A 72,089-nucleotide genomic window follows, 5' to 3' on the forward strand; every position below is an offset into this window, starting at 1 on the left:
TCGTCTCGTGCCCTTACGCCGCCAGGATGGCGCCTTTTCACTCCGGGGGTATTGTAAGAAAGAGAGTGGGGATTTGCTGCCTCAGCGGCTAGCGCTGCCGAATGAGAGGAAGAAGACAGAAGACGAAGCTGACGAAGCTCGGGTGCGCGCTTGCGAACGCCGGCCTGCTGAGCAGCACTGCTGGGACAAGGACTGTGGCCGTCCACACTAACTGTGCGAGTTTCCACATTACATTACCAATTTTTAAGATCGTAAAAAGTGCGCGCGATCAAAACATCAAAGGCTAAAACCAAAAGGACGCACAGAATCAGATCGAGGCTTAAAGGAATGAACCCTCTTTCTCTAACGGAGCAATTGATGTGCTAACGCACTCATCGTTTAGCTTGTTACCAGTTACGGCTTCTGTGATTTCTCGAGTCAGTTGATTTTTGCTCTTTGCCAGAATATCTGATTACTTAAAGTTCAGGGAGGGCGACGGCAAGGACTGCAGTCTCGGCAGTGCATGGCCAAATTACAGGACTTTTCGTCGTCAGTTTCAGCTTTTTGCTCTAGTAACCTTTTGTTGATGCGTCGGCCTGCTTGGCCGATGCACTATCGGCGTCAAATGAAACGCGAACAGCGGAACGCATGGCGATAGGCACAGTTGAGGCCGCCTGCCTATTCGTCATCAGAAAGTGTCACGGGTTCGGTGATTACGCGACGTTATCACCGAGTCCTGACAATGAGGGGGTGGCCGTTTGATGCCCGGCGTAGCCGGTAAACAAACGTAGTGAATGAGACAGGCGCGTTAAAAGGTAACAACAACAAAACAACGTTTATAGTTTCGATTGAAGAAGGCGGCAGCTGTTACAGACACGTAATGTACGTTATACAAAACAAGCACGGAAATCACATAGCAGTAAATACACTGAATTAAGTTATACGTTGAATATATCTATACAGGTGAGAACGCAAGTGAGAGGCCAGTTAGATACAGTCGATAAAAAGTCAGACGGGGAACGAACATACAGTCAACCGGGAAGCGCGGCTGCAGCTCATCCACAAACACGCAGTCAGTGCGGCCCCCGAAGGCGACGTCCGTCCAGAGCAGCTAGCGGTTTCGAGGATGCGGTGCGCGCCTCGAAGACCCGTGAGTTCGCGGCGGCAGCGTCTCCACCGACGAGCGGACTGAAGTTCGTTTCCATACGGCCCCCTTTTATAGTCCTCGGGCGCTAGCAAGCGAGGCACTCGCGACGCCACAGAGTCGCCGTCGAAAAAGGCAAACACCAAAAAGCGCAACTAGAGCACGTAGGCACCAACAATTTGACACTGTATGGCCGCCATCTTGGAGGAGAAAAAAATTAACGCACAGCTAAAAGAAAGCCCTAGGCTTCCACTCTGGACTCGGTGACCTTGGAACCGCGAAAAAGTAAAACACGACCAAAAAGGCAGTCACTTACGCTGCAACATATTTCCAGCTAATGGTCAGCTCAAGACTTCGGCAGTATCGGGGCCGACCTTGAGCCGCCTCCACTTTCGAAATGGGAGGGGGTTGTCTAAATAACTGAAAAAGCGTGCATGTATTCTTGCTCTTCCCGAGACACATACAAAGAAACGTGGACGCATCAGTTTTATACAAACAAAAGTAATTTACAGGCGGCCGCCACTTCTGTGGCGGCAGCCTGTAAAGCTAACAAGTGCTCGCCAAGCAAGGAGAGGCATTATCTCAAATCAGTGGAAAAAATGGAGCTTTGACTGACCCTATTATGACACTAGTGCTGCCCCTTCTAGCGGTATGAGATGCCTCTGCAATTTCTTTTGGTATTCGTCCTTTGTACCAAACGAGATGTCTGCATTGGCAGGTAAAGGTTCACCACAGGCCTGACTATGTGTAGTCTATATGACAAAGGAGGTGCTTTTAGCAATAAAGCATGTTCGCAACAACCATTCAGAAGAGCTTGAAGCATGCCTGGTCTGCACTGAAAAACCTGATGGTATGCTTGCTCCCACTGCCAAAGCCATCTCTTCTTTACCTTGTTATATACCAACTATGGCTCGCACCTCTCTTAGTTCCAACCGTGCAGGCAAAACTAAATTTTTCTTATATTCAACATGAAGTTTTTTAACTTCGTGCACAATGAATATTACGATTATCTGACACTTTTTTATTCACTCATTATATAGCTACTTGGCCCTCCTGTATATATCTTTCTCTCCACAATCACCTCGAAGGTGGTAATAAGTAGTGAGCCAGAGAAGCATTGCTTGTCTGCGCTTGGTCCTCATGTCTTGGTGTGCACATATGTTTGACTTGCAAGGAACCTGTTAACAAAAACGTGCTGCCAAGGACCTAGAATGAGTCACGAAAAAAAGTGTTAGTTAACCTCTAAGTCCACGGCGCACCCAGTAGTTAAAAAAAAAATAGATACTAAATACAGAAAATTTGTTCGCCATGGAATGAACTAAGTATAGCTGTGCACCACGGATGAGACAAGTAAAGCAAAGAAGAGGTTGCTTTGGTCGTGAGGTTCAGTACACTTTAAAATTTTTCAGTGCAGACCAGGCGTGCGTCAGGCTCTGTCTGAATTTGCACATGATTCAACAGGTCGATGTGAGCATGCCCCATCGCTAAAGAAACCTCTTGTCTACCTATTGTTAGGCCTGTCCATGTGAACATCTATTTGCCAACGCGGACATCATCTTGCTTTGACACGATTCAAGGTTAAAAAATATTGCAGAGGCATCACATGTCATTACAGGGCGCATCATTAGTGTCATGCTAGTGTCAGTAAATCCGCAGTTCTCCATCGCTTTGATATAATCCACTTACTTGGTTGTGGGCGCTTTTAACTCCAAGGTTTGCTTGGCTTTTAGTTGTATTTATTTATTTATTTATTTTGATTTGCATGTGGTGTATAAATCTTATGCTGCTGCGGCGATTTTATCTCCAAGGTTTGCTTGGCTCTTTAGTTGTATTGATGTATTTTTTATTTGTGTGTGGTATTTTTTATGAGAGTGTGCAGTCGCAGATAGGTTTAGAATTGGTTAGGTGGATTATTTTCAATGACTTTGTCACATATTTGTCATTGGCGTTGGATAGCAGTTTCTTCTAGTTAGTACTGCCAATTTTGCATTCTTTTTGTTGTGTCCCCTTATTGCTTTTGTGTGTGTGCGCCCCCGCGTCCTCCTCCTAACGACCACTCGCATCCTCCTCCTAACGACCACCCGCATCCTCCGCCTAACGACCACTCGCCCCTCGTCGCACGCTGTCGCCGGATGCCCCCCCACGGTGCGCCCCCGCACCCTCCTCCTGTTCTGGGAAGCCACTCCCTCCCGTGGACGCTTCTCCACTCCCTCCTTTCTTCGGGCGGCCAGTTCGGCTCCTGCCTCGGTCGACGCTGGTCGCACCCTCATCGGCTTTAAATAAACGAAGTCTTAAAGTACCGTGTGCGTCTTTCGCTGCATTCAACACAGCGACCGGACACGACAGTGGCGACGAGAAAGTGGATTCGACCCGCGCTACGCAACGCTATTGACAAGCCATGGCTACGCGAGGGTTTCCCAATCAGATACCAGAGTTCAACGGCTCATCGTGGTCATCGTGGGTTGGACGCCTTCAGTTCTACTTTGAAGCTAACAACATCACAGACCCAGCCTTGAAGAGGGCCAACCTGCTGACGCTGTGCGGGGAGCAGACCTACGATACTGTCTGCGCCCTTATTCAGCCAAGCACACCAGCGGCAGTGTCTTACGACGACATCGTAAAAGCGCTGCAAAAGCACTACGACCCAAGGCCATCCGAGGTCTACAGCCGGGCTCGCTTCCAACGACGAGATCAACTGGGAGGAGAAACTGTGAGCGCCTACGTAGCCGCGCTCAAGAAGCTCGCTGCCGACTGCAATTTTGGAACGCTGTCGACAACAGCTACCGGGCAGGAGGGAGACGCAGCTTCTTCTGCTAACACCACCATGCTTCCCTTGGACGTGATGTTACGCGACAGATTTGTGTGCGGACTGAGTGACGAGTCACTGCAGCAGCGCCTGTTCGCTGAGAAGGACCTCACATTCAGCAAAGCTTACGGCATCGCTGTTCGAGCGGAGAGCGCCGGTCACCAGCAGAGAGGGATTCGCCGGAACACCGAGCCGGTACACCAGACAAGCAACCAGGTGCGCAAGCCTTCTGTTGTTGTAAAATCGGTCAAAAAGGCACAACGCGGCTGGCGGTGTGACGACCAACACAACCCCCAGGGATGTCGATTCCAGTCAGCCACGTGTAATTTTTGCCACAAGCGAGGGCATATCGAAAGAGCATGCATTACGAAACGGAGACTTGCCAAGATAAAGTCACCTTCCCAGCCTAATCACAGCGTCAACGCCTCAGAGAATACGCCGCTATCTGATCTCCATGGAACAACATCAGCAACACCATCTGTGTTGTACGACCTGAACACCATGAATCTCGGCACGCGACCGAAGATTTTTACAGAAGTAAGCGTACATCACCAGCTGATTAAGTTCGAGGTGGACTCCGGCGCAGCCTGTACTCTGATCAGTGAGGACACGTTCCGAACTTCATGGCCATCTGACGCACCCGCCCTGCAACAAGACGACACGCACCTGCGAACGTGGTCAGGACAGAATCTGCCACTATTGGGCTCTGCCAACGTGCAGGTTAACTACAACGGCCAGACCCATACGCTACCTCTGCTTGTTGTGAAGGGCACAGGATCAAGCCTTCTAGGGAGAAACTGGTTTTCTCCACTAGGCGTGATGATATGCGGTAAACATCAAAACGCCGATGCGCTAAGCCGTCTGCCACTAGACGCAACTGTTGACGAACCATTTCCACCAGGAGACGTTCTGATGTTCGAAGCACTGCCAGAACCTCCGCTTACAGCAGGCACAGTTGCAGCATCTACGCAGAAGTGCGCAGCTCTCCGGCTAGTTTACACAGCTGTTCAACAAGGCAAAGTGCATAAACTCAAAGGGGACAACTTCGACGCTTACCGCAGGCGAGCTACAGAGTTGAGCACCCATCGCGGCTGCATCATATTTGGGTCCCGAGTTGTGATGCCGAGAGAACTACGCGCACAAGCTATGTCTCTCATCCACGCCGGACATCGGGGCATCGTTGCAATGAAAAAGTGTGCCAGAAGCTACATGTGGTGGCCTGGCATTGACAACGACATCGAAACAGTGGTGCGAGAATGCAAGCCTTGCCAGAGCAGCCGGAGCTCCCCGCCGAAAGCTCCTGTCCCAGAATGGGAAAAGCCAGACACACCATGGCACACACTGCACATTGATTTTGCAGGACCAATTGAGGGCTGCACTTTCCTTGTGGTCGTAGATGCCTACACAAAGTGGCTTGAGATAAGGCAAATGGGACAGACGACTTCGGCAGCAGTCATTGACAACCTCCGATCACTATTTGCAACGTTCGGCCTGCCGCGCAAGGTAGTGTCGGACAACGGAACACCGTTTGTGTCTGCGGAGATCCTCAAGTTTTATCGCGACAACGGGATCTCATCAGTTACATCGGCCCCCTACCACCCAGAGACAAACGGACAAGCCGAGCGCTACGTAGCCGAGCTAAAACGCGCCCTTGAAAGAGATCAGACAGGCTCGCTGCAGCGCCGCCTTGCGCGCTTTCTCTTCAAGCAGCACACGACGGTTCAGAGCACAACAGGCGAGACCCCCTCGAAAATGATGTTCGAGCGTGAAATGCGAACCCAGCTCACAGCCATCCTCCCCGAGCCAAAGGCAGAGACGTTCCGGGAAGAAAAAGCAATTCCGCGCTGCGGCACGCTTAATGAGGGGCAGCGCGTCCTCGCCCGACAGTTTCTGAAAAAGCCACGCTGGGAGGAAGCTACAATTGTCAGACGCATAGGCCTGCGCTCTTGGCTCGTCAACATACATGGCACAGTAGCACGCCGACATCTCAACCAGCTGCGTAGATTTACGACGCCGTCTGAGAGCTGTCCGCCAGCGGAGAGAACACGTGCACCATTTTCCCACATAGCCTGGCACCTCTTCCCGGAAGAAGAGACTTCGCCCAGGACAGACCCAGGAGACACAGCGAACAACAGCCAGCCTACAAGTGTTTCTCCCCCGAGCGCACAAAGCCAGCGCGCCTCCACGCGTGAGCGCCGACCCCCTGCACGATACCAGGCAACCTTCTAAGGGGGAAGGAAGTGTTGTGTCCCCTTATTGCTTTTGTGTGTGTGCGCCCCCGCGTCCTCCTCCTAACGACCACTCGCATCCTCCTCCTAACGACCACCCGCATCCTCCGCCTAACGACCACTCGCCCCTCGTCGCACGCTGTCGCCGGATGCCCCCCCACGGTGCGCCCCCGCACCCTCCTCCTGTTCTGGGAAGCCACTCCCTCCCGTGGACGCTTCTCCACTCCCTCCTTTCTTCGGGCGGCCAGTTCGGCTCCTGCCTCGGTCGACGCTGGTCGCACCCTCATCGGCTTTAAATAAACGAAGTCTTAAAGTACCGTGTGCGTCTTTCGCTGCATTCAACACAGCGACCGGACACGACACTTTTGCTGCGTGATGAACATATTTTTTTAGACAGGTTTTGCTGATTTTGTTATTTCTGTCCATTGCTTTTGCCTTTGACAAAAAGCACCAAGCCGAGATGTTTTCACAGCTGCAATAACAAACTCCAGCGTAGAGTCGCAATTGAAGAAGTGCAGAAATGCAGCTGTACTTGAATTCAGTGGACATTATACTGGAGCTACGAAGACGATGTCATCAGTTCAGAAAACGAAGGAAGTGTTATTCTTCGTGTCCTGCAATATAAAGAATTCCAATGTTAAACTGAGACTCTGAGCATGAAGTGGGCAGGAAGCTCAATGCAGATGCAGCATCCACTGGTGACATGTTGCAACGTCTTAGTTCTCTGTTATTGGACACCTTGTTACAAAAATATTCGAGCAATCACAGCCTGCAGTCATGGCTGGCTGTGTGACCTCGGCAGTCCTGTCATTCGCAGCGCATAATGGAAACGTTAGCAGCACTTCTATTCGCTCTGAAGGAAATGGTTTCATGCTTGGTCCTCACTATTTTGAAGTGTCCTTTTCCACTTATCTCTTTTCTGGAATTTAAAATTGCATGTTGTGGTTTTCGCAACAAGGTAATACCTGCTGAAAGTACTGTCCTCTACCCAGAGATCTTACTCATGCCTCTGTGGGCGTGCCTCATGAGCCCACGTTGTTGGTGCTGTCACGCATTGCTTTGGAACTCACAGTGCGCCAGTCAACCACAAGTAGTCAGTGAAGTTACACACTGAGGTGATTTTTTCCATTTTACTAAGGAACAGTTACAGCAATTCCTGCACGTCCATCACAAGCGCTGGAAATAGTCGTTCCATTTTTTCTAATATACAATTAGATAAGGTTTTTTTGGGGGAAAACGAAAGTCGTGGAGTTATTTTGGTAGAAATATGTTGAAATGCTTGGTATATTATATGAACACATTGCGCTTATGTACATCCTTTACTGGTATTTTTCTTTCTATCTTTCATTCTCAAATAGTAATACTATCTTATGCATCCTAGAAAAAATTGCTGGCTTTGCTTACTTCATTTTAAGGGAGTATAGACACCAGTTCTTTGGTTGCATGCTTTATTCTGTGTAATTCTGCACGCGTAAGGTATCAGTACATGGACAACTGTGTGGCAACAACCTACGCCCAATAATAATTAATATTTGAATTTATTCTTTCACCTTTTTCGGTTTCAACAGCCGAGCGATGGCTACAATGTCAAAGGTCAGTATGCCACTTCGGGTAGGAAAAAATCTGCGACATAATCACTGCTTTGTTGTTTTAATTAAGTGGACCCCTAAAGCAAGCCTCCCTGAAGAGCCGCAATCACGAGAAAAAAAGCAGCTATTTGCCGTTTTTTTCATGCCTCAGATGACACCTTTGCTGACCTTTGATGCCATAGCCATCACTCGACTGGTGGAACCGAAACAGGTGACAGAATAAATTTAAATCTAAATTATTTATTGGTCGTAGGTGAATATCATCTGTTGATCTATCCATAGTAATGTCTAAGGCATCACTGTAAGTAAAAACATGCCACTGAAATTTGGTTCCAGTATTCCTTTAAGAGCAAAAAGGCTTATGCTCTTTGGCATCTATAGCCTTGTGAGAACAATATGGCTTATGCTATTTGCTGCAAATGCTATACATGTGGCATCCTATGTGTGTGAAAGTTGTGTGCTCCAATTGTCTTCTCCTTTTTGCTTAGGTACATCTAAGGGCCGCCTGCTAAACTGCAGAGGAGAGGTGGCAGTGGGCCCTTTCTTCAAAAATTGACACTCTGTATACGTGCCAAATCATGAGGTGCTCAAGTTCACACGCAGTTCATGCGCCAAATCTCAGCAGTGAAGCCTGCTGCTTTAAAAAATAGAAGCGCCCCAAGAAACACATAACTTCGTCAAAACGTCTTCAAAGAACCACAAATATCTAGCAATGTCTAACTCTAGAGTGAAACGTTCAGAAAACATCTCAGCAATGTATGTTTATCCACAAACATTAGAAATATACTAACAAAAGAGTTTTATTCGCAAACGTTTTGAAAACTCACAGAGAAGAGAGGTTTATTAACAAACATTTTCATCATCATCATCAGCCTTACCACTCCCACTGCTGGGCAAAGGCCTCTCTCATGCCTCTCCAATTAACCCTGTCCTTTGCTAGCTGCGGCCACCGTATCCCCGCAAACATATTGATCTCATCCGCCCACCTAACCTTCTGCCGCCCCCTGCTACGCTTGCCTTCTCTTCGAATCCACTCCGTTACCCTTAAGGGACCATTGCATGCCCTGCCCAAGCCCGTTTCTTCTCTTGATTTCGACTAGGGTGTCATTAACACGCGTTTGTTCCCTGACCCACTGCGCCCGCTTCCGATCTCTTAACGTTACACCTATCTTTTTCCTTTCCATAGCTCGCCGCGTTGTCCTTAACTTAAACTGCACGCAGTTCGTTAGCCTCCTCGTTTCTGCCCTGTAGGTGAGTACCGGTAAGATACAGCTGCTGTATACTCTCTCTTCAGGAATATTGGTAAACTGCCATTCATGACCTGAGACAATCTGCCATATGCGCTCCACCCCATTCTTATTCTTCTAGTATTTACCCCTCATGATCCGGATCAGCTGTCACTACCTGCCCGAAATAGACATATTCTCTTACTACTTGCAGCACCTCGCCACCAAGTGCGAACTGCTGCTTCAAAACATTAACACTTTTGAGCTTTTAAACTTTTTAACGTTTTAAAAACGTCTCTAAATATACGTATTCCGCGCAACGTTTTAAAATTTTCTCTGCCGAGAAGTTTACTGTTGAATATTTTGCAGTTTTTTAACAGCAATTTGTTCGCAACGTATCTTTGCATACATTTCCAAGTACTTAACACAAGAAGTCGGTAGATGTGAACTGACGCCGCAGTGAACCTAAGTCCAGTCATATGCATTTTTATGCATCTTTTAATTCTGTGATTAGCGACGACTGACCTAGCCATGTACATGACTCAGTGCCAATTAATATACGATAATAGCGCATGGCCCTTTGGGCAGCAGGAATATCCACGAAATGAACGTTGCAAGTAGCATCCTTCGATGTCAATATACAATGAGTAATACGAGCAATATAAAGTGCGCGTCGGACGTACTGTACGGAATAGAGAACGATGCAGTTCCTACGGCCCCTGTTGAGCAGAACATGCTGCTACTTCCAGTTTATTTTATTTTATGAATACTTTCAACCCTCATTTGAGGGTCATTACAGGGAGGGAAAGTGAAGAGAGAAAAAAAATGCATATATAACCATGAATGAACAAGCTTCTTTGAGCATACAATACAAGAGAGCATTGAAACGCAACACAGTTCACACCACTGTAGAACCACCTGCTATACAAAAAGCAATATTGGACAATCAGTTACGCACCCATCTACAAGAATCCCATGCCTAGACGGAATCCCCAAGTGCATTCAAGAATGCCGCTACACCTGTAGACTCAGCAACGTGAGCGGGCAGTTTATTCCAGTGCTCAGTAGCATCCGGAAAGAATGAGTAGCGAAAGACGTTAGTTCGTGTCAAGTATGGCCGAATCGCTTTGTGGTGGTTAAGGCGGGAGCTCAGTCTACCTGGAGGCTGCAGATATTTTTCTTTATTGATGTTAATTTCTCCGTGAATTATTTGGTAAAGTATTTTTAATCTCTGCTTTTTACGTCTTTTTTCTAATGTTTCTAGACTACATGAGTTTAACATCTCCGTTACCGAATCTGTTTTCCTGTATTTTGAACAAATAAATCTCGCTGCACGTCTTTGAATCTTTTCTATTTCCGTTGAAAGAATCTTCTGCCGAGGAGACCATACTACAGATGCATATTCTAGCGAAGGCCGTATGAAAGATTTGTATGCTAAAAGTTTGACATCTTTGGTTGCTCTTCCAAACTTTCCTCTTAGAAAACACAGTTTTCTATGTGCCACCGCACAAACATTTTCGACATGATTGTGCCAACTTAGGTTGTGAGAAATTGACACCCCCAGATACTTGAATGTACTAACATTAACAAAATCGTGACCCCCAATACTGTACTGAAAAGAAATTATATTTCATTTGTTAGTTATATGGGTAAATGTGGTGTTATTGAAGTTGATTTTCATTTCCCATTTCTCACACCAAAGTGCAAAAGCCTGCAGGTTTTGGTTAATGTTAATCTGATCTCCTTCACATGTGACAGGTGCATGCCAAGCTATTTACTTTTTCTTGTTGGACACTCGTATAATAAACTATGGCAGAGACATATGAAGCGAGTTTTTTTTGCCTGATTTGCATGTGTAATTATGCTGCAAAGGGTAGCTGCCTGCCCTTTGCCGTTAGAGCTATAATGCACATATCTGAGCAAACAAAATCTGCAGCTCTGAAAAAGCATTAGCACTAAACCTAATGAAATCCCGCAGGTTATTTTTAGTGTTCTAATTATATAGCATACTGATCTTGAGTATATAGGCTTCATATAAGCAGCCATTTCCAAAAAATTAAAATGTCCAAATATGTTCTTCACGAGTTCTTACGATCAAGTCTCCTAGATCTTTTTTGGCGGAGCGTTTGCAGGTATATAACACCTCTTTTTGCTTTATTGTCTACAGAACATCTGAACATAGATTTCTTCTGGACATTTCCATATAATTTTGTAGACGTTTGTTACACGTTGCGTGCCCATCTTGTGTTTCGTGAAGTTACAGGCAGAGCTTACCAAACCAAGCTTCAGGAAAACGCCCTTCCCAAGCCAGCACTGACATCAGCCAAATGGAGTACACTGCAGAATAGATAAAAAAAATGATTATGCTCTATCTTCATGAATTTTCTTGTGGCAGATTAGTTAACATCCCTTGTGTAGGGTTCTCTCAGGCTGAGAGCTGTACTGATAATAATGTTTGTTACACTACTGGCTGCAGATATGCCTCTTGGTTTCCTGATTGCCACTGTTATGCTTCCCGCACGAGTTTTTTTTTTAATGAGCCAAATCCAACCAATAGGAACTAAGAAAAATGAGAAGCTTCTGATCCCCAAAAAGCATATTAGGGTAACGCCATTGTATACCGAAATGTTTGGAAATAACTTCGTCGCTATCTGTATGTAAACTTTAGAGTTGGCTTTTTTTATGTGAAACTTCAACTTCATATCAGCTTTATTTGGAGAACTTTATTTCTAAGGTGGAAAGTGAAAGTGTGTTTATAAGAATTATAATAAAAATTATTATGCTGTGAATTTTCCGAAAAAAGTTGAACGTTAACGCGTACATTCGGGCTCTGTTGTGCATCAGCAACAGAAGAAAGGCAGTGTCAATAGCATGTGTAAAAGTGCTGACATGACAGCCTTCGTGGATTCCTACTTTTTCAGTGGAAATGTCAACTCTATCTCTCTCTCTCTCTCTCTCTCTCTCTCTATATATATATATATATATATATATATATATATATATATATATATACATACACAGTCTAGCCCGTTTATAACGAAGCCACTTATAGCGAAATAGCGGTTATAACGAAGGGATTTCAATTTCCCATTCCCATTTTTCATTTTCAATACATTTTGGGTCCGGTTTTAACGAAGTAAATAAGAGCGCGTCAGCGGAAATAACGAAGAGATTTAATACCAACCGAAAAATAATCTGCCAATCAACACATTTTTGCGTCCTTGAGGCGATTTTTTCCGCGAAAATAAGAGCAAAATTCGGCTGACGGCGTCCTTTCGTGGCGTCGTCTGCTCTCCTGCGGAGCGAAGGGTTGCTTCACTGCATCGCATGGCACGCCGGTCTCGTGTTGCGCCGTCCTTGAACGGCGTCACGGCGTAGAGCGGTAGAGCACGCCGCGCAGGGGAAAAATGTAAAAAAGAACAGAGACGATTTTTTTTTTTCGATACCGCGATTGACGTCGCTGCAACCGCTGATGCTGCCGCCGCGACAGCCTGCTTGGAGAAGCTTTGGGATTCCGCTAGCGACTTGAACCTTGTGCCTGCGGGTCTAAGCCACATGGACTTCGTTTTCGCCGACGAAGACCTTGTTGCCACCGAGGACTTGACGACTGAAGAAGTTGCCGGGAGTGTCATGGAAGAGACTTTGGCGGAGAGCGCCTCCGACAGCGAATGCGACGATGCTAGTTGTGCCCCTAAGCCGGTCACCTCCGCAGCGGCCATCGCAGCTGTTGACACGCTACGGATGTACCTCGGGAGTCCGGAGTTCGACCAGATCTTTGGTTCGCAGTTGGATGGTATGGAAGCCGCAGTCGTGAAGACCGCACTCGCGACACGTGTTCAGGGGACGCTGGACGACTTCTTTCAGCGGCAATAAATCGGTATGCCGATGTTAGCATTTTTTTTCCTAGTCCGCATATTACGAAATAGCGGATATAGCGAAGTGATTTCCGATTCCCGTCGACGTCGTTATAACCGGGCTAGACTGTATATATATATCGGTCTTCCGATCGAAACGTCGAGTCCAATAAATATGTTTCCTTTAACGAAGCGTATACTTTGCTATATACTCTTGTAAGCAGTCAAGTACTTCATGCTTTCGCAACACACATATATATATATTGTCACGTAGTGGTGACTGCAGTACGGCGAACAGGAAAACAGCGATAACGTCCTCGAAACGAAACTCCTTATTTGAGCTGATTTGCGCCCGCAAAGAACTGAATCACTCGGCGGCGGCGTAGCAACAAGCCTGCTCGGCGGTCATCGAACAGAATCCCCGCCGCAGTCGGCCGTGCTCTCTTTAAAGCTGATAGCGAAGATTTGAGATAAAGCTTAGAAAATTCTGGCGCAAAGTAGAATCGGCTCCGCCTGGGTGCGATCAATCCAGATAAATCTAGGCGCGTCTTGCGTCACAAACGAACCGATAAAGGGGCGTGTCGGCAGCCTTGAAGCATGAACAAACAAACACTACAAAAGATTACAAAGATTCGCGGCATTACTCTCCTCTCAAAGAAGCATCGACTCGATGCTTTAGAACATAATTCGGCTATAAACAACGAAAAACGCATTGTGCAAAAATAAACACCAAATGTGGAAACACGGCGTCCTTTAGCGTGCATGATAGGGCTTGAGGCACACGACATGCACTACTTCTGGTCGTACGCGGCGTGGCTGGGATGCAGTCATTTGGTCAGGGACGACTTCATAGTCCAATTCACCTAGCCGACGAAGAACCTTGTAAGGGCCGAAATAGCGGCGCAAAAGCTTTTCACTCAATCCTCGGCGGCGAATGGGCGTCCAAATCCAGACTCGGTCTCCTGGCTTATATTCCGCGTTGCGTCTTCGCAGCCTGTAGAGTCTGGCGTCGGTGCGCTGCTGGTCCTTGATCCTTAATCGGGCAAGTCTTCGGGCTTCTTCTGCGCGTTGAAGGTAGGCGGCCAATGTGGGGGAGGAGACGTCCTTCTTTGTGATGTTGTTCAAGCGGCAGTAGTCAACGCAGAATCGAAGTGCACCGTCTTTCTTTCTCACTAGAACAACTGGTGCCGCCCAGGGGCTCTATGAAGGTTGAATAACGTCGTCGCGCAGGATTTCTTCAACTTGGTCCCGGATGGCTGGTCGTTCTCACGGAGACACTCGGTGGGGGTTTGACGCAGAGGTCGGGCATGCTGCTCGGTTATAATGCGATGTTTGGCAATTGGCGTTTGTCGGACTTTCGGCGACGACGAGAAGCACTCGCTGTAGCTTCGAACGACATTGCGGATCTGGTCTTGTCTGGTCCGGGGCAGGTCTGGGTTTATGTCGAAAGTGGGCGAGATCTCTTGGTCAGGCGAATCTTCTACAGATGGATCGGAGAGGGCGAATGAGTCTCGTACGTCGGATATTTCGTCGAGGAAAGCAATCATCGTTCCTCTGTTAACGTGCCGGTATTCTTCGCTCAAGTTAGTCAGGAGTACTTCGGCTTGTCGTTTCCAGAAATTTGCGATGCCTCTGGCGATGCCGATTCCTCGGTCGAGGAGCAACTGCATGTTCCCCTCGATAATGGCCTCTGTGCTATTCGCTTCCGTGGCGCCTACGTCAAAGATGACGCTTGAGCGGGGTGGGACACTCACTTGTTCCTCCAGGACACTAAGTGCAACATGATGTTCCGGAGTTCTCATCGACGGAATGGCCTCGTCCGTGGAAAGTGTGATCAGCTTGGATCGCAGGTTGATGATCGCCTGGTGCTCATTGAGGAAATCTATGCCCAAGATCACTTCGTGGGAACATTGGCGTAGCACTACGAAGGTCACGGGATAGGTATGTCCCTTGAGAGTCACTCGCGCTGTGCATCGTGCTGATGTCGTAATGAGGTGGCCCCCTGCGTTGCCAATTTGTGGGCCGTCCCAAGCAGTTGTTACTTTCCTCAGCTGCGCAGCGAATGGTCCGCTCATCACCGAATAATCGGCTCCTGTGTCGACTAGAGCGGTGACTTTCCGGCCGTCGATAACCACTTCTAAGTCGGATGTCCTGGCTCTGGAGTTACACGTCGTCCTCGGTGTTGGGTTACGGCTTCGTCGGGTATGTAAATCGTGGGTGAGGCGTGTGGTCGGAGCTTTTCTTGTTGGCGGCGTAGTTTTGAAGGCGGTTTGCGTCGTGGTCGAGGTTGTTGTATGCGTCGTCGGCGTAGTAGGTGCAGCGCGTTCATACGGCGTGGTCGTTGGAGGATCTTCGTCAATCCTCGACAAGCAACCTGACTTCCCCAGGTTGCTTTGTTTAGTTTCCCTACGGGGGCTAGGGGACCTTCCTCGGACAGCCGCGGCGTAGCTGCGGCTTGGTGATGCAAATCGTGCGGTGGACGGCGACGGGGTGCGGGAGAGACGGCTTGAAGATACGTACTCCCCTCTGCGAAGGTAGTCGTCGATTTCACATGGTCGCTGGCCGGGGAGCGGTCGAGGGGCGTCGATGGCGTAACCTCGCAGGCCGATGCGTCTGTACGGGCAGTAGCGAAGTATGTGCCTGGCGTGGCCACAATGGAAACATAGTAGGCGGTTGTCGGGAGTCCTCCACTGGTCGCATTTCCTGGTTGCGTTGCTTCGCTCATAAGGTGGGCTGGTGGGAGCTAGTGGACGTCGTTCTTGCAGAGCTGGTGCCCGTCGAAGAGGGCTTTTGGGTTCTCGTCGAGGCGGAGGACTGCGTAGTGCTGCGGCGTAGATCGTAGCTGTAGCTTCCGTTGGTGTCGTTGGTGACGGGGAGCCAAGTGCATGATGCAGTTCATCACGGATAACGTCCGTGAGCGACGCCGCCTGAGCCTCCTGTGTCGGCTGTGTTAGGGATGGCAGCAGTCGGCGAAGTTCTTCGCGAACAATTTCGCGTATTAGATCTCGATGGTTGTACTCTCGTGCTGGGGTATCTTGTGGGGGGCTTGTCGGCAGGACTTGAAGTGGTCGATTGTAGTGCCCGGTCCGGGCGTCCAGGGTCTTTTCGATGGTTGAAGCTTCAGCTTCAAACTCGGCGACGGTTTGTGGAGCATCCCGGATCAGGCCGGCGAAAAGTTCCTCCTTCACGCCACGCACCAGGAAGGACAGCTTCTTTTCCTCAGTCATGTCGGGGTTGGCGTGCCTAAAGACGTTTCATGTCTTCCACATACGTGGTCACGGTCTTATTTGGGAGTTGAATTCTTTTCCGCAGCAGGACCTCCGCTCTTTTCTTACGTACGACGCTGGTAAACGTACTCACTAGCTGCTTCTTGAAGGTAGCCCCGGTCGTGAGGGAAGATTCGTGGTTTTCAATCCACGTTCTCGCAGTGCCATCCAATGCAAAATAAACATTTCGAAGCTTAGCGCTGTCGTCCCAGGTGTTCAGCTCTGCCACACGGTTGTACAAGTCCAGGCAGTCTTCTACATCCTCGTGTGGTTCTCCCTGGAAAGATAGAGGCTCACGGGGCTGGCGAAGCACGACGGGCGTTGGTTGTGCACCAGGTTCCATCGTGAGGGGCATAGCTGGATATCAGGTCAGCACCTCCACCAGATGTCACGTAGTGGTGACTGCAGTACGGCGAACAGGAAAACAGCGAGAACGCCTTCGAAACGAAACTCATTATTTGGGCTGACTTGCTCCCGCAAAGAACTGAATCACTCGGCGGCGGCGTAGCAACAAGCGTGCTCGGCGGTCGTCTAACAGAATCCCCGCCGCTGTCGGCCGTGCTCTTTTTAAAGCTGATAGCGAACATTCGAGATAAAGCTTAGAAAATTACTAGAACATTCTGGCGCAAAGTAGAATCGGCTCCGCCTGGATGCGATCTATCTAGATGAATCTAGGCGCGTCTTGCGTCACAAACGAAGCGATAAAGCGGCGTGTCGGCAGCCTTGAAGCATGAACAAAGACTACAAAACATTACAAAGATTCACGGCTATATATATATATATATATATCTATATATATATATATATATATATATATATATATATATATATATAAACTGCCTATATTTTATTGCACTGCAGCATTCTACATTCGTGATAAGGAGTAAAATGATAAACAGAGACAGGAGACGGTGACCGGATAACTACTCTTACAGTCCTTACCTGTCTGCGTTTACCATTTCACTACCAACTGTAAACTTGGGAAGCCAATGCCAACTATCCCAACTGAACGCTTAAGAGGTCAGAGTAGGACAAGTGGATCCTTGCTTCTTTGGTTACGAGGCAAATGGTTACGTGATTATTGTCGTTTTTTCGGCTGACATATTTCGCAGACCACTTCATAGCCTATGAGGTCGACCATATAATGTTGTAGAAGGAATAAATTAAACCACACTCGAAACAGTCCAAGCTATGAAGCTTGAGCAGACAGAGCTCTCAAGCGTGGATTTGGGTCACTTCTATCATTACATCATTAGGACCTTCCTCATTTTTTATTTGAAATAGAATTTTCGTGCAGGTTTTCTAGTCGCATTGCGGGTCAACTTTCGTTATCATGGGTTTTCTGAGGAAAATATCTATGGATTAGCTTGGCATTACAGCATAATTTGATTTAGCTTCGGGTTCTGCTTTTAGCTTGCTTCGAAAAGATTTTCATATTATATAAGGCGTTGTAAGGCACATGGAATGTCTGTTACACTAGCGAAAGGCAACATTTACTTCTGTTTACTCGCAGGCAGCTAATTGTCTGCTGGAATATTGCAGATTAGCGGGTAATTTGAAATATGATGCATGAATATGCTTCACTAAGCTGCTGTAATGTTTATGTTGTAAAAATGGTTGGCGAGGACCAATCAATGAATTTATTATGAAGGTCATGCATTGTGGTCTTGTATGAAAGTTCTAAAAAACACATTTTAAAGAAGTTCTTTTTCAGCTTTGAATTTTTTTTCCCGGTGCATACAGTGAATACGGACGGTAGCACCCAAGCCCTAGCCAGCGAGACATGGTGCGGGTGAACCGCCGCGTGGCGTGAATGCTTCGGGAAATGGCTCAAAAAATTGAGTGCAGGTGACCACATCTATGCTTTGTTAGAAGCATGCTCATTATAATTTTGGAAACTTACTGCAGAAAATAAACTTTATGCAAAGCCTGCTGTCTTACAACAGACACGTGCATTCCAAAAATGAAACGAGGTATGAACACGGAGAAAAACTGTACTACTTAACCAGCCCTACTGATAACGCGGATAATAAAAGTGTTCAAGTAGATAGGCTGACAGACATGCCACGTGCATCCTTGTTGTTTGTATTTATGCAGATAAACTGTTAAGCTGCGATGCTAGTTTTGTTTGTGGTCTGTTTTGCTTTTGGAGCATCTGTACATGTCGAATGAGGCAACCGCGATGCATTTGAAGGATTGCTCAATACCTTAAAAAAGGATATAAATATAATACGCAACACAAACGTGAGCAGTGATGGAGCTTGCTGCCGTGTAAGGTGTTTCGTCTCGTTCGCTGGAAGACACGCTCCGTTCACGCAATGTGCAATTCACGCTCAGTCCTCGCACTTTGCGTGGCAATAAACAGGCATGGATTCTCACGCAGAAACTCACACCGTATTTTCAGTAGGGTGGTGAGGCAAAAGATGATGAATATACGGAGCGCGCAGCGCGCCATAATCCAAAACTAGAGACCTTTGCAGTTCGGTTTGCCGCTTACCAGACTTCTGGATGTCACGGAATGTGCTAAGCGTGTTCTGGGCTAGCTGCTGTTCAATTATGGCATAAACAGCGCTTGCAGGTGAGGGCCGTGAAGGAGAAACGATGCACAACTGCACTGAACTAATGACTTCATTTCTTAAGAAGTCGATCCGCACCTATTGTCCCTCAGTTAGACAGAAATGCGCGACGCATCAACTGCCAGAGCTATCAGCAGGCGGCCTAATAAACAAAAACGAGCGCATTGCAAAATGTTAGCCTAAAACTTTCTCTTTGAATACAACAAGTAAAAAACGGGACAATAAAATCACGAGAAAGCGTGGGGAAGTCCAAATCAATAGAAGCCAACACCTAGCATGGCTATGACAAAAAAGGGCTATAAGCAGGTGAAAAGCGATTAATTAATAATCTGTATGTGGAAACAAGATAAATGGAAAAAGACTGCGGCAAACAAGACGATAAAAAACATGGCCAAAGGCGGGTCAACAAGTGCCTACAACAGACAGGGTATGATTTTAACAAAGTTAAAAGCATATTTCATGACATACTAAAGCGGCTAAAAACTATTAAAACGACATATGTGAGTCAACAACTATCAATACCAAAAAGATAGAAAGTTGATTTAGACTATTTAAAGAGAATGTAGAGGAACCCATGTGAAGGCCACGGGAAAAAATTATACTGACCCAGAAAGATATAAAATTTCGTTCTCCAAAAGGGCTATTGATAAAGTGCTCACGCAGCCGTCTCTTCTGTTGTCATTAATGGGTGCCTCTAATATTATAGGACTTAGGTTTTTCTGGCCTCTTGCCACTATTCTTGTGCGCCTCAAGTTCGGAGGCCGTCATGTTCAGGTAGTGTGGTCAAGGCAGTGGACAGCTGAGTGACTAGATTGTTGGATATGCTCCTACCGTCGTTTTTTGATGCATCGTCCTTTGTCCAGACGTATTCCTTCCCGCAAGATAGTATGAGGCAACATAAGACTCCAATGGCGCATGAAACAAAGGGATCTTTAAGCCTAATGGTGCAATCTTGAATTCGTTCACCTGGATTGTTAACCCATTTTAAAGCCAGGAAAGGCGGTGAAAGGGGAGAAAAATTTGACGTCAACTTCTGCTTTTTATCCTATACGCACGAAGCAATGAAACATAAAAGGGACGGATCTACATGCTCAGATATTGGGTTGTTCGTTCCGCACAACTGCGAGTTTCTTCCTTCTATTTATGTTTGCAGGTGCTACCTGTGCCCTGATGTTATTGTTGTTGATCTGTGTTATTCTCGTTGATCTCCATTTGCCTCCAGCTGCTGCCCTTAGAGCATGTCGTTATGCATCTGTTGGTTCGAGATGCGCTCCCCACGATGGGGCAGATAAAAAAGGCTAGTACTAAGAGGAGTAAACTGGAAGCAGGTGTTAACGTTGCTCTAGGCTTCTGCACTAACTGTTCTTTTCTCATTTTTGTAAAATTTGCTTATGCTCTAAAATTGGGAGGTGTGTTAAAATAAGGTAAGAAAGGTAACGACCAAAATTTTATTATATGGCACTATATGAAGCTCACGGACATGCTATAGGCTTTTTTCGCCCGTTTATTTTTCCCGCTTTCAAGCGTCAAATACCATGTGTCTCTGCCTTAGAGTACCCGGTCTGTAATCTTCAGAAACAGTTGCGAGATTGTAGGCTTGCATAAGCGGAGCAGATCCGCAGTCGTGTATGCGAGCACACCACTCATGAAGCTTGTCCTCGAGAGGAGGGAGAGGCCGTCTTGTCATTCGCCTGGCTTTCAGCGGTATTTCCAAAGCAGCTTCGGCAGCAGGAAAATGACAATGTTGATAAGAACCGCAGATATAGCGGCTCATGCACTAAGGATGCAAAGTCGCACTCCACACGTGCCGAGGCGTTGTACTTTATTCCTACTTTTTGCGATGTTTTCGTCTCTCTTATCCTGGCAGACGCCTATGCCCTTGACATGTAGGCGTCTCAAGAGCCTTGCCTTCCATTAGCGCCTCTCTCGCCAGTGCTAAGCAGACAAGTGATTGTGCTGTAGGTTCGCTGCTGAGGTAATCAGTAACACAGGCTGGCCGTATAAGAACTGACCGCATCTTTAAAGGTGTCGTGGCTGTTGTTACCGAGTTTCTTTGAATGGAACGATGCAAGCAAGATTCCCCTTCTACCAGATCATCGACGGTGTCCGCCGCTCTGCCATCGTTCAGCCTGATATATTTCGGAAAGCGCTGAAGTTCGTACCGAAAGCAGGCGACATTTTGCAAATGTCCTATCCTAAATGCGGGACGCACTGGATGCAGTACCTTACGCTTCTTGTGTTGAAAGAAGGGCGGCCCATCGAAAGCTATCAAGAATTCGCGACCTGGAGCCGCTCTCTCGAATACACCGGAGTCAAGGACCTCGACCCAGATAGTTCGAAACAGGATCCATCGCACAGAGCGCTGATGACGCACCTGGATCCGCCGCCCAAAGAGCTCCTCAACGAGAATGTCAAGTATGTTTACGTGGCGCGAAATCCTTGGGACTGTTGCGTGTCCTTCTACCACCATGTTTCCAACCTGAGCCCGTTCCAGTTCCAGGATGGTACTTTCGACGAGTTTGTTGATGCGTTCCTAAGCGGCGATTTCGGTTACGGTGACTACTTCGACCACCTCTTGGCCGGGTACGCCTTGAAGGATGAGCCTAATGTGTTCTTCATCACTTACGAGCAGATGAAGCGGGACACTCGTGGCACTTTGCTGCGACTAGCCCACTTTCTTGATGAGAAATACGGGAGAAGCCTTGAAGAGGACGAAGCGTCGCTTCGGAAATTACTCGAATGGTCGAAGCCGGAGCACATGAGGAAGGTGCTCGTTTTAGACTTCGCGGGAAGTGACAATCCTGCAATGCAAGGACTCCTCGACAGCCGAACTATTTATGCCAAAGATGGATATCAAGGTAATCCAAGCAAATATTCCTTCGTGAGGAAGGGTGAGATAGGTGGCTGGAAGAATCATTTTTCGCGAAGCCAATTACTCAAGATGGACGCAAAGATCACTGAAAAAATGAACGGCTGTGGCGTCATGGCTTTGTGGAAGGATATCATTGAAGAAACTAGCGCAGCCATTCGAGGTGATATAGAAGAAAAATATTGGAGGTAGTGTGGCGCAGTACCGTCGAAATTAGGGTACATGTTGTCTACAGATGTGCACAGAGAGTAACATGAGACGTGGGCGGGAGTGCACAGAGGTTCTATACAGATTTTATGTGGAAGACATAAGTCACACACATTATGAAATATTTAACGATGAATGTTAAACTGCGCGATGAAAATATGTCTAAGGACGTGCATAAGATATGGACAATAGCGCACGGTTATAAGTTCGGTGTTTCCATGGAATCAAATTAGTTTTTTATGCGCTTTCCTGCAGTTTTTATAGCGAAATTTTTTCTTGAGCAATATTTAATCGACTGTGGCACCAGACTGCCCTACTTCAGTAATTATTAATCTGTGGACGAGTGGCCGTCGCATTTTTGCATGTTATAACATAGGGCACTTCAGCAACGTTAATTCAAATTTCTGTGACAGAGGGAAACAGAAGCAGTTTTCAAGTCTTTTTTTGTACCTTTAGGGGAGAAAATCTGCTGATCATCACAATGTCCTTTTTGTGTTTGCTAAATTAGCGCTGTTATGCAGCCATGGCGGTTATCTTGCCTTCGCTTTACAAAGTTTTTCCAAGCCCATTTCTTCCTCTTGGTTTCGAATCGGATGTCAAACCTGTGTTTGATCCCTAGCCCACTGTGCCTTCAGTGCCTCAGCGCCCTCAATATAGTTCAAATCAAAGCCGCTTGCATGGCTGTATGACGCTTTCCAGCTTCAAAACTGTAGTAGGTACTAGGAACTCTGCAGTTATAATTTTGCAGGCGTTTGCAAGCTTTTATCCGTGGCTGTTTGCGATCGTGTACATTGTGCTTCCCACTGAACACAAGAGCACAGTTTTCACATCTCAACTATGCATTCGGAAGATAAGCTACCCATCTAGGTAATCACATATTGCCCTCAAAATATGTTTTCGCAAACATCAAAACGGAAATCGAAGGAACACCTCGTATTCCTCTAGCAAAGGTGTCTCACAACATCTTGCAGTTAGCCTGTAGCACCGCTAACTTCCTGTAAATTTTGGGATCTAAGACGTTAATTAAACCTTAGAGAAGTCTTTATAACGTGTACTTTTTTCCCACTAACTAGAGATAAGTTTGATGTTGCAGGGTTGTCTGAATTCAGAAAGATATGCCATCAATTGATTGGTCATTCCTTGCACTCCTCTTGCACGTCCAGTATGAAGATCACATTTCTGTATGGTTTCGGTATAAAATATTGCCCGTATATCCGCATGCAAGAACTTCATAAAACGCACTACTGTCTGACTCTGAGCGAAGGAAGGGGAGTGTCATAGGTTATAACCACCCTTTCCACGTCTCGATCACAAAAATGAACAAGGGAGGGGAAAACCTCAGGTTGCTTGAGCCAATGTTTCCACAAGGGGACTTTATATCTCCAATTTCACAAGAAAAAGCGTGATTCTAGAAAACTTCAATTCAGCGTCAAAAAACAGCGTATTTGGGCAACCATTACTACAATTTGACTGCACAACAGTTTAAAATGGGTCGCCGCCTCTAATAAAACAATGATCTCATCTCTGTAAAGACCTCAAACAATGCTAACGCTACTGAAGACTGAACTCCTCGACTATTTCTGCAGAAATTGCTCTTGTATGTGTATTCATTACCGAAATTTTATTTTACTGGTGTTATATTAAATCACAGTGTAGTAAGAGTATGTGGTGTTTCAAGCATGCATATCTTTTGTTTATGTTTATAGCTTGAGTTTGTGACACGTGCTGGCGTTTCTTTTATACTATTTAAGTCATTCGTGAATTTTTGTTCTGCGATGCGCCTCCAAGGAGCATTTTTATCACTTGGACCTCAGCTACCCTGCGGTTATTGGTCCAAAATGTGTTTGTATGTTTTATAACGAAATCAATAAAAGTCAATCAAAACAGTTGCTTGTACGACTGCATTTACATGAGATGAAACAAGTAATACGCAATACGCTAGGGTAGTCGGCTCTATGGAAAATAACAACACGTATTTCCTGCAAGAACAGCCACTGTACTGCAAGTGGGTATGCTCATTTATAGTCGCACGGGGGTTAGTTACGCCTCGCCTATCATTATGGTTATAGGAACAACTCTGCAGGCATGATTCCGGTGTGGTCTTCGCTTTAGGCGGTGACTACCTCTTTAGTGGCGGAAACTACGGAAGTTCCCTTTCTTTGTTCTTTTTCACATTTAGGGTCGTCTCAAAATGTACGTCTCGAACAAGTCCTCTGCAAATATCCTCGAGTAGGCAAAGAAATCAAAATACAACGTTGAGTGTTTTGTAAAGAGGTGTAGTGTACGATGACAACAGTGAATTCGCAAAATTGCAATGAGAAGGTTGTTCGTGTTCACATGGAAAGACAACGTTCTTTCATAGTCAATGTGAAAGGGAGGGGAAATCCGACTGTGCGGCCTACTCGTGACCACCCGCCACCGGATACGGGCCGGTGTAGTTTCGGCTACTGGCTTTGTTCCGGTGCTACCGCAGCGGTGGGGATGGGTTTGGCGGGGCCTATACTGTGAGGATGCAATCCCCATGGGAGAGGCAGCGACTCCCAGGCGACTATGAGGGCCAGTCGCGCTCCTGAAGTACGATGCCTGAGCGGAGGCAGGCCTGGATTTATACTCAGCTTGGACCCACGAGATGCGGCAGGGAAGGCATGTCCAAAACGAAAAGGTCTTCAAATACATGCTACTTCTCTCCGCACGCGGGGCGCGCAAGTCTGGCTACCGACGTGCCGGCTCCTGGTTCCGGAGAAACCAGGTCCGCGCGGGGGTTCACAGTGGCCAGGCTCTAAAACGACACCTCGGGGAAGAGCCCTCTTGGTCGGACGCAGGGCTGTAATGGCCATTGCGGGATGCTGAGGTGGAGGAGCGGGGGGGGGGGGGGGGGGGGGGCGGACTACGTCCTTGAAGCGTCCAGTGAAAACAGCCGATGTTGAGGAGTACCGGCGGAGAAGGCCCGGGTCATCTCACTCTAAGCCACGTTCTTGGTTTGTGGCGTGCTCAGCCCAGTTTTGAACACTCCCTCCTCAGTAGGAGAGGAGCAAGCTAGGGGAGAATAATAAGTGCATGGTTGGCTGGTTGGAAGCACAGGTGGGTCCCGCCGAGGTGTTAGGTCACGGCGCCGAGGGCCGGTGGGCCGATAGGCTGACGACCTAAGCCTCTATTGGCCGGATCACATCATACATATTTCCGGTGCCCGAAAAACCGCGAAAAGCACTCGATGGCTATTAGCGGACAGGTAGGAAACAAACTTGTCGTGGAGGGGCCCCAGGTAGCTGACCCCGAGTTAAGTTCTCCTGTCTTCGGGGGTCAGAACCCGTTGTGTTTGGTTGGTGGTCGGGTATCCCGTGAGCGAGGCTGCACCATTCGGCAATCTCGATGCTCTCCCTCCCCTGCCAGGCAGGCCAGAAATAAAGCCGAGGTAAATGAAAGTTCAGATCAAACAACTCGCTGTCCCCATTCACGCCCTAAATCACGAAACCGATTTCCAGATAACTATTTACCCCATCCATTTTGCCCATCCTTTTCGCCACCCGCCGCGGTGGCTCAGTGGTTACGGCGGTGGGCTGCTGGCCCGAAAGCCATTAAAGGGGTGGTGTTACGTTTCTGGCGATACGACAAACGACAAGCAAGCCGCGACACCGAAGGTTGTCTGGAATGCCTTTATTCCATCTCGGCAGACGGGCAGGAAAGAGCGGCGCAGCGCTCTGCCGTGGCGTTTATATAACATTCCCAGAACGCCCGCACGCGTCCCACTCGGCTTGCCCAGAACGCCGGCACGCGTCCCACTCGGCTGGTCCAGAACGCCGGCACGCGTCCCACTCGGCTCGCCCAGAACGTAACAACTCCTCCCCCTTTTAGGAGCGCACCACATAAACTGAACAAGTTCTTCGCTGTTGTGCCAACAGCTGTGAAGAGCTCCCCCACAGTCGCAATAACGAAGGTCGTGAGTGCAACACGCACCGCTGCTCCATATAAGTCATGACGACCAGTTTGGCGCTGTTGCAATCCTGCTTCCGAGATCTGGTGCGGCGGAGTCCACAGACGAAAGCACCAGCACAGCACAGCAGCACACCGTTCCGAGGTCTGGCTGGAGGAGGGGGTTGTAGCGGGAGGTTGAAATCACCCACACATCATTGTGACCGCCTCCGTGCCGTTGAAGAGATGTGGACTGCACTGGCCAGGCATCAAGGGTTGCCCCGACGGTGTCTTTTCGAACCTCTGGCCGAAGCCACCGGTGTCCCATTCTTGAAAGAGGCTGATGGCTGGGCAGACGGGGAAACAAACAACAACCAAGCCCCACAGAAGCCACCGAGGTGCCCAAGATGTCAGTTCTGTTCACCGAAAATGCCTTTGTTTGCCTCATTATACTGCCCAAAAGTCTTCCTAAATGCAACCAGATTTTTGCCCTAAAAGAAAAATATTAGTAGCGAACATTTGAAAAGAGGAATAAGCATGAATGATTGCCTGATGAGACTATGCACAGTGATGTAGATGAGCCAAAAGAAACAAGAACTCCAGATGGCGTACTTATTCGTGCGCCCGACTTAAGAAGTCTGCGTTCGCATGAAGTTTACCTCTCTTATGCTTTACGACAAAAGCATATTCCTGGAGATTCAAACTCCACCGGAGCAATCTGCCGTTCTTTTGAGATAGTTGCTGAAGCCATGTCAACGGTCGATGATCTGTAATTAGAATAAATTCAGAGCCCAAAAGGTAACAGCGAAGTTTCTCGACAGCACACACCAGGCAAGCGCATTCTTTTTCAATTGTGCTGTAAGCTTGTTCCCTCGAAGTAAGCTTCCTGCTGACAAACAAAATCGGGTGTTCTTCCCCTTCGTCGTTTTTTTGGCTTAGTACCACGCCCATACCTCTATCGCTAGCGTCACACTGCACCAGGAAAGGCCTCGCGTAGTCTGGGGGGGCCAGCACAGGCTGAGTTGTCAATGCCAGCTTCGGGGACTCAAACGCTTGACACTTAGGATCGTCCCATACAATGTTATTGGGCTCCTTTTTCTTGAGGGCATCCGTAAGTGGCCAAAAATAAAAATAAAATAATAAAATAATACTGACAAAAAATAAAATAAAATAATACCGTTCTTCACATCAAACGAGATATTCGGTGTTACATTTTTTCCCAGGCTATCTCGACATTTTTCTAGCGTTGGTTCCGTGGCCTGTTGGTTCCGTGGCCTGTTCTCTGGTAAGTGTGGCCTTATCAACATTTATCAGAGCACGGAAGTTCGCGCTTTCCGGCGAAACAAGCGTGGTTACGTCTACTTCTTGGAGCATATCCTCCGGCATCCCTTCTGCCGTTTCGTTATCTGACTTATCAGCTCCTGCCCTCGTCGCGAGCGTTTTCGGCTCAGAGCCGTTCGCTGACGTCATGGAGCGAGTGACTACTATAACGGGATTCATGTCAAGCGAGACGCCCGAGTCATCGAGCTGCCTTGCCATTCTGTTCGAAAGAATGTACGGGCAGTTTGGCAATACCCCGTCGGACACTGCTGCCTCCGTGTCTACTACATCGAAAGGCCCGTCTAGTTTTACTCTGGCTACTGGCAAGCTGATCTTCCAGGGCCTGTCGAACCCACACGCAGTCGCCTGTGAAATCGTCTTGCTTCACTAGCGAGGAATGAGTCAGGTCGTGTGTGGCTCCTGTGTCTCTTAAAGCCTTGCAAGACTGTCCATTTACTTCTATGTTGTACAAGTATGGCCTAAGCAGGTCTTCTGCCTTATCCATGCACAAGTTAACCGGTGATACTTTAGGCACACGACAGCCTGAAGCCAAATGACTCGGCTGGTGACATTTGTAGCAAAGAATATGCTTTCTTGCTTCAAACGACTTTGTTTTTAGCTTTTGCTTTTCTGGATCCAACGCTTCCTTTGAAGGTGGAACATATGCGTCGAACGCTCTGCGTTTTCAGATAACGCACGAACCGTTCCTCGCTCGTGGCTTCGGACAAAGCTAGGCTTTTCGTTATTAAACGTTTTCTCGTGTCTGGAGCAATACAGGTCCACGTAATCTGCCGCCACTTGTACGGTTTTTACATCTGGCCTGTTTGAATCCAATCCTTCAGGGTTGAAGGAACAGAACAGAAAAACTGCTCAAGTGCAATCTGCGCTAGCACCTTTTCGCGGTCCTCATAAGAGTCTACACCAAGGAGCCAACTCTCTAGAAAGCCCATTAACTTGTAAGCGAACTCGGCATAGCTTTCTTCCAGCTGTTTCCTTGCCTCTCGAAACTTTATTCGAAAAACCTCAGGGTACAACCTGAACTTCTTCAGTAGGCAGGTTTTTATGGACGAGTAATCATCCGCCTCTTTGCAATCTAACCTTGCCAAAACGTCAGCCACTTCCGCTGGCAGGGCAGCAAATTCAGAAGCCTTTCTGACCAGCTCGACTCCACGAAGCCCCCTTTTCTGCACACCCGCTCAAAATTTACTAAGTAGAGACCTATGTCTCCCCCGACGCGAAAGGGCTGCAAGAGACTTCGCATCTCCAATTTTGTCGATATATCGACCGCCATGGCTTCCTCGTCCTTCTTAACCTTTTGCTTAAGCATTTCTAGCACAAGTTCTTCTTTCTTCCGTTTCCTCGGCACCTCCGTCCAAGATTCTAAAATTTCATCGGCGCCCGCGCCACACTTTTCAATGGCCGAGATGATCTCGGGCTTTCTCATGGCTTTCGTCACCTTTACGCCCAGCTCTTCGGCTAAGAGCATTGATTCGGGCTTAACATTCGCACTGAGATCCGTCTTGCTACAGGGTGAGCTCAGGGGCTAGTTGGTTATTCATAATAATTTTTTCAACAGCGCATGCTACACAAGGACACAAGACGAGGAAACACACACACGAGCGCTGAACTGCAACTTGTGTGTTTGTGTGTGTGTTTCCTCGTCTTGTGTCCTTGTGTAGCATGCGCTGTTGAAAAAATTATTACGTCTTGCTACGGCGGAAATTTTACGAGGAAAAACATCTGGCTGCTTTCCACCCACTGCCCTTTCCAGTCAGTGACAGTCTACTTTCATCTTTCAACCTACCTGGTGAACAAAAGAGACTTTTCAGGCACTCACCGACAACCGCCGCGGAACCCGGAGTCGTCGATCCCCACCGCTGCCACCAGCTGTTACGTTTCTGGCGATTCGATGAACGACGAGCAAGCGGGGACACCGAAGGTTGTCTTTAATGCCTTTATTCCATCTCGGCAGTCGGCCAGGAAAGCGGTGCAGCGCTCTGCCGTGGCGTTTATATAGCATCTCCAGAACGCCCGCACGTGTCCCACTCGGCTCGCCCAGAACGTAACAGTGGAGACAGCAAATTTTGAGGCTATAGAGAGCCTGCTACGGGATTCCTCTCTATGCAATGGCACCCACAGCCAGGTGGTGGACACGGCAAACGTTTAAAAATTATTTTAATTTGGTTGCAAATATTACCTAAATGCTCGCTCTCACGATCTAGACCCATCGCTAGCGCGATCTACGCGGACGTCACTACGCTGGTAGAGTAACCAACATTTTAGGGACGTCATACCAAAATACTGTCGCAGGATGAGCGGGGCACAGCCACAGCCGCATGCGCAAGCACGCACGACTACCCTGTTTTGGAGCCTAGCGCGCACGCCCCAGCCTCTTACCTCCCAACACTCAAAAAAAAAAGAAAGCCCCCCTCCCCTGGTCGTAAAAATATGGGTTATTACTCACGAAAACAGAAAAAAAAAAATGGGACACGCTAACGCATGCTTCCGCAGAAACCCTTCCTTGACCTGGCTTGGAATGGTCCAGTGCGATGCTCTATCAAACTCTTCCCTTCCGGCCACTTCGGGCCCTTCGCAAATTGCGACGATTGCTACCATCGTTACGGATCAGAGGTTTCGCGCACCCTTTGTTTTTCAAGAGAGCAGCGGAAAACATTGAGATAGGGCCGGTACAGTGATAAGCCCGCAGCTCCACGAAAGCATTCTCCAACTTGCTCAGCCGGGGCGCGTGCCAATATTCGCGAACATGGGGAACATTTCTCGACAACATTTCGATAAGCGATCGCCTAGCCCAAACGCGCCTTTAATGCGCCTAGAGCACGCAAGTTCGATGCTGTCAAAAAGTGCGCCAGAGGCTGTGCAAACCAGTGAGAGTGCTTTTTAGTGCTAAAGCGCCATTTCTTGAGGTTAGAGCAGCTCACCACTTTGTGTGAGGCTTGACCTTTGGGTTGACTTTCGACCGACCATGAGTGAATAAACCAATGTTTCCACAACTGGGATTCGGACCAGAAGCCGCAGTAGTTGATCACCCTCACTGGCCGCTGCTCGAGGGCATCAGGCTATCGCCGCCGCCGATCGCGCCTTTGCTGCAACGCACTCTCACACTAAGCATTTTCAGCAAAGAATATTACTGGTTCATTGTTGTGTAACGTCTCAAAGCGACTCAAGCTGTGAGGGACACCGTAGTGAAGGGCTCCGAAATTTCGAATACCTGGGGTTCTTTAACATGCCCTGACATCGCACGGTACACGGGTCCCAAGCATTTCGCCTCCATCGAAGTTTGACCGCCGCGGCTGGGATCACAACGACGTCTTTCGGGTCAGCAGCTGATTGCCACGATCACTGAGCCACCACCGCGGCAGAGAATGCTACTGTCAAACTAATATTAGCGCACTGAGCTATGCGGCGGTAGTTGTAGAGACAAGTGCACTACGCGCCTTGGCGTGTGGAACGTTGTGGCAGAAACGCGGTACCTTTGCACAAGCCACCGGCGTACCCTGGGTGAACTAACATTGGCTATGAAAAAGTTTAAGACGTGCATAACTGGCTCCCTGGGTCAATGGACACCTCTATCGCGTTTTAAGGATGATACCTGTGGAGTCTGCCAGCATAATCTGTGTTTTCGCGCATCCTTTCGTGCTTAGCGAGAGGGACCCTCGACCATATTATTTGGGAGTGCGCACAGACCCCAGGCAAGGCGAATAAAATAGATAGTAGAGACGTCTGGAGAACTTGCTGCGCAACCCAGACCCTGAGCACAAGCTCGTCGCCGTTCGTTTGGCTGAAGAGGCAGCCGGTGTTCAAGAAATCCAGGCCAGTATCTGACGCGGCGACCCTGTCTATCCCAATCCCCCTGGCCCACGTCTCTCGACTGACAGGGAGAGCTGGAAGCTAGGACGAGGTCTTCTTCTGTTGGAAAATAAAGTCTGTCAAGCCGCTGCGAAGAGCGGCGGCCGTTCACTTCGCAACGGTCAGAGGGCACGCTCTGTTTGTTCGAAGCGCCGTTGACAGCGCTGCAATTTGGTAGCGCACTGGCGCAGTCACGTGGTATTGTTTCATATTTCGCGGGCTTTCTTTAGATGCCGGAAAAAAGTACCCCATAGGAGACACGATGCTACAATAAATTGGGTCGGCTGTTTATAAACCTGCTCTACAACCTAACGTAACGGTCTTGGCACTAAAGTGAATATTTGAAAATTTGCATAATTAATCTTCGTTAATTAACTAATTAAGCACAATAAAAATACTCTGAGGAGCGCCACATGATGGCGAACAATGTATCGTTGGTTTCAGCGGGCTGTGGTTTACCGCCTTTTTCAAATCCTTGGATCCAGTTACGTGAAACATCCTGTATATACGTTCCGAGAGGCATCACGTTATCTTGGTCGGTGAGGCGTTTCTGGCGCGAAGACTGTGGACTCCGGAGTGTGGCCAAAGTGCGAGACGAGTCGCGTTCGAGTCTAAGGGCGATTTAGAACCAAAACTGCTAGTCGTGTCGTGCGTCAGCCATCGGCCACGAGTCGAACAGTCAGCCAACAAACACATTCGCGTCCATGGGAGCCGTTCGACCTTGCTAGTCAGTCCTTTTCACTGGCATATCCGGATCTGGAGGTGCCGAGGACACACTTGGTGGTGTAATGCTATAGCATTCACAAGTAAGCTACACTGGGCTAGTCGGAGCAATTGCATCTTAAAAAAAACGTAGCGCGAAAAACGAGACACTGAAAAGGTGAAGACAAGACACGAGCGCTCGTGTCCTTTCAAGAGAGAGTTTTCACTCTTCCCCGAAACTTGATTTCTAGCACTAGATTGTTCCACGGCAGCTTGATGTTATTATGGGGTTTAACGTCCCAAAGCGACTAAGGCTATGAGAGACGCCGTAGTGGAGGGTTCCGGAAATTTCGACCACCTGGGGTTCTTTAACGTGCACTGACATCGCACAGTGCACGGGCCTCTAGAATTTTTCCTCCAAAGAAATTCAACCGCCGCGGCCGGGATCGAACCCGCGTCTTTCGGGTCAGCAGCCGAGCACCGTAACCACTGAGCCACCGCGGCGGCGGTATACTACGGCAGCTTGAGGTGGGCTGCAATTACGTTTACGAAGAACGCTCGTCCGTTGGTTTGAAGTATCCTTTGGATGTATTTATTTCTTCTTTAAGGAAGTGCAATTTTAGAAGGTTTTCAAGACAACTGCTATTCCGCGAAACGTGATTTCGAGCACTGGATTGTTCTACGGCAGCTTGAAATGAGCTGCGAATATCTTTACGAGGACTGCACATATGTTAGAATTTAAGTATAATTTCGACCGATTCATATTTACGAAAGTACAATTAAAATACTTCTACAAGATGCTGAAAGCGCATATTTATTTCGTAATGTATTTGAAACATGCTCAAGCATGCTTTAGGTGAGGTATTTTTAACAAATTTTGCGAATATATTTAGAATACAGAGCATCAAGTTTCCGGAACCTATTTCCTGCACAGGTTTAGTGTATTCATGAATACAAAACATTTTTGAAATACGGTATGAATATCCCGCCGTATTGTGCAAACATATTTATTTTCACTAAGGAAGGGATGAAAACGTGGGCACCATCCCGTTTACCAAACAAACGTCTTGAAGTGACAGTGACAGGGACGCCTTGCGCACACAGGTAGGTCCTCTTGGCTTGATAAAATACTGTGCTATCATTTCTCCTTATAATCGTTTTTTTTTCCACCTAACTATGAAACTTGAATTTTTGATAATCGAAGAGCATTGACCACTTTTGCGATGCGCGGCCATGTGGCTGCCATAGCCTTTTTTACCAGTATCTTGCTGCCTCTCTCTGTCGTTAAAGCAATCACCTGTATTGCGCTGCGCTCGCAGCCGCAGCTTAGAGGCACAACGTACATGATGCCAGCTGTGCAGTGAGTAGCGAAAATATGATGATCATTGCAGATTTGCCCTAACAATGGACAAAGATTTAGGTCCCTTAGTCTGCCTTAGGCAACACAGACTGGCAATGAACTTTCTTTTTACATATTTAAAAGACATTGGACATCTCGATAGGCTTTAAATTCACTTGCACGTTACCTTCATGCATTCTTCATGCAGTGAACTTCGTCAGCCCATTTGTCGGACTATGCACTCCATCATTCCATAGGTTACATCAATACCCGCCGTTGCATCCTTAGTACCCATTTCATGGCCGCATTTTATCTTTGTTTTTTTTTACCTCTTCCACACTGCTCTCCTTCTGTCTTTATCTCCCAAATTCCCTTCCCTACGCAGAGCAGCATTCCAGCGATTTTTAAACGCCGGCTAAATTCTCTGTATTTCATTAAAGAGTTTCCCTCTCTCCCTCTTTTGTTGTTTTTGGTAGATGACGACAGACTTAGGCGCCTCAAGCTCTGAAATTTTATTGTGACACTACTACTTTGTCGGTGGCGATAAAAAGTGGAGGGTCGTTTATAAGTTACCTTATCTACACATTTTTATTTTGTGGGCCGTGATAAACAAGCAACTGGAATGAGAGCGAGGAAAAACAATAGGTACTTCTTTGCCCCGGCAATAAATATGGAGAAGCTCATCTATACATGTTATTCTCAAATACCTTTCACCGTATCTGCGAGAGATGTACCGCTGACATGGCAAGCAAGGTCTAAAATAAGTCTTTAGGTCGTCCACTTGAAAGACGTAAGCTTATCTTGTATGTGAAAATATAATTAAACATATGTCGCGTCCGCAGATGAGAACAGCGTAAGTGAATAGAGGAGGAACTTGTTACGGTTACCCAGCGAGGAAACAGGAATGGAGCCAAGTAAGTGCACGACTACTTCGCGATACGGGGCTTGTCGAAAATCACTAGGTGTTAGTTGTTCGGCTAGCTTAGTCGATGGCGTTTTTCATGTAGCGCTTCCCATATGCAGGAAGCCTCGGCTAACAATGCTCCCGCTTCGAGTTGCTGATTAATCCTTTGGTGTCCTACCATATGTTCGCTGTCCCTTTTAGTTTAATTGGTAGAGTGAATGCTCCGGTGATGCAGTGGTGTCGGGGTTCCAACCACGGACCGCAGTGAACTTTTCTTCAACTACGAGCTTTCTGAGGCAGCTGTGTAGCTCTTCTTTGCACCCGTATGGCAACGCTTCGCTGGATGTCATTGTGTAAACTTCTTTATTTGAAATCTAATCCACCCTGGAGATTGCCCCAACCGCTGCGCCAGTAGTAATTATGGCCGATTCATGCCAACATCTGAGCAAAGCTCGAGTGGACAGACCAAGGCTTGTCTTGGCGCCCATAAACGACTTCGTCACGAAAGACCTTGGGCACAACAAGCGGATATACAGCTCCCTTCGAGTGGGAGCTGTTATTCTTAACGACGCTTGCGTGTAAACGAAACAGTGATAGCCAGCGCGAAGGTACTCGAGGCAGATAAGCAGGGTTGCCTTCAAGGTAATCAGCAAGCGGTCGCAGCTCGCTGCCGTGTCTGATGTTGAGAGAAAATGGACGCAGGGGCCGAGCTAACAAAAAGTAACGGATGCTGAGCACCAGGCCAACCACAAAATGTGACAGCATAGAGTTAATAAACACAATTTAGTATTCAAATTCATGGTCCAACTTCACCGCCGTTTCGTTGGATTTCCTGCATGAGTTTCCGAGCGTCTTTCTTTTTTTTTTTTGCGCGTAAAGCGGCCACGCGTTCAAATTTCAGCTTTGTTTCGGCTGACTCCGCTGATGATAAACTGCATCGAAAGCAAAGCGCCAGAGGCTGTAAATAACGGAGAGTTAGGCAAAACACGACATGCGGCAAAAGAGGTCATGATGTGACTTAGCGCCTTCTAACTTTTAAATCCGCTGATATAATAAACAGAGTTTTATGGTCTGGCATATGTTCACTACACTGGAGATGAACGTTTACCACATTGAGTTTTTGTGAGAAAAATTTGGGAAACGAGCATTGCTGGGTGTCAAAGTGTTCGAAAAGGAACAAAATTCTGCATGCCAGATTTCTCAAACCTGTGCAACTCAATTAGCCGGGTACACTACATTGAGGCAAGTGTTTAGTTATTACAGCTGGTTACTGGTGTCATTGTAAGTTTCAGAAGTTTTGCTCCTATGCTCCGGATTTCTTTTGAAACGTTGCTCCACAGTAGCACAAATAGCCAACTGTGATATCACTAAACACTTGCCTTAATCTGGAACGCGAGCTTGACTTTTCCTCTTTAGATTTCATATTCCACCCTCCGCGATGGCTCAGTGGTTAGAGAACTTGGCATCACAGTTAGCAAAACTGTGATGTTCACTAGCAAAAAACAATTTTCGTGGACGTCCAGTGTTGCTGATTCTAAACACGCTGCGAAGACTTCGGAAAAAGGGCACGTCTACGGGTGCAATAACGAAGTATACTGTGCAATGAAGTTAACCATCGTATCGAATTCAAATAATGCGTTTCTTGAAAGTCATCTGTTGTGCATGTGTGAAGAGATCGAAGAGTATTTCGGGACAACGCTTTATCGGCCATCTCCCCAACACTTCCTTAAGTGCATCCAGCAGGTATTTTATACACGAACTGCTCTCTCGATAGAGTTGGTTGTCAATGGTATTAGATATCAACAGGTCGTGCCACTAACAAGAATTTCGGCTTACGTAATTTCCATTTTCAGCAAACGGCGTTTATTTGGCTCATTTTTTCTCTCTTTATGTTTGTCAGGCAGAAAAAGGCGCATTTATTGCTGATAAAATTAGGTTTAAAATTTTTCAAGCCATCCAACTCAAATTTCTTGGGACTACATCAAATGGCCTCCGCGACCACCATTTTGAAGTGGATGGATATGTAGCCTAGGCTCTGGGATCCGCGGTCGAAAAGCTTTGTGGAAGCACCAAAATTTACTTACTGGATCAAGCTGTAACGGCGACGCCTCTGTTTCACTTTCTGGCCTCTCCTAGCTTATAAAAAGTCCCTTTTCACTGAAACTTGGGTCTTTGTCTTTCGATGTTCACACCCTATCGATACTTGTCAACTTGAATTTATCCTCAGTGTGATTTTAAGAATGCTGGAAGACAACACTTGAAAGCAACCGTTGGGACACATACCAAACTGGTACATAAGGGAAAGGAGTGAATCTTCAACTTGTCGGTGACTTCACGTTTGCTACGATCATTATGGGCATCGACACTCCAGGTAGCAGTAGTGCCCCGTCCAATTCATAGCTTTAAATTATTCCATTGATTTTGAAATGAGTTCAAGCGCACAGGAACACGCACACAAGAGGAGGAACACACAGGACAGGCGCCGTCCTGTGTGTTCCTCCTCTTGTGTGAGTGTTCTTGTGCGCTTGAATTGATTTCAATATAAGCTATGTACCATCTAGCCCAAACAGAAGTTTTGTTAAATTATTCCATATGCAGCAAGGCTTCTTTAAAATGATATGCACAGTGCTGCTTTCTCTCCGGGAGAGAAAAGCACCCTATTCGTTGGTGACCCACTGCTATGAAGCCGCACCAGAATGCGTGAAAGTATCCAGGTGCAGCTTAAATCAAATAATAAAAGAGCACGAAAGTCCTTCTAGAGACGTCTATAGGAAATGTGCAATTAGGTCCGCCGGAAGTGCGGTAAAACACAGCCTTTAGTGACAGCCGCAAGAATGTGTTTATATACCGCGGCAGTACTTTTCCACGGCGCTTGCCTTGCCTGAATTTATTGGCATGACCTTCCCGCCCTTTCGTTCCGACACGTGGAGTGTGTACTTTGAATGTGTAACGTCGAAAGCAACTGGGCAACGAATGATGTCAGCCAGAAGAGCTTCTCTAGTTGTTCAGAATATGGTCTATTGTCTTCCACGGTCCTTGGGACTGTCAGCAGGAGATTTTAGAAGTGCGACAATCTCAGATGGCCTCGATGTAGTGGCACGTGGATATGATTTTCGCGGAGAAATCTGCTCGCCTCTCACGTCCCAAACAAAGTGATAAGCCGCGTTCCGGATGCTATGAGCATAAACAAACACACAAGCACACTAAGAAAAACACTACAAATAGCCCTCGGCAATATGATAAGCGTCGCGCATCTGCACGCTGCTCTGTCTAACGGGCAATATGCGCATGGCAGGCATCGACGATGGCCGAATCGGTCAACAACATATAAGATACGTTGCAGCCACCAGGAAACGGTATGTTTTACCCTCCGGCTCAGTGTGCTAATTTTACTATTAGTTTTTTACACTTTGTGGTAAACTATTGGGTTTGTATGGCCTTCAAGCGGCTGCTTTCCTTGCTCTTAACGTCTCATGCTTTTATCGTTCTCATTGTGCAGACGTCGAATAGCCAAACTACCAAACCTTGCGTTCATCAAAGTTCCCCCTAGCTTATGAAGAGGTTTTTGTTAGTACTGGAAATAATAAGTTGTCCTTTCAAGACTTCTAATTCTTCTGCTCATCGACCCCGATAGAGCGAATGTTTTCTTCAGATTTAAATAATAATCGCAGACAAAATGTAGTCTTATCGCTTGTGATGTTAGTTTGCATACTAGTTGTTTAAAAAAGTCTTGCTTATATAGGTGCTCACTGCATCCGACAGGAGTATTGGATCTCTTGTGGTCGCTAGCGTTTAGGCAACTTGGAACAGAAAAGTGTGAATCATGTCAAAATTATCAAGGCAAATAAGGTCCACTTTCGTTTCGAAGTGTGAAGTCTTCATATGAACGTTGTGATGACCCAGATATTCAAAAAGTGATTTCCTGAATTTTTTTATTATTCCCTCCACATTTTTAAAGGATATCAGGGCTATGTATGTTTATCTCACAGAAAAGCCCAAAGCCACCCGGCAATTGAGTTGATATCGTGCACTGCCTTCTCCACTGAACAATGCATTGAGAAGCAGCGAATAAATATGAGCGCCAGAGATCATTGTACACAATGTTTGACTTAAGATTTTACAAAATTTAAGAAAAACAGGCGTTTTAAGTTATAAGGCCATATTTTTCGACATAGCATTGTCAGTGGCGAAGTACGTCAGAATATAGCAAATGCGCGCCAATTACGATTTTGCTTAACTAATATCTGAACAGTTAACCTTTTAAGTATTACTGTTAGGCTCCTAAATTATTGAGAGGCGTGTAGCCCACCGTAATTAACATCCATATGAATTTTTAGAGCTTCGAAAATGCGGTTACCCTCGTAGTCGGGCCCAGGAAATTTTGCCGATTTCGACGAGTTTCCTGCACTGGAGAGGTTGCATTGTCTGTAACTGCTAGAAAACGCGCGTATTTTGTCGCCGTGTAGCGAAAATGTGTTAGGCCACAGCCCCTTGGGTGAGTTTTCGAAATTCTAAATAGTGATATGGATATTACTTACGGTGGGCTACGCGCCTCTGAATAATTAGGGAGCATAACTGTAATAGTTAAAAGTTATCTATTCAATGTCAGGTAACCCGTTAACCAGTGCTGAAAACCCTATGAAAGCGATATTTAAAATAGGGCACACACCTCTATGACATCTTTGCCCAGTTAGCTTGCACGATACTACTTAGGTAATAAGTAATTGCGTTTGGCTTAAAGTACAGTCTCCGTCGTCCTTGTGTAGAGCGCTTGAGTGGTGTCCTCCCATTCATAAACGTTGACCTCTTGTCGTAGCGTCTAACTTCATAAGGGTACCCTTGCGCGGATGTAGAGCCACATGAGCCTGCAAGGTGGGCACAAACGATTTGCCCGGAAGCCATGGACTCTTTTCTAATTTCACTTTTGACTGTGCGGTGCGGACTGCTCGAGCTCTCTACACCTGGGTGACGCGGACAGTAGGCAACGCAGATGCGGCAGCAACGGAAGGGACAGTAGTGCGCTCTTGTGTTGTAAACAGAAACTATTCTTGGTTTCCCTGCGACGCGTCTCGTAAGCCTTACCGAAGACCGAATTGCTCAACGAAATACAAGGAACAGTAAAATTGATCCTCATTCTTTGCACAGTAGGCCAGGTGAAACAGGGCGAAATATTGATCATGGGAAAATAGGTAGAGGAAACCAAACTACAGCAAATAATTCATGGTGGATAAGTGACATTCCCTACGAACGGCGTCGTCACGATGGTACCAAAAGAGCCAAGTAAGCTAAACTCCCTATGTTGTATTCCGAATCTCCAATAATCTTGTGCACTTCATAACGAGGTTTTTCCTCGCCAATAAACTGCAATCGGTGATATATGAATTTTCAGTACTGCCAACCTCCTGTTGGCTGCCATTGCAGGCTGGCACAAAATACTGAAGAACACAGGTATTTCTGCAATCTATACACAGTACACTCAAGCGAGAGGTGTTTGCGTACATTGCAATTTCAGAAGATGATCCAGTTGCGCTGGCCGGCACCTCAAATTTTCCTAATATTTTTAGATGTCACTGCAGGATGATTTAAAATAAGCGAGCTAGAAGTATTGTATCGTAAATTAATATTTCAGACCATAAAAAAGTTACTTGGTCAGAAATATGCGGGCTCTTTCGTCTATGGCCACAGCAGTTTTGTCAAACTTGGTTGCGAATAAGAGCAAATATATTCAGAGGAGAGACCTCAAAATTCTTACAGGATATTTGCGATGGCCGCAGTTTGGGGTAAGGTTTTTTCGACAATTTCAAAATATTATAATTATAAAATTTCGCAAACACTGCGCGTCGGCCGGTTTTCTTGCCAATTTTGTAGGTTACTACTGAAAGATAAAATGAGACACAACCGCGAACGCTTAGCACTGCACTCTACCCAGAGTGGTGTACTAACTGAGGAAAAATTATCGACCTATGTTTGACAGATAAAGAAATATTACAGCACAAGATTTAATGAACGCTAAAGTGCCAGAACCCTCGGTGGGGAATAAAAAATTTCTACTTTGAAATATCATAATTTAGGCGAAGCTATTGCCCATTAAAAGAACAAGAATAAACGTTAAAAACAGCGTATTCTATTGTATGTGTAGTAAATACGGCGCCTCAAAAGAGGCCCTTTTTCCTCAGCATATTGCTGTTTTTCATACTATTGCTCATAAATAACCCAGGATATTTTACAAGGACAGGCCTGAAAGATATTTAAGTCCCTTATTAACTCCTGTACATTAATTTTAGAGGATCTCTTGCCTAATGTAAGAGGTATTCACCTCATTAGAAAAAAAACTGCGTATAGTAAGTCCAGATATGCCCCATTATATGAATATTAACAATCAGTAAAAGAATTAAACAAGACCTCTCCGCAAGGCCTGCACACCCACTAGGTTAGAGGAAACCCGGTTTCTGCAACGCGCACAAAACTCGACCATGGTCTTTCTGCAGGCAGTGAGCAGGTGAATCAACCATGAACGTAATATGGCAACCTTCATAAATGGCGCAGTAATTTAATATGCAGCCTTTGCACTCGGCTGGGGCTGCCTTTACCGTAGTACATATGCGGACATATAGGCTTCTGGCGCTAATATATGTCAGAAAAAAAATATATCTGTCCGCAGCTAGAACGTGTAAAAACCATGCGTGAGTAATGCGAAGCTCTCACCTCGTGATGCAATTATCACGGCGGTGGCCTCACCCACCCCCCCACCCCCCACAATTTTTGGCGGTGTCTATATTTCTCACGCGGCCGCTCATCCTATTAGTAAAAGTAGCCTCCGGCATCATGTCTCCAGCAATACAGGTGTTATAACGCTAGTAAATGCTAATTCAGTATAGGATACCGGGGAAAAAGGTGCAAATAATAATATGTGTGTGTGTTACGAATATATTTATATTCGTAACATAAATATATTTTCCTTTTACGAATGACAGAACACTTGTTCCTGCTGCTATAGCGACAAGAGATTATGCGAAATAATGGTTATTAACTTCGAATGTATTAAAAACACAAGAAACCAAAAAAATATGCTTTAAAAGTATTTTAACTCATTGTGCCATTGTGCTAACTAAAATGCAATAACATGCTCTCATACATACTTCTAATTCGTTAGCGTTATTGAATTTAACGAGCAATAGTCAACTGTATAGACTATTATAAAAGCGTGTGCACCAGTTTATGGCGGACTGACAGAGTGGCGCGGCGCTCGCCTCTGTAGTCTTTCTATTATTGCCAGGAAAAAAGCCGTCACCGTGTATAAAGTTGTTCTCAACCAAAATAGAAGAAACAGGAGTGCGCGCAATCTCGAGTGTCCACATCGCAATCGAGAATTTTTCGCGCTCCCGGAACATTTCAGTGCGCTAGCACCAGATAGGTCGTGAGAAAGCCTTTGTGTCTTCCTGCAGCCTCCACTTGCCAACTGTGGCAGGTTGCAGATGGTGTTTACAGGGAGCTTCCTATTTCCACCTGCTACCTTGCAACGTAGACATTGGTAAATCTTCTCCACTTGTATTGAAAAGGACGGAGAGGCTGGATTAAGACTGACACTGCAAAAAATAACATGTCTCAGGATGACTCGGCAAAATTAAACCTGTCTGAAACGGGCGCCTCGAATTGCTGAAGAGTAGCGACGTCAGGGTCCCAGACGCTGAAGATAATCCTACCTCATTTCCTCCGTTGCGTCACACTGGTAGCGTTATATCATAAGCAACCGTGCTAGCTCACTGAAGTCTCATTTAGATAAAGCGGAAAAATCGGAGACAGTTTATTCATCCACAAAAAAATTGCTTATCTCTCTTTGTAGGTATCGGGGAATTACATATAAAACATTTGTCAAATTTAAAAGTCGCCCAGCCTTCCATGACGTGATCTTATCATCCGACTAATATTGTCTAATAGAAAGTAAATATTAATGCACTCTTGTTTTTCAAAACAGAGACTGCCCTGCCATTCTCAGCCATGCCAGGCCGCAGGCCGTATCATCAAATCATCGATGGTGTGCCGAGATGTCCATGGCTAAATCCGCCACTCTTCAGGAAAAGTCTGTCTTTTCATGCATCAAAGGGTGACCTCGTTCAGAGCTCTTTCGCAAAGAGCGGGACACATTACGTCCACTACATCATTCAGCTAATACTGAAGTACGGGAAGCCCGTCAGGACCTACAATGAGTTCACAAGCAACACTCGCCTTGTGGAGTACATGGACAGCGCTGATTGGACATCATCTCTTCCCATGAGGTTGTTTTTCACGCACCAGCCTTTACGCCGTGAGATGATGAACGACGAGGCCAAGTACGTGTACGTGGCTCGGAACCCCTGGGACGTGTGCACATCGTTGTTCCGCATGATGACAGACATGAGTATCTACCGGTTTCAGGATGGCACGTTTGAAGAGTTCCTGGAACCATTCATGGAAGGCGACCTGGGCTACGGAGACTACTTCGACCACGTTGCTTCGGGATACGCGCTGAAGGACCAGCCGAACGTGTTTTTTGTTACCTATGAAGAACTCAAGAAGGACAAACGGGCTACCATACTTAAACTGGCTTACTTTCTGGGCGAGCTTTATGGTCAAGCGTTGCAAGAAGACGAACAGATTCTAGAGAATATCCTGGAATGGTCGAAACCAGAGCACATGAGGAGTGTTATCGTGTTTGACTTGGGAGGGAACCAGACCGCGGAGTGGGAAGATCTCTTCGTTAGAAACCAGGTAAAAAGCAAGCGAGGCCATGAAGGAGACCATGAAAAATACGCCTTAGTTAGAGAAGCAAGGATAGGAAGCTGGAAGGATCATTTCACGCCGACCCAGCTGGTTCATTTTGAGAAAAATATCCAAAGCAAGGAACAGGGGGCCAGTTTCATGGAGCTGTGGAATGATATTCGAGAAGAGGCAATCGCCATCTCAAGCACTTGATTCGGCACGATAGTACACTTGATTCGGCACGATAGTACAACATCCTTATTGAATACATTGTAAAGTATACCCCAAAAATGCTGTGCACATCCGTGCATAAGTGGTCCAGCTAAACTTACTCTTTCGTAGCCTTCAGCATATTTTACTGCTGCTGGCAGACGCCAGCTTGGTCGAAATGGTTTGAGCAAACTCTGTGTACTATCACGAGAATTATACTCTAAACATATACTCACGCTTACTGTGATGCACAGAACCACCAGAAAATTCTCTTGTGAATCTGTATTTACTGTACAGAGCTAAAAACAAAACAAATCTCCCGCCCTGACAGCAGCAGCAATGGCGCTATGCAGAGCACGAAGTCGAGGGTGCCTTCCAGGCAGCAACCACATTTCGATGGAGCTCAAAGAAAAAATATCGTGTGCTAGGAATGTACCTTTTGTGGGCTCTGTGAGGAATTGAAGCATGAGTAAAGTTTTTTAATTCTGCTTCTTTCGCGGACGAGGTGTCGCTCAGAAACATAACGAATAACACGCCGGCCACAAGGTTCTCTGTTGACGGTATTGTTTCCCAAATCAAAAATAGTAAACTGTCATCATCAGCCGGTATCGACGGAATTAACTCGTAAGTGTTAAAGGATACCAAACGTACCTCTGCCGAACTTTTGTGCCTCATTTTTTGCGCAGTCACTGTCTACAGGTCTTTTGCCTCACGACTGGAAGGTGAGAAAGGACGGTCTCTTCTACAAAGCAGGTAATAAAATTCCCCTTTGAATTATCGTCCCATCTCACTAGCTAGCGTGCCGTGCAAAATCATGGAACGTGTCATAAACTGACAAATCAGGAACTTGTTAGGTACTAAAAACTTTTTTCACCATTCACAACATGGATTTAGGAAAGGATTTTCATGTGAAACACAGATGGCATCTTTTCTATATGACCTGCATGCAAACCTTGATTGTAACCTCCAGACTGACGCTGTGTACTCAGATTACGCTAATGCATTCGATAAAGTATCCCATCGACGCTTGCTGCTAAAACTTTCCCTCTTAAATTTACACCCTAATACCTCAAGATGGTTAGAGCAGTTTCTTACTGATCGTACTCAATCTGTGTTCATAAAAAGCCAGTCGTCTAGCCCCCTATTCGTAATCTGAGGCGTCCTACAGGTCTCCGTCCTGGGTCCTCTTCTTTTCTTAATATACATTCACGATTTACCCTTGCATGTGTCTTCCTCAACCCGCTTGTTTGCTAACGACTGCGTCATTAGCAAACGAGCAAAACTTTCTCCACCCCTCCAGGCTTTTGTGCCTAGCCAAGCACATTTGCTTTGAGGCGTTCTAATGCGGCTGGTAAAGGATGCCCTCCTTGAATTTATAGAGAAGAAGACGAGAGTTTTCTGCCCAAGTGATCCAGCACTTGAAACGTTAGAGTCGCTATTTGTGTTCCGCCTTTTAAAGCTTTTAATATAAGGGCTCATGCACACATTCGTGCATTATATTTAAGGGAAGCTGAAGTGGGAAATTGGCTGCGTCTCTTGGCAAAAACATGAAGCCTGGGGCGCTATGCTGGAAGGCCCGAGTTTGCTGAAACACGCAATCTTCCCGAGCTCTGGCGATGCCCTCAGATGAGTGAAGTAATGGTAGCAAGACAAAATCCCACCCTCGTCACGCCTCCAACTTCATTGGGTTATCTGGATATATTCCGTGCTTTATCATCACATCGGCGCCACCTCATGGGCTTCTTGGGCGGTCTGCAAAGAACGGGTCACGTGAGCCAACCGCCGGTGCACTTTTCATTTCTGTGTCGCTCCACCAAGTGCACTGCGTGTGCAGTTAGACAAACGAGATTTGTTGGATTTTTTAATCCACTTAGAACACCTTTATAAGCATTTTATAGTGTGTAAGATTTGGATTTAAAGTGTTTAGAGTGATTCATGTATTATTAAATTTTGCTTTCTACCGCGAGGGAGCGCTACCAACGCTACGGTCCCGTCATCAGCTGACTGCCAATGGCGACGAGGTACATATTTATTTATTTATGCAACGCTGTGAAGGCTACGAAAATAGTCCGAAAAAAATAAATAAAGAGAGGTGTATCACTCCGTGCTGTTCTGTGGCCGTGACCAAAGGAGAAAGAGTCCTTTATCGTGCATCCATGTTTTGACCGACAGTGTTCCGGTGTGAAGTTTGAAGAAGAAAGTTTTCAAAGATGGGTAAACTGGCATTCTTTTAACCCTTTTGAGCACATCTGCTCCTGGGCCTCCGCAGTTTGACAATCGGTAAATGGGTACAGGGAGCATTGATTCAAGTAAATCTTTATACAGATTTTTTTAGTGACATTGGAGAGGTACAGCATTGAAAATCGCACTTGTAACATTCTGTACGCAAGCACAACTTCACGCAGATAACCTCCCACGGTACCAAAGTTGTTTTCAATGTAAAAAAACCTGAAACAATAGATCACGTGTTTTTAGATTGTTGGGATGCGTTTTTCTTCTGGGATGTGCTTCAAAGAACCTTAAAGAAAGATTTACCGCTAAACCCGCATGGCATCAGGTTCTTACCGGGAGGAAAACAGGACATCCCTTATGACACTATTATGCTTCTTGGCCTCCATAGTTTATGGAAAACAAGGACACAATTCAACAATGCAGAAGTAGTTGTGAGATCTCCACTCGAGCATTTTATTGAAGGCGTCATACGTCTGAGGGAAGCGTATCAGGCACTACCTGATCAGCCAACTTGGTTAAATGTGTTGGATGACTTGGTTGAACTGAAAAAATTTTAACCTGCCGTGTCAGTGCAAGTGTTGCTGACATGTTTTACTTCTTTGTACCCGTTGTGAAAATGCAATAAAGAAAAAAATTTGCCCACGATTAGCTTGGTTAAGCGAAGAATGCGTTGCATACTACGCGGTCTTTTTGCGCGAGGTATTGCTTGGCGGCACTCGATTTTCTCAGCAGCTTTTCCTCCGTTACGTATGAATGGATGGATAGGAGCGCCCCCTTTGAAACGGGGCGGTGGCAACCGCCACCATGCTCAGTCGTTCTTTTTTTGTTTGTTTGTTTTGTTCTTTTTTATATATTTTTTTAAGTGGTTTGGTGACGCCACCAAACCACGTGACGTGACGTCACGTGGTTTGGTGGCTGCCCAGCCGCGCCCAAGGGCTGAACTGAGTGATTGCAATATGCTACGCATAAAAAGTTCTGTGGCCGTCTATATACATATGTGTGTGTATATGCATTAAACGTCTTTTACTATTAAAAGTCTTTTACTATACAAAACCATGTAAATAAATACCATGAAGAAAAAAAAAGACGGCGTTCCGAACGGTCGCGTTTTTTATGCTCTCCGCAGAAATGGATAAATCGGCCCTAGGCCGAGGTACTGTTGCGGCTTCTGCTGCCAGTAATACTTACCGTACTGTTCTTCCCCGTCTGCCTGCTGGTAAGCTGGTTTTTAACTCTGTATTTCTGCATGCGGACCTTGCTGGCCGTCCCTATCATGCCCAGGACTTTAGAGATGCCTTACGGGGTGTCATTGACCTTTGTGACATCAGCTCTATCGGACAGTTTCAGATGTCTCACGTATGGATGATAACATGCAAGACAGCGTTAGCGAAAGCTAAGCTCGTGAGCACTCAGGAGTTACAAGTGAAAAACCACCGTTGTCTAGTGACTGACCCGGAACCGAAGACAGTAAAGCTCTAGATACTTTGGCTCCCAGAACATCTTGAAGATTTTTACATTCTGGACGCCCTTCGCGCTTGCGGAACGATTACGTCCATCACAGTGGAGCACTGGAGTGTTCCAGAAATGGAGGGCATGCGCACCTTGAATCGAGACGTTGCCTTGACTCTTGCTGATGGCGTCACTGTCAACGACGCGCCTCACATTTTGACAATTTGCGGTGTACAATGTCTGGTTTTAGTGCCAGGAAGGCCACCACTGTGTCTCCGTTGCCACAAGGTTGGCCATATACGCCGTCATTGCCGCACTCCTCGGTGTGATGATTGTCGGCGTTTCGGCCATACTACAGAGGAGTGCGTAGTGTCGTATGCTGATAAGCTACGCGGTGGCACCCGTGCCATGAACGACGCATTGCAGGAGCACTTGATGGACGCAACAGAAGTTTTGGATGCTGCTGGTGGCACGCCAGCCGTTGCGCCCATTGACTCAGCGACTACGGACCCGCTGTCTGGCCCCGTTCCTGCTGTGCAGCATGAGCCTAGCCAGCCTTCACAGATGGAGCAGCTGTCTGCAGATGATGAGCGTCGATGCCTGGCGGAGCAGGCTCCAGCTATATGCAGTGTCAGTGAGGGCACTCTTCGCGCACGTGCCTGTGCTGTGCGTGGGCCAGAGGAAGGCAAGGACGACGGTGTGGCTCCGGCGCCGAGTGCCTGCACTGCTACATCTTCTGAGGCTCCTGCCGGGTGTGCCACACAGGTAAAAGAGTGCCAACCTGGCGCTTCACTCCCCGACGGCAACTGTGATGCCGATGAGCAAATTTTAAGTGCGGCCTCGAAGCGCGGTGTGTCTCCGAGTTCTGCCTCCTCTGAGGAGGACAGTGTCCCCGCCAAGCACAAGTCCCGCCGTCGAAAGTCAAAGAATAAGAAACCTCCTTGGCGCTCCAATTCAAGGAGAAAGGGCGTCAACTCTAGGGAGGTCTCACCTTCCGGAGTGATGCCGCCAGACATCGTGAAAGCCTGATTGAAGCTCAAGTTAGCCACCATGGCGTCTAACCAGCAGTTGACTGTCGCAACACTCAACATATGTGGACTCCGTTCAAGGCAGAAACAGGTACAGTTACGCCGATTGCTTTGGGGCAATCGGCTAGACATTGTCGCTATTCAAGAAACTAAGAAAGTGAAGTGGATACAGAGGTAACCCTGCGACCTTTCCTAACAGATTACAATTTCTGCGTGTCGCACTCAGTGGGTATTTCGGCAGGTTGCTTTCTTTTCTTAACGAAGAGTGTATACCTATTTCTGACTTTAAGTACCAGGTTGACATAGAAGGGCGTCTGATATGTTGTGACTTTCGACTGCATGGCGAGTCGTGGAGGGTTATCAATGTGTATGCTTCAAATAATCCGGTGCACCGAGCGCTTTTTTTCAATGACATTGCAACTCTCCTAGGATGTGATCGTTATGTCGTTTTCATAGGTGACTTCAACTTTGTGTGCGACCCACGCGATCGCACAGGTCTTAACGAAAACGTCGATAAGAGCTCTGGTATATTATTGCCTATTACCGAAAACGCAGGTTTAATTGATGTCGGATTGTCATCCACCTTCACATACATCAGAGGAGCCTCACATTCACGCCTTGATCGCATTTACGTTTCCGTCGATCTCCTTAAACGGCACATTTCATGTGATTTCACGCCTGTTTCTTTCTCAGATCATGGTATGGTCATTGCGCGGATTGGCGAATGCGCTCGTCCCAAATTTCAGCCGCAGTGGGAACTGTGGAAGCTTAATTCCGAGCTTCTAAATGATGAGGATTTTCAGCAGCGAGTGATGACAGCTTTGGAATCTTGCTTGGTCATGGATGTCCCATTATTTGCAGCTTGGGAGATGTTTAAGCTAGAAGTTCGTAGCATAGCTATTGAGATCGGCTCCGTGAAGTCTTATCTTAAGCATGGTGAGGAGAAACGGTTACTTCAGAGTCTTTATAATCTGCATGCGCTTGAATGTAAGGCTCCTGGCTTGTACACAGAGGAAATTGGTGCTGTTAAGTGCAACCTTCAGAAGTTTGATGCAGAACGCTATCGTGCGGCCCGTGTACGATCCCGCAGCAACCGTGCTCTGCACTCTGAGGAGCCTACTAGACAGGCCTTGCTAGATGAGCGTCGTCACGTGGCTGCCAAGCGAATTTCTGAGCTCTACTGTGGTGGTGCCCTGGTCATAAGTACAGATGTCATAGTTACCGAGTTTGAAAACCACTATAGCTCTCTGTTTGCTGCCACGTCTAGCACTGGTGATGATGATCATATAGCGCGATTGGTGTCCATGATTAACCCACTCAATGAGGATGAGTGGAAGGCAATAAGTGGCTCTTTAAGCTTGGATGAATTGCAAGATGCAATTGATCAATTGCCACTTTCGAAAACCCCGGGGCCTGACGGCCTCTGAGGAGAATTTTACAAGGCATTTAAATCCGTTCTAGCACCTGTCCTGCTCCAAATTTTTGAGACAAGTATTGATGTTGAATTTCTGCCTCAGTCATTTACGAAAAGTCATATTGTCTTTATACCAAAGACCGAGGATAAGGAAAAATTTCGATTTGTAGATGGCTACAGACCAATCACGCTTTCTAATGCAGATTATAAGATTTTTGCTAAAGTACTGTCAAATCGGCTGCAGCTTGCAATGTCTACTTTGATTGGGCCTCATCAAACATGTGGCTTGTGGGGACGATCAATACAATCTAACTTACATGTAGCGCGTACGGTGTTGCAGTATTGCAGTGACGCTCAAGAACAATTAGCAATGCTGCAAATTGACCTGGCAAAGGCATTTGATCGAGTGTGCCATTCATTTCTTTTTGCATTTTTAAATCACGTCAATCTCGGTTCAATACTTTCTACTGGCATACGCCTTTGTTACAAATTCTGTACCAAGCGCTTGATTGTTAATGGCTGTCTCTCGCAACCAGTCCCAATTCAGTCTTCGGTGAAACAAGGGTGCCCACTGTCTCCGCTCCTGTTCGCATTATACTTGGAGCCACTTTGCATAAGTGTTATAAACAGTAGAGCTGTCAATGGTTTCCGAATAATGGGCCACGAACTGAAGGTATTGGCTTATGCAGATGACCTTGCGTTTTTTTGTACTGATAAGCCAAGCATCGATGAGGTTATTCGTTTAACGCAGGACTTTGGTTCGGTGTCAGGAAGTCGAATTAATCGCTCTAAGAGTGGCGGTCTTTGGTTTGGTAGCTGGGGTTCGACACCTGCTGAATATGCTGGTATAACATGGACATGCAGGCCACCAAAGTACCTTGGCGTCCCTTTGAGTGCCTATAAGCATAGCGCACATTATTGGAAAAACCGCGTGTCAACTCTTCAGCGCTATGCTCAAACGTTTGTCCCCCATGGCCTCTCAAGTTTTGGCATGGCGACCGCCTGTAATCTGTTTCTCGCCCCTGAAATATATTATGTACTGCAAATTATTCATTGCGCAAGACTTCCTATCCAGCGTTTTCACAGGGTTTTCACTACTTTTGTGTGGGATTCGTCTTTTGAATCCATGAGGCCTGATAACCTTTTTCGGCCTGTAAGCGCTGGCGGCCTTGGTCTAGTTCACCTGTATGTCCGACAGATAGTGTCACGTTTCATGTTTTTCCGTGATATTACACACATAATAGTACGTTCATTCCTGCAAACAAATTTAGTTCATGTTTTACCCAACCTCATTGTGTCTTCCAATGTTTGTGACCGTCCGTGTTTGTGGGGCATAATGCAAGAGGTGTATTTGGCTGTCCGTTTCCTACTTGTTCGTTTTTGCCCTGAGTTCCTTTTTTTTAGTGTCGGGGAAAAAGTTGTATAAGGGTCTGATTAGTATGCTCTTCCCTCCGCCCATGTACCGCTCTCTGTATTTTGGTTTGCCGGGGCATGACGTACTCAAAAGAGTACGGAAGATGCCAGTCTCGCCGTGTACAAAGACCTTTTCCTTTAAGTTACACACCAGTACGTTGCCCGTTAGAACATGGTTAGATAAAAAGGGCATTTTTGTGTCTACCGTTAATTGCCGCCTTTGTGATGAACCAGAAACAATTGAGCTTTGTTTCATCAGTTGCAAAGATGCAGTACTGTTCTGGGATATCCTGCAACGGACATTTAAAAAAAGAATTCATCTGACTCCACATTCTGTTCGCTATCTCACTGCGCTGCCATTTGTTGATGAACCCCTGGACATGTTCTTTCTGATTGGACTGCACAGCCTCTGGAAAACCCGCATGATGGACAGACACTGTGAACCTGTTGTGTCTACAAAGGATCACTTCAGTCGAATGGTTGTTCATCTAAGAGACGTGTATGCCCAGACTGAGTACGAACCGGAGTGGCACTCACTATTAGTGATGTGCTCTGCATTGCCCCTTTTCTAGTGCATGGTCTTTTCAATATGTATTGTTTAACACTGTTTACATAATGGCTTGTATATAGTTCATGTACATAGAACATAACATCGCTGTAATAAATACCATGCAATAAAGAAAAAAAATAAATGCCATGTTGAAAACAAAAAGTTCTGTGGCCGTGTGGTCTAACGCGTCGCTGCGGAGAGTCGACAGGCAATAGGAGGGCGTGGGTTCAACTCCCGCATGGTGAAACTTTTTTTTTCGCACATTTTTTTGTTCATCGCAAGTTGAATTTCGCGTGACTTGAATGAGAAAACTCGTTTTGTTCACAATCGCTTGAATATTAGGCCGTGTTTTGAAATGAACTGCATGCATCTGTTCATTTGATGCTTACCGCGTTAATGTGAGCTGTCCGAAATTCGTTGTCAGTGAGCTCGCACCGGCTTTTGGTCAGCAGTGGCGGTTTTCTTCCCGATTCTGCAGCATTGTGACTATACTTTTTAGATGCAAGCGAGAGATTTGTGCGAAACATGGTGGCATTCATTTGTCGGGTTTAATTTATTAGCCCAGCGGTGATTGCTCTGCAGTGGCCCGATCAACAAGTGGCCGTCTGCAACTCTCGATTTCACCGTTGCCAAGGAGCCCGCTTTTTTGTGGGCCTCTCTTAGGGTACCTGGCATGTTATGAATTGTTCTGTGCAACCGGTTAGCGGCTGATCCAGTCTTCGCCAAAAGAGTCTGGGACCGACTTTGCCACAGTGCTGTAGAGTAGCCCAAAGGACTTGGCGAGAACAATTATTTTTTACTGATCGGAAAGTTCAGAATCAAGATGTCTGTTAATTTAGAATGCTGCTTTGTCATGTAGGACCGCAGAAAACATGTTCTAGACTTCTTAATCGCCTATTTTTCTGACTGTATATGTGTCACATTCTTGTGCATACCTGCAATACTTTTGCTTTTGTTAAGATATCATTCTTTCTTAAGCAAAGTGCGTTTTCCTTTGTCATTGAAGAGAGCTTTATAACTTGGCTATTATATGCGGCAAAAGAGCAGTATATTTAAACTGATTCGTCAAATTATTTTTACACATACCACCTCGATATTGGGCATTTTTCTCGTGTTAAGTGTTAAATTTTGAACATAGTGTTGATTCACACAGTGACACAAAATAGTACTGCCTCAAGAGTCAGCTTGGCTCAATTTCCCTGCTGTCCTAGAAAAGCAGAAGCTGCACAGGCAGGATTTTCATGCAGCCAGGTAAAAAGAGTTCCAAGCTGTGGGAGCGTCAAGCAAGAATGCAGAAAAAGTTGTACAACGCAAGGAAAAAACATATCCAATGAACAAACAATAAAGGAGACAGGACAATAAAGAATGCTGACCCCGCAGTGTTTGCGAGAAATGGTTTATTCTGGAAACAGCCAGTGGCATGGATCACAGTGAATACAAATTAAAGGACACGTTCAGTGGATGTACACCAACACACAATAAGTCAAGTGCTCCATAATTGAAAAACAAACGTGGAGCCATCGAACAACTCAGTTTGATAAAACGAAAACCTGGCCAATGTACTTACAAAGACATGACTCGAAACAAATTCACACTCAACTGAGCAAGGGCCAACTTGAAATCATTCACACCTCCGAAAAATTAAGGACAAAACATACAGTACTGGCTACCTCAACACTGGCACTGCATAACATGTCAAAACGACCAGAGATTGACAGTAATGCAAGACAACACCAAACCAGGAATATCTTTTCAGGACATGAAGATTAGACACCCATACATACCATTCCCAACCCTCACACTCAAAATGAGGACAATGCCTAGGGGTTTGTGAATGTTCCAACTTTTTGGACAGCCTAATTGAATACATTTCTGTTCAGTTAATCGAACGAATCAAACAGGATCTGTTCAAAAATATTTTAAATGAATCGAATTTGCTCTCAAATTTTCAGATACTTCTCGAGTAATTCACACAACGCTTGATTAAGCTCCACTGTATTTTTCTGCAATTAATCTTCCAAAAACTGCACACATTGACGACGAGTACCAGTATACGTATTCTAATTGAAAAAAGTACTATTTGCACTCCCTTACAAATTCTACTTCTATACGGACACTATTAACACGACCACCTCACCACCTACACAAATTACTGTCCGATACAATTTAATGCAATGAATTGCAATGATGCAATGATTTGATGTAAATGTTACAATTTTTGATGGAAATGTTATAATTTCCTCAGTAGACTGATCAACACACACACCCACATACACACATATTTCACATTTCCACCCACACACGCACAAACGTGATCACAGCAAGCCGATGAGTCCTCCCTCTTTCCTCGGTAGCATGTGTATTGCACATCAATTCGAAGTCAGACAAGTTCCTCGATGCCACTCAAACCTTCATCACTGGAATCACTGCTCGACTCATCAGAGGAGGAGTTGCACGAGTCGGAAATGCTGAAGACAACCGGTTCAATTTCAGCGTCAACAATCATATCGCGTTGCCGCGCTTCAGCCTGAACTTGCTCCACATGAACACAACAGTTTTGCCAGTTTTCCTGGTTTACAGACGCCAGTGCTTCCGGCTGGAGCGTTTCCACTTCAGCCAAAGTGAAACATTTATTGCGACAATGAATATTGCATAAGAATGCAATCTGCCAAGTGACACAAATGCTACCGTTTAAAAACCCATTAAAATGCATGCATGAAATAGCTGGAAAACTCCATGCACTCATTACATGCGCAAACATGAGGTAAAACAAAAAATTATCTAACCTGTGTGTAAAACTGCTCAGTTACTGATAAACAGAAGCGGTTTTTGAGATTTAATACCCCAAAGTAACTCAAGCGATCAGGCATGCCATGGTGAAGGGCTGCCAATAACTTCGACCAAATGGGGTTCCTTAAGATCCACCGACACTGCACAGTACACGGACAACTGTCACTAATAAATGGGAGGACATTCCATTAACCATAACATGGATGAAAGCAAAAACAGAGTATTCTTACAACCATTGTGTTCAATGCATAATGTGCCTTCCTCTTGAAATAGTTGGCCTTCACCATGTGAGGGCTCGACTTCGAAGGGGCCTTTACGCCAATATAGGTTCCGTGGATGCATCCCACGACGTCTGTGATGGCGCCGCGCAGAAGGAAACGCTCCTTAACATATACGCACGCTCGGCCACAGTCGTGGGCAAAGCGAGCCACCGCTTCTGCACAGCTGCGTCGATAAGCGCGTCGGAGACGTCCCTGCAACAGCGGCTCACAGTGCTTTGGTGGCGTCCAATAAAGCGGTCTGCGCCGACGCTCCCCTGGAAGCTCCCGGTCGCGAAGAACCGGAGGGCGCAGAGGACTTGCTCTTCGACCGAAAGCGAATGAGGCCCGATACTCACTCTCCGCAGGCGTGGGTAGTCGCCTAACTCTTTACATAACCATCGTACCGATGTTTTGGAGAGGCGAAAATGTCGCTTGAATTCGTCGTCGGCCATGGCAGTAAACGGGTCCAGCCGGCCGTACTGACATTTCCCGTCAGATGAAGCGATTACCCAGGGGCGCGATTACGAGTCGCTCAAAATCGTCTCAATCGGAAAGTGTCTCAAGATGTGTCTCATTTGCCCCGTTCCTATTGGTCGGCCGTGACCAGTGGCCATATTAGTTTTTTGCGTCACCGGCCGACGTCATACACGTCCAGAAGTGTTGACGTTGCTTACCTAATTGTGCGAGCCGATTGAGACGATTTTTCGGGATTGGAACGAGTGGTCTCAAACCGCTTGAAACAGAAAATGGCGGCTTTTTACATCGCCGGTCGCCGCGCGAGCAACGGTGTAAGAGGGTGCATGAAGACGGTTTTGACGTGCCGGACGAGTTGTTTCGACGTTTTTACGTAGGAAGGAGCACAATGGCTGTGCGACGAACTCGCCGTTGAACTTGGAGGTGTGCGGGTGAATGCGCGGTCAGTGGAGCGGCAAGTGCGCGCCTCCGCCGCCGGTGGGTTTCAAGACACCGTAGGAAATGAAGTAAACGTCGGTGTAGCCCAACCGCCTGTGAGCAAGTGTTTGCGGTGAGTTGCGGAGACCACTGTCAAAGTTAAGTCGCAGAAGGTGCGCGCTTTCCGGCGAGACCCCCAAGACAAGGCGGCGGTGAAGGGGGGCTTCCATAGCATAAAATTTCGCCACCGCAGTATCCCCGGCGGCGTCATCCGAGCATCATCCGAACGGAATGGCAACAACACCAACACGAGTATCAAGTGCTTAACCCGAAGCGGGCGGCATGAGTTGGTTACGAGGCGGAAGAGTGATTGTTGCCGCAGTGACCGGGCGTGCCGGCTCTTAATTCCCGCAGTGAGATTGCAAGCTCCCAGCAGATGCACCGGTCTGCTTCCGTATGTCGGCAGTTGCTGCAGTGTGATTATTCATGGTCGCCGTGTATTTTCTGAACAAAATTAAATAGAATCACGCATCGCCCTTGGAGCAAATTTGCCATCGATAGCAGGCTAGGTGAGTTCCCACTGGCGAGTCGCGGTGGTCGCGCGACAGGCTTAAATCGATTTGTTACGCTCCCTCCCCGCTTTGCATGTGCTTCGCAAACCGTAACTAATTGACCGAAATCGGTCCCCTAGAATACTAGCGTGACGTTTGCAACTCGCCAGTGGGAACTTGCCTCAAATCTGCCTTCGCCGGTTTTTGAGCCAAGCGCTCCTTGCAAATTGATCTCGGAATACAATACTGCCTTTAAATAGATTTTTCCGCGCACTTCAGACGTCCTCACAGTGCCTTGATTCTATGTAGTGCGTAAAAAAAGACAGCCGTCGAATAAGCTGATTTTTTTTTCTGTCTGCCATGTTTACGATGGCTGAATATGTGCGTGGAAGGAAAGGCTGAATGCTTTGAATCAGGCGGCAGCTGGCGCCCCCTAGCCGACGCTGCCGACGCTTTTCCAGCGTGAGCGCACCCTCGTAGCAGCAAAAGTGACTGAAGAGTAAACTTAATTGGAAAACTGAGAACGCTTCTTGTTTTGCTTCATGTTGTTAGGTTTGAAACATATTTTGTTAGGAAAATAAAACATTGTTCATTTTATAAGTGGCGTGTTTAGAGTAAAACGTTAGCATACGGTCCCTTATTGCGCAACTAAATGCTTCCTGGGTTGAACGCTACTATTAGCCACCACAACCTCGCTGCTGATTGGTTGATACCGCGGTCACCGTCTCGCGGTGTCGTCATTTTGACGTCAGAGTCTCAAAATTGAGACAAAAACTCGTAATACCGTCCCAGGCTGCTGCTGCTGTCGCCATGACAGTCCCGAGATGAATTCGGGGCACTTCACCTTTCACGAGTTTAGCTCCGAGTTCACCTGTCAATCAAAATCACTGGTCACGCCCCCGGCGTGCCGTACATAAATTATAGACGTACGCGCTGTGGGTGGGCCACTCCCAACATCGCTACCGGCTACAGGTATGCTGAGCGGCTGTGCTGATTGCTGACAGACATCGACGATGTTGACCATCGAAATATAACAGGCAAAACGGACGTCATTGCTGATTAATCTAAGCACCTCTGCGAAGGACACCCAACGTAGCGACAGCCGCCGATTTCTTCGCTCGCATACCAAGATTGCACAACACTATAGCCTGTTGCAGCCACGTAAGACACAGCACAACGCTGACGGCGCGTCACACCTGCTTCCAAGGCGCCAAACACGGAGCACGACGACGAAACGGTGCTTGGAGCACGCCCTACTCCAAAAACGTCGCATCACAGGTGTTTGGCTTAGCCGTCCTTTGATCGGTGATAAAGCTCAACATCAATTTGTCAAACACATCCGGGATCGACAAACGGTCGCTGCTCCAGACCCAGTGCAATAAAGAGTTTGTAATTTCCAGCACGCAAGTACTGCGTACTTCACAACCGTAACACCTTTCTATGTTATAAGTCTGATTCCATTATTACAAACAGGATCCCTCATCTGCCCGAACGATATTATTGCAATGTCACTGCGGTATACAACGGCGATCGACGTTAGTGACAAAACCAGTCCGCAAAACCTTGAAGTGCCCGACGTAAACAAATACTACACAGATACACGCGCAACCACCTTCACAGCTTTTCGTCAGCGTCTGATGACATAGGATGAGTTGTGTCGCTGGGTAGCACGCTCTTCGCATCCGCAGTGCACTAAAGAGACGTCACTCACAACAGGCACACGTATTGAATCATTGAATACAGCCAAACAGCGATTTTTTTCTCACACCGCATCACAGCCGCTCGCGCGCCCAATTTCTACCGCTGAGATTCGCCAAGAGCGTACTGAAAGCAATGGTTGGCCATTGCGGGGTGCGGCAGCCGCCGTAGCAGCGGACAACTCCACCTGAGGTCACTGCAGAGAGCAGCAGTGACGCGGGGGTGCAGTAAAGTTCAGGTTTTAGCTTTTGTGTATCATGCAAGCCAGAAGATGCATGACTGTTATAATTTGATATACGACACAATAAAATATATTATCGCAATGGCCGAAAAATAAGACAGATCCAGCGTGTAGTAGTTGCCCAGTCTTTCCAGTTGAAGGCAGCGCTACCGGCGGTGTGTCAGCGCAAGAGCTCTCTCGTTTTCGGCACGGTGGGCTACCGCTCTAGTTCGTATGCAAGCCACGATGCAAGGAATAGCCTCATTATCGCCACTAGTGGCAGAAAGTGTCAAATCTTTGTTAATTTCCTAAAGCTATGCTTTTCAACAACGCTTTATTGGATTCAGATTTTAAAATACATTTCTAAATGTACAAAATGTTCATAATATTATCTGTTGTCTTTTAACGTATTCGAGAGAAGATAAAGGGTTGATACAAGAGTGCACCTAGTGCACACTGTTCGTCTTCGGAAATGGAGAGACAGACAGAGCCTGAAAGAGAAGACACGCCTTTGACGCGCCCGAAAAGGCATGTCAAACAGCTAGCTGCGAGTGCGCAGATAGATAGCAGAGAAGTCACGATTTCGCGATTGCTGATATGGCGCTGATAACTTCGGGTAGCGCTGCGGCCTGGTATTGCGCAGTGTATTGTGTTTGAAGTATGAAACAGGCGCGCAAGGTGCGCTTGTATAACCTTTACGTGGCTTATCTCTACATTTTATTGTCCGCTGCCTGCGCACGTTCCGCGCTATCTTCGTTTTCTGACTGCTGTCATCGCAAACTCGGATGAAACTCGGGCGAGCGCCAAACTCGGGCCTTCCAGCACAGCGCCCCAGATCATGAAAAGCAGCGAAAAGGAGTGTGCTGTTTTTTGAGAAGAGAGTAGTGTATCTTGATGTTCTGCTAAATCCTGAGATAAGATCGGTCTCTGTTCGGTACCTGTTCTAGCATAGTGGAGCTTTACCACCCTGGTTCTTGCCTTATGCAGGCATCGTAACATTGCGTGGCATATGGTAAAGTTCAGCTTGGAAGCATTAGGATTAGAACTGCAAGTCACCACGACGGCGAAGCACAGAATGCATACATTAAAATATTTTCGGCGTTCCTACATTTTTAAGGCAGGAACACTCGAAACCTACACTAATTCCTTTCGGCCACATATAAAAAGCTTCCTCCGACATGAACAAATCTCCCAACTTTTGGCCCCGGATGCAGCTTATCTGTCCCATCGACTCCCGGGTTAAGATTATGTCCACAACCTTATTATTATGAATATTATGATAAGTATTATTATTATTGTTACCTACGACAGTAAACCTATCCATAGACAGCAGGTGAACGCAGGGACTTCCCTGGATGACATACTGCTATTCCAACACGAATTCGACATCTACTTAGCCCCAGAAAAATGGAAATCAGTCACTTCCGCAAAGAACTGTACCTGCTAGGAAATTATGTGGATTCATATTTCTTCAACAAACTTCAAAACCTCGTATTAACCTTCGCAGGTTTCGGTCAGTACACTGGGGAAAATAGAACAGAGGTGAACTTTGCTCTGGACCACAATTCTTTATGACTGCAAAGCCCTGGAATTGTGGATCCGGTTACAGCCCGCAAATTCGTTCTAGGCCAAGGCTGAAATAAACGTAGCACTAAATCTATGCATCATTCAGGGCGTTGATTGACCGCTAAAACCATGCAAAACAATTGGACCAATAAGGTTAAAATGTAAATGTAAAGCAAACATCGGTGTATGTGCCTGAAAACAAAAGAATGATTTACATTTGTCGATGCTTATTTTCCAATGCGACAAATAAATATGTTTCTATAATTAGGAGCATATTCTTTACACTTGACGTGTACTAGCGCCTCCTCGCCGCTTTGGTGCTTCCTTACCCGAGGAGCAGCGAAGGAGCATGTCAGACTTAGATGATTTCCTTCAACGCTTCTTTTAGTTCGCAAAGAAAAGTGTTTTTAGATAATAAAACCGTGTAAGCTAAGGAGTCCTCCGTAATTAATTCCCCCAGTTTATCATATGTTAGGAAGTAAACATTCAGTTTATTTTTCAAAAAGTAACCTGCACCCAGAAACGTGCCCGAGAAAATTGTCGACAGAGTGTTTAAAGGCGCCCTTTCGAAAACGGTGGAGAGACTACGCTGGATAACAAGGAAATGCAAACAAGCCATGGCTTCGCGAGGCACACAAATGTGCTGTGCTTCTGGGATAATCGCCTCTCGTCGGGCCAAGTACGCGTCAGTAATAACCGTGCGTGTGGTTGAGGCTCCCAATTTTGACAATCCGTGTTTGAGAGCACTGGCCGCACTGTTCAGTTCACTGTGGCTTTTGGTGAGCTTTCCTTGCTTGAGAATCACTTGTGTGATGTAGAGCAGCCGCATCGTTTCGCACGATGGATAGCTGGAGAGCACCATAGCGCTGCCCGGCCTCTGAAGGAAAGTCTCGGGCACCTGGACGCCATCGATAATTCGAAAGTATGGTTTTTCTGGAATACACCTTAGATGAGGGCTGAAACAAGCCCTTCAAGATTAGGCTTTAAAGCTCACAAGAAATAATAAGAACCGCAATACCGCACGTGCATCAAAAGCTCCCTTTATATCACTTTACAACTTTTCTAGAAGGTTAGGGTACTACTGGACGCCAGAAGCTCCTGAGTTGCTTTTTCAGTACTTTTGCGGGAAAAAACAAATGCGGCTGATGCGCAGAGCAATTAAATACAAGCAAGTTTAATTTGAGATCTGCGATGAAACTTTACCTTTATTTTATTATGAATCAAGAAAACAAAGAGAAAACGCAATTTTTCATGCGTAATCGTAGGGCGCCGGTGAAACAAGCCTCGCCAAGATTGTGCCTCTCAGTATTCTTTGAATGGGCCGCCTCTTTATCTCCGAGCAAAACGTGCTCATTCAAAAACAATTCAACCTCGGCGCCTCTTCCAAATGTCAACGCAGCCAAAATATTTATATTACTCACTACTGAAAGAATGCCTTTTATTCGTCATTTAAGCACAAAATGCATTCTGCAAAAAACTGTAATACTTCATAAATGCCGTGAGTAAACACAATTCGGGGAAATTTCTGGATTTTCCTGCAGAAACGTGTCTTTAGGAAGTACTGAACAAATAACTTCTTTACTGCCCACGGTTTGTCAATCCTTGTTAAAATGCAAGACAGCTAACAAGGTTCGTTTCCACGGCCACATTTCTTTCCTCAACAGCTGCACTTCCCAAACAACCTACATTTATTGATGCAGGGGCTTCCTGGCGTACACATTTGCAATATAGCGCAGTGGGCGAGTTGGTAATCCAAACTGAAAGAGAAGAACTGCACAACAAAATGCCGCCACCGTCTTGAAGACGTTGAAGTAAAGAGCATTAGTTGTTCGGTAGCCCTATCTATAGTCCATGTGATGTATTGCCATGTGACTAGGCTTATTTTCCATACGTTTCGGTGACCAGGCGCCTACCGCCTTGTGGTCGGACGTTTTTGACCAATTTGAACCAAAAAACTTTTCAGACTCTTTAGAGGGCCATTTTTCATGACCTCAAGGTGGTGGGTGCCCGGTCGCGATGACGTAAGAAATTGTGAGCTGCTGAGTGCTGATGGCATGGCCGCCATGTTAAGCCTAACCACGAATAAGTATTAGCCTAATTATGCAATATTGCTGTCCAACATGTAATATTGATCGAGCCTCTGAAAAATATCAGCTACTTAGATCATGATGTTATCGGTTACTTATGATAAGCAAATAAATATAACCACATTGTTAAGAAGATGAAGCTGGCAGTGGAGCGGGATGGAGCGCTCGCGCTAGGCCAGCGGCCATTGAATCATCTCTTCTCCATCGTCCACCACGCCTCATTCTTCGGCTGGCCGCCACGTTACATTTGGAGTGAGGTGCTGGGGTCCTTTCATCGCCATCCTGGTCCCGTAGCTCCGGTGTCCTGCGCCTGCCGTGGACGTCGGCCGTGAGTGCCTGGTCCGCGCCGCCCCGCCGTGCCCCAGCCCGCCATATTTGACCCGACCTCGCCGCTCACCCCAGCCCAGTCCCCCGCCCGGACCACAGGACACGATGCACTGACGACAGCGACCTTCCTGACCCGACCGACCCAAGACCGATCCAAGACCCACACGTGAAGACACCGCCCCCCTACCCCTGCCAGCCGGTGCGTCCAAGGACCTCGGCCGTCAGCTCCTGGCACCCTCCGGCCTGGATGCTTCGTGGACCGGGACTCATCCTTCGATCATCTCATCCACTGTGGCAGCCAGCACTTCACCACTTTGCCAATTCTTTCTAATCTGGAAGCCCATCACTGTTTCGCCCATCCCTTCATTCACGTCTTCTATTTACGATCGGGACGATCGCTCGGTGGCCCCGGGTAATGTTAAGAAGGAGACGAAGCTGGCAGTGGCGCGGGACGGAGCGCTCGCGCTAGGCCAGCGGCCATTAAATCATATCTGCTCCATCGTTCACCACGCCTCATTCTTCGGCTGGCCGCCACGTTACATTATTATAACTAAATATTTAACTTCAACAGTTAATTTTGGTGTCTAACCAATTCTCCCCATAAAGAGGATTTCAAATGTCAAATTTGTTTTATGATGCCTCATTAAATACTGAGTTAAAAGCGATTAAACATAGTCACGCGACTAGTTATGGCATCGCAAAATCATTGACGTCACCAATCACCAATTTGATATAATAATGACGTCACCAATCAATCACCTATTGAGTTGCTATACAGATTAGTATGGGGGCCACTATCTTGAATTCCTAGGACTTAAAAAATTTCACGCCAAAGGGAGGTGGTAGCAGACCCCAAGAAATCGAGAAACCTGATGAATAAGAGCTAACGCTCTTAAAAACGAAGAAGGTAAAGAAAGACACAGACAGGCGCTCAAACTACAACTGCCTCTCTCGGTTTTAAACAGAAATGCCTTTCTCAATAAACAAAAAACAGTTGTAAGTTCAGCACATGTCTGTCTCTTTCCTTACCTTGTCCTCCGTTATTTTTGCACGGTTTCTCTCTTGGAGTACATACTTTTCGTGAGTAATATGAAATTTGCAGGGGGAGCACGCTTGTATCCATATATGGGATCATCTGAACGAGGGTATGAATGACACCGCACAGGAAAAAGTGTCCTTCTATGTGATACAAGGCAACAAAGATTAAACACAAACAGAAGAACCATAATGACCGCAGCGGTGGCCTAGTGGTTTGAGCATCCGCCTTCCATGCGGGAGGTGCTGGGTTCTATCCTTAGTGCCGCCGGGTACCCAACGCTCATGCAATAGGTACAAAGGCCTTGTGTTCGGCTTACTTAGAGTGAAATGCTTGGAAGTGGGCATTTAACCCCACCTTGAGCAAACGAAAAGAAGATTGCCCCATGGCGCTCTTTCGCCGCAGATGCCCTTGCGTTATAAAAATTCACTATCGTCACTGTCTTCAGAAGAACATCACATTTCAGCGAAATGAAACTAAAGTCGTTGAATGCAGTGAACATATCCCTGCCATTTCACTGTCTTAACTGGCATGAATATAAAGACTATTGATGCTCTCATGTCCATTTGAAATGGCATTATGTTCACGGGTAAATATGGGACATGGACTTGGACAACACATAAGGCATGTTTGCCTGCTATGTAATAAATGAATAAATGAATTCGGTGCCTAAAACAAGAGTAAGAACTGAACCATTAGAAGAGCGCAAACACTGCTCTGCCAACAGAGTTTCGTTTTGAATGCTTATAGGCTGTATAGATTACACGGCTGGTTCCATTGACACTATTTTCCTGGCCTTAAGTGTGTTAGGCAATACAGAGTAGTGGCAAAATGTGGCACATTTAGGCTAGCACTTTTTCAGAAATAGATAACTTTGGTAAGCTTGAGATCATGGATGTCCATGTGACAAAGTAAAATAAATGAGTTCAGTAAGTGCCCGCATGGTCTTTCTTAAAATCCACTGATAATTAGAAATGAGTTGAAATCACCTAGTGGGTACCTTTGTTCGATGTCCCATTCCTTGTCGCCAGTCTGCACAATTATGTGTAGCGGAGAGATAACATCCATTCCTGGTTGATAGACTGAAGCGGCAAGAGAGCTGCTTATAGGCCAGAGGACAAATTCAGAAGAGAGATATGAAGCAACCAGTTTTCACAATGATGTAAACAGACACAACAATCAGTTAAGCCCGCAAAGAAAACCTCCTGCAGTGCAGGTTTGAGAGAAAATTTGCTGAATAACTGGATATGAAGCAGTTTCAGATAAAACAGCAATGCTAGAAAGCACAACAAAAACTCAATGATTTTGCACAGACGCCTCTAACTCTGGTAAAATATTTGAAGGTTGCATGGTTGTCAAAATGAGTGAAGCATATAGGCTTCCCCCCCATGCATCACAAAACAGTTCAGTGCGTAAAATCTGCAAGTGAAGTGGCGATTGCAGGTAGATAGGACCATTCGACTTCAGTGTATGCCGTGAAATGTGCGCCATTGAGAAAGTGGTGGCTGTCACTTAAAGAGTACTTTCGTAAATAGGAATTGAATGCTTCCAAGTATACATCAGTTTTAAGAAATATAAGGAGTCCGCGTAATTACATTTTCAGCACTTTTCAAGCTGCCGTAGAAAAGTTGCCGTACGCAACCTGACCTGCATCGTACTGCATGCAGTATTTATAATCATTGCAGGACGCACTCTAGTGGGAAATTGTGTTTTGGGAGAGCGCAATTCTACGTTGGGAAAGTATTTGAAGTGTGCTTTCGTTAATACGAAATTACTTTATGGAAAGTATACTTCGATTCTAACAAATGGCCAGTCACGTATATAATTTGATGCGCACGTCAAGCTGCCGTAGAAGAATGTAGGGCTCGTAATCACGTTTCCGGAACAGTGCAAAAGTCTCCCGTTTCTGTCGTCCTTTCGTTGATGGTAACTTCCAGCAAGAAAGCAATCTCCACTTATTTACCACGTGTGGAGAACGTGATAGCATTATACCGCCAAGGGCGCCATGGGCACCTCCGGGCCCGAACATGCCAACGGAAAGGGCCCCGACTGGCAAAGCCGACCGGCACTCATAGACGCCCATGTATTTATTGGTTCACAGTTCGACTCCTGACCAATGCCTGAAGCAAGTTGTCATTGTCAGTTCGGTTCTAGATCGCCCCCAGATTCGAATACTAGCAGTCCGGCACTTGTGCGACTATTTGGTGGCCGACAGTTTTGGCGCAAAAAAACGCCTCATCGGGCAAAAGTAATTTGTGGTCTCGCGAGGGGTATTAGTTGCTTGCAAATTAGACGGAGTACGGCTGAACGAAGCAACCACGCCGAGAACGAGGTGCAGAACTTCTTTATTCTCCTTTGCGCCAGGATCCACGCAGTCGGCGCCAGCGCGTGTTGCGAGCCGAGGCGGCGCAGTACTGATGGCTACAGCGCCGCACACAGGGCTCCGCCCGCAGAGAGGAAGGAGATGAAGAATGGCGATCAGCTGTGCGGTAACCAGGAGGCATGCTGGTTGACGGCATGGACACAGTCAATCGAAGAACTTGACCTTGATATTTCTCGGGGGCGCGTCGAACAAGAAACATTGGCGGTGTAGGCAGGTTTCACTCGGTTCATAGCGACGATCTCTTCTCGCCCATCGATGGCCAGCTTCAGAGTTTTCTGACTGCGCTAAGGATGTGATAAGGTTCATCGTAAGGAGGGGGCAGTTAAGGTTTGACGTTGTCCCGAGAAGCATATGTGGCCTTGACGAGGTCTCTGATGACGAAGACCAAGAATTGATTGGCGCGTGGAGACCATTTGCAGGCTCCTAAAGAGCAGACGTAGTTGCTCAACGTAAGCAGCCGGAATACTGTCCTGGGTTCGCGCCGAAGCGAAGATCTCGCCTGGCAGACGGATGGTAGTCTCGCAAACCACCTCAGCCGCCTTGCACTGGACGTCTTCTGGAAACGCTGATCGAAGGCTGAGGAGAACTAGAGGAAGGTCATCGGGCCAAGAAGTGCGAGCTTCGCGTGCAAGAAGGGCGGCCTTCAGCTGGCGGTGTGAGTGTTCAGCCATGCTGTTCGCGGACGGTTCATAGGCGGTGGTGTGAACATGCCGCACCCCAAGCAAGGAAGTCGGGGCACGAAACGAGGCGCACTCAAACTGCCGGCCTCTATCCGTCATGACTACGTTTGGACTGACGAAGTGAAATCCCGCCAATTACAAAAGTTCATGCCACAGTAGACGCCATGATATCAGGCAGCGTAATGGCCTCGAGCAACCGTGTGTACCGGTCGCGCACGTAAGGATGTAGCGGAAACCTCACTTTGGGGGAAGAAACCAACAATGTGGACATGGACATGGTCGAAGCGATAGGAGGGAGGGCGGTAAGTATGGTGAGGCGACCTCGCAAGGCGCGTCGTTTTCGCACAGTGACAGTGGAAGCACTCACGAGCCCGGCAACGCACGTCTCGGTTGACGTCAGGCTAGATGAACCCAGACGTCATGACCCGCTGCGTAGCACGAATGTGGGATGACTAGCGTTGTGGAGATGTTCGTAGATTTGGCGACGGAGAGACGTGGGAGCAAAGGACAAAGAGAACCGCTGGAGGCGTCGCACACGATGCTGCCCGAGCAGAAGGAATGACAGAGGCATCAGCGACTAGAATATGGAGCCAGGGGCGGCCAAGAGCGCCTGAAGATTGCTGCTTAACTCCTGTGCTGCAGCCGGGGCTGCGAAGTCGAGTGCGCCTGATGCAAGAGTATTGACACGGGAAAGGCCATGGGTGGAATTGTTCACCGGTCATTCGATGTATCTGATGTCCACCGTAAATTCAGAAATAAAGCTCAGGTGCAGTATTATCCGTGCCGTGCATAAGCGCTGATTCGCATGATATGCAAAGCTTAAGAGCTTGTGGTCCACAGTTCCTTCGAAGATGTTGCGGAAGTGCCGATTGCCTAGGTAGACAGCGAGTAAGTCACGATCGAACGTAATGTAGCATGTTTTTGCGCGCTTGAGCTTCTCGATTAAACCTAGCCGGCGCCAGGAGTCGTGCTGAAGCTGTTGCAAAACGACGCCTATAGCTGCATAGGAGGCGTCGGTAATGAGACGAAACAGGACGCCGGCCAGCAGGTACATGAGCACAGCAGGGACGGGAAGAGTGTTCTTGACGGCTTGGAAGACAGCTTCAACTGCTCACGTCCACTGGAGAGTGTGAGGGCCATGTTATGTTTTTAGGAGATCGGTGAAGGGCACGGCAATGCGGGGATTGCGGAAGAAAGAAATGTCCATGGAAGTTTACGAAAGCGAGGAAATCATGGAGCTTGCGAAGCGTCTTGCGGCGTGGAAAGTCGCGTGCGGCGCGCACCTTGCTCTCCGGTGGAAGTTTACGAAATCCTAATTCCCTGAGCTGTCACGAGATGGCCAAGGAACCTCGATGTCGCTGGCACCGTACAGGCAGTTGGCTGGATTAATGATGAGACCGTGTTCACCGAAGCGCGAAAAGAGCAGGTGTAGGAGGTCCGTGTACGTGCGCGAACACAAAACGCAGGCCACGAGTGAACTCCTTTATTAAGCGTTAGAATGTCCGAGCAGCGTTTCTCAGAACAAAAGGCATGCGAGTTACTCGAAGAGGTCAAATAGTCTTACAATGGCTGCCTTTGGGATGTCTGCAGGCACCACTAGGCTCTCATGTTAAGTGTTCAACGGGTCAGTATGGGTAGTTATGACCATGGCATGGAAATCAGGCAAAAAGTGCTGAATATGAAGAAGGGTAGATCAATCCGGGACGATGCGGGAGTTAAGCTCACGATAGTCGCCACAGGGGCGCCAATCGCTGGGTTACGTTCCCGGACCTAATCCAGCGCAGAAGACCTGCAGCTGGACGACGGCCGAATCATGTCAAGATGCAGCATATCGTTGAATTCGCGGCGCGCAATGGCCAGCCGGTCACCAGCAAGACAGCACGTCTGGCAGAACACTTGCGGACACATAGTGACTGTGTGACACGTGGTGGACCTGAAGTTCGAGGTTGCTGGGTCTTGTGATGGCAGGAAAATCGACCAGAATTGCAGCTACCACGCTGACGATGCCAGCTGTGGAGCAGCTTTTAGGATGCTGTGGCCACAGGGGAGAGGATGTCGTTCACGGTTAAGTGAGTCGCGTGATCCACAAGTCGGCGACATCGATGATGTACAGCCAGGCCAAAAGTGGCGTGAAAATCCGCTTCGTGAAGAGCGAACCGCACGTCCGCGGTTCGCTCTTCTGAGCCAACGTTGAGGCAGCGATCGAATATCGAGTGTTGACATATATAATATAGGTCGTCGGGTGAAATCCCTGCTGGAGCTAGGCTCTAACACAGCTAGTAAGTGCATGATGCAGGAAACGATGAATCCTATGGCACCATCCGGAACATTCTGCTGCAACCGGTGGGCACAAAACTTTTACACGAATGTCGGGACTAAGTAGCTCGACTGTGACGTCTACCAGACAGGCATCACATATTTATGTTATTTACCCGATCGACATTTGGTGCTCGGGCATCACTCTGCCTCCTGTTGATATTTTATTCCACAATGTAACCACCATGGTTATCATGGCAACCACTGGGTTACGATTTCCGCTATGACGCATAGCGCTGAGACCCGAAATGCGATAAGTATGGCTTAAAGTTATAATACGACGCCGTTTCTATAGAGGCCGCCATCTTAGATTAGATCCGTGGAATCGGCATAACTTGGAGGCTCGAGATTGGACCAGAAGAGGTAACGCTTTGAAAATCCATCGGAATGTGCGGCGCTAGCCCAAATCGAGGATGACTGAGCGCTATCCGTATGTTGTGATATGGGAAGTGTTCACCGCCCGAAAAGGCGCTCCTGGCACAGAGCGTTACCGATCGAAGCGGGATGCAGGAACGGTGCTGACATGGACACTGGTGTCCACCAGGAAGCGGCATTGCGAGAAGATCCTGTCGGTGACATAGAGCAGGCGGTTGGGTGCAGAGCCCCAGCCACGGGTCGCCATCAGCGACTCGCCTGCGCATTTCCCTATTATAGCCATAGCTGCTGGCACTGGCAGGCAAGAGTGCCGAACATCACGTGGTGCCAGCAGAACGCACCACCGCCTGGGCACTATCAAAGGCTGGAACTGGAACGAAGACAAAACCGACTTTGAAAGGAATGTGAGCAGCGAGCGATGAGGAATCGACTCTCTCAGTGCGGCAACGGGGTCGATTTTATCCTATAGCGACTTGACTGCTGCTCGTCAAGACTGGACGACGGGGTGGATGCAATCCCAATCACAGAACGCGGCCCAGAATAGTCAGAGACACGGTCAGCCAATTCCGCGGACTTAGCCAATATGACCTCACCTGCTGTGATTGGGACGACCAAAAGGTTCTGAGGCTGGCGCTGAAGGAACAGCACGCGGAGTAGCGGGCTACTGACATCCTGCGCGCGGTCGCCGAGAAGCTATCGCATGGGATGGAGGACCTCAGATGGTAGACGGTCGCCAAGGTCTTCGGCGCTGAGCAACTGCTGCAGGCGGCTATAGTCCGAGATGGCCTTCCGGGCCAGAACCGTAGCCTTGAAGTGGTCGTACGGGGAGGAGGGACGGAGCCGAGGCGGTGCCACACCCATGATGGCGGTAACGCCGCTACACTTCGTTTTTGCGATCGTTGATGTGAATCCTATTGGTGTTATTGACAACTTACTGTACGCATGAAAATAGTACGAGAAAAATAGTTTACACGCGCTAGTGGAGCGTGGCACCAAAATGTTCTTTGCAAATCTCCGTTACGGAGTGCGAAAACGTTTGATAAAAACGTGTCGATTTTAAGCGCCTATTGCACTATAGGCAAAGAAAAAACAAAATACAAGACCAGCATATATTTGGTTTTTACCTAACCAGGCATAGAAAGCCAGATATATGTGCTAAGAGACAAGACGGCAAAATCATTAGCAAATTATATGGATAAGATAGCGAAACTAGCCGAAGAGTTCTACACAAATCTATACAGTAGCGAATGCATTCAGAACGTTAATGAGAGAGGCATTAGAGCACAGCAATGGGACATCCTGCCATTAACGAAGGAGGAAGTAAAGAAAGCCGTAGGAGCAATGCAAAAGGGGAAAGCAGCCGGTGAGGATCAGATAACAGCAGATTTGCTGAAGAACGGAGGAGAGATTGTGTTAGAGAAACTAGCCACTCTGTATACGCAATACCTTGTGACCTCTAGCGTACCAGATACTTGGACGAACGCTAATATTATCTTAAACCATAAGAAACGGGACGTCAAAGATTTTAAAAATTGCAGAACGATCAGCCTGTAGTCTGTTGCCTACAAGGTATGTATTATGGTAATCACAAATGAACGGAATCATGAAAAATTTGGACTTTAATCAGCCAAATTATCTCGCAGGCTTTCGTACGTAGAAAATAATATATATATATATATATATATATATATATATATATATATATATATTGCAGTGTAGCAGCCGTGCTCGCTCACTGTGGTGAACTGTAGTAGTGAAAGAAGACAACGATCCTGAGGTGCGACGCTCGCTCGCAGCCCGAACGCTTGGCCTGCACCTTTGCTGAACGTTGCAAAGCGACCTAGGTTCTGCTCAGCCACAACCCCATCCTACATTTGGTGGAGGCTGCTGTAAGTTCCCCCTCTCGTCCTCATCCTGGAGCTCCGTAGCCGCACCTTACCTTCGCCGCCAGTTATGCCTGAAGTCACCAGCCAGACAGCCCCCATCCCGTCGCCTACCATCCTATGTTCTGGCGGGCTCCGGCAGCGAGATCCCAGCGTCTTCAGCGGTGCCGACGACCACGATGTTGACGACTGGTTGGCGACTTACGAGCGCGTCAGCGCCCACAACAAGTGGGACGATGCCACCAAGCTTGGTAACGTACTATTCTATCTCAGCGACGTTGCCAACTTTTGGTTCCGCAACCACGAGGCCGACTTGCCTACCTGGTCGTCCTTTAAGACCAGCTTCTCGGAGGTATTCGGCCGCCCAGCTGTGCGCAAACTGCGCGCCGAACAACGCCTCCGCGCTCGCGCTCAGCACGCCACTGAAACCTTCACCAGTTACATAGAAGATGTTCTAGACCTATGCAAGCGCATCAATCCATCCATGCCGGAGGCCGAGAAAATTAGCAACATCCTGAAGGGCATCACCGACGACGCGTTCCAAATGTTGCTCGCCAGGAATCCGCAAACGGTGGTGGATGTCATTCAGCTTTGTCAGAGCTATGACGCCCTCAGGAAGCAGAGGAATTTTACTCGCCGTTCCGGAGTCCTCGACGAGTCCCTTCCGGCGCCGCCGGTCTGCAGTCTAGTCTCTGACTCGGCCTCCCTGCTTCCCCAGATCAATGCCTTCATACGGGAAGAAGTGGCCCGCCAACTGTCCTTACTGCCTGTGTCTGGCGACCCTGCGTCACCCATAGATCCCACCCTTCGACGCACCATCCAAGAGCAGGTCGCCGACGCTTTGCCCTCTAGCCCTCGGCCTCCGCCTGTGGCTGCCCCCCTCACCTACGCTGAGGTTGCCGCCAGACCCCGACGCCCCGAAGTCTACGTTAACCACCCATCTGTCGCACCGCTACCACCTCCGCCGGCACCTGTCCGTTGTCGCCTGCCGCCTCGCCGTGCCGTCATGAACCCATGGCGTACCTACGACAACCGCCCCATATGTTACTCCTGTGGCTTGCCGGGCCACGTCGCCCGGCTTTGTCGCCAACACCCGCCGAGTTTCCGGGACGAGGCAAGCCCATTCCACTACGACCCTGCGCCTCCCTCGCAACCAGTTCCCTCCGGCACCCCTGCGGACTCCTTCCACCTTGACCGCTCTTCATATTCTTCACGCCGGTCGCCTTCTCCCCGTCGCCGATCTATCTCTCCCATGCGCCGGCGATCACCCTCTCGTCCGGAGGAAAACTAACAGCCGCAGTTCCGGAGGCAAGAACTGCGATTCCATCGAACTGCCCAAGTCCTCCGTCTTCACCTGCGAATGTTATCGAAGTATTTGTTGATGGCGTCGCCGTTCTCGCCCTTGTAGACACGGGCGCTGCTGTATCCGTTATTAGCGCAGCCCTTTGCCGTAGACTCCGTAAAGTGACGACGCCTGTTTCGAACTTTTGCCTCCGCACTGCAAGCTCGCACCGAATTCAACCTCTAGCATTATGTACAGCTCGCCTTGTTATACGGGATGTTGTGTATATCGCCGAGTTTTTCGTGCTGTCCTCCTGTTCTCATGACGTCATTCTGGGCTGCGGCTTTCTAACCCTTCATCATGCGATCATCGACTGTGCCCGTGCCAGCATTGAACTGTCTCCGCTCTGCGCTACTCTGCCGTCCGACACCTCTCTCCGCCTCGGTAAAATGCTGGTCGCTGCAGATACTGACATCCCTGCCTTCTCTGCTGCCCTGGTTCCCCTCACTTGCGCCTGCGATCCTGATTCAACTGTTCTCTTTACTCCGACCGATGCCGCTGCCCGTCGCCACTGTTTCCTCCTTCCGTTCGCTCTTCTGACTGTCTGCGATGGCCACAGCGCAATCTATGTCACGAACCCTTTTTCTTGTCCATCAACGCTTCTCCGCGGCGAATGCCTGGGCCATGTAGAATCAGTCGATCACGCTCTTCCATACTCAGTCTCTGACGAACCTGCCCCTCTCCAGATAGATGCCATTGGTTCGCCTCCTGCTACGCCAAACCAAGACACCGTTTCTGTTTTTTCCACATATATCGATGCCAGCCTTTCGCCGCACCAACGTGATCAGCTCGTCGCATTACTTCAACGTTTCCGTACGTCCTTCGACTTCCCGCACAGCTCTCTTGGCCGCACATCCGTCGTCA

General features: G+C 47.3%; 2 protein-coding genes across 2 annotated transcripts; both read left to right on the forward strand.

Moving 5' to 3' along the window:
* The first annotated feature begins 20,629 nt into the window (after window positions 1-20,629).
* Window positions 20,630-23,598, forward strand: LOC149361594 (sulfotransferase 1C2-like). The gene has a single exon (XM_089569542.1). The coding sequence runs from the start codon at window positions 20,734-20,736 to the stop codon at window positions 21,727-21,729; it is 996 nt and encodes a 331-aa protein (XP_089425668.1). The 5' UTR covers window positions 20,630-20,733; the 3' UTR covers window positions 21,730-23,598.
* A 13,418-nt stretch (window positions 23,599-37,016) lies between these two features.
* Window positions 37,017-43,605, forward strand: LOC149361595 (3-alpha-hydroxysteroid sulfotransferase-like). Its single transcript, XM_089572724.1, has 2 exons — window positions 37,017-37,141; window positions 41,761-43,605. The coding sequence occupies exon 2, from the start codon at window positions 41,784-41,786 to the stop codon at window positions 42,735-42,737; it is 954 nt and encodes a 317-aa protein (XP_089428850.1). The 5' UTR covers window positions 37,017-37,141; window positions 41,761-41,783; the 3' UTR covers window positions 42,738-43,605.
* Window positions 43,606-72,089: the final 28,484 nt, after the last annotated feature.

The sequence above is a fragment of the Amblyomma mixtum genome, chromosome 2 (genome assembly GCF_055824585.1).
Source record: "Amblyomma mixtum isolate Tamu chromosome 2, ASM5582458v1, whole genome shotgun sequence".
Classification (NCBI taxonomy): domain Eukaryota; kingdom Metazoa; phylum Arthropoda; class Arachnida; order Ixodida; family Ixodidae; genus Amblyomma; species Amblyomma mixtum.

What these genes read in the sequence shown, in the direction of transcription:
- LOC149361594 (XM_089569542.1), top strand. Translation starts at nt 20,734, where the DNA reads ATGCAAGCAAGATTCCCCTTCTACCAGATCATCGACGGTGTCCGCCGC.
- LOC149361595 (XM_089572724.1), top strand. Translation starts at nt 41,784, where the DNA reads ATGCCAGGCCGCAGGCCGTATCATCAAATCATCGATGGTGTGCCGAGA.